The sequence below is a fragment of the Panthera onca genome, chromosome B2 (assembly GCF_046562875.1).
Source record: "Panthera onca isolate mPanOnc1 chromosome B2, mPanOnc1 haplotype 2, whole genome shotgun sequence".
Taxonomy (NCBI): Eukaryota; Metazoa; Chordata; class Mammalia; order Carnivora; family Felidae; genus Panthera; species Panthera onca.
In genome coordinates this window covers 143,069,364-143,131,334 of record NC_138343.1, presented here as the reverse complement: position 1 = coordinate 143,131,334, position 61,971 = coordinate 143,069,364, and the positions used below count along the sequence as shown (strand labels likewise).

Genomic DNA, 61,971 nt, shown 5'->3' with positions numbered 1-61,971 from the left:
TGATAAAAGCATCAACGGGGCCTGGCCAGATGCTCGCTTCCCTGCCACCCAGCCCTCTGCTCCCACCACACCCACCTGGGCAGCCAGCACTCCCCTGCCCCAGGGCCTTTGCAGCCCTGCCTGGAGACCTCTCCACAGGCATCCTAGGCTTATTCTCCCGCCAGGTCTCTGCTCACACAGTACCTCCATGAGCCCCCTGGACACTCTAATGTCACAAACTACCCCGTTCTTTCGTTTTCTCCATTGCTGGCTCTGAGTTACCCTTGACGTGCCCTTTCAGCACCACCTTTCTGTGCTCTCGTAACCCCCCCCCCCCACCCCGGGACAGTGCCCCATGCCCAGCAAGTCTCTGTGGTGCTTAGCGAGTCTTCGTGGATGAAAGAATATGCACTCTTAAGACTCGTACGGTGTGCACACATAAATGTTTTAAAGAGCAAGTCCAAAATGATATTAAGGTAGGGAGAGAATGAGTGCCTGCTTTTTCTTCTGTTCTCTGCAACATGTTTAAATTTTTTTTTAACGTTTATTCATTTTTAGATGGTGAGAGACTGAGCACGAGCAGGGGAGGGGCAGAGAGAGAGGGAGACACAGAATCCGAAGCAGGCTCCAGGCTCTGAGCTGTCAGCACAGAGCCCGACGCGGGGCTCAAACTCACAGACTGCGAGATCATGACCTGAGCTGAAGTCAGACGCTCAACCAACTCTTATCGCTAAAGGGCTGAGCGACCCAGACGCCTCCGCCCCCACTTTTTTTTTTTTTAATGTACAGGGGCACCATGAGTTTGAGCCCCGCATTGGGCTCACTGAAGGGAAAGGAGCCTGAAAGGGGAAGGAGGGCCAGAGCTGACAGCTCGGAGACTGGAGCCTGCTTCAGATTCTGTGCCTCCCTCTCTCTCTGCCCCTGCCCTGCTCGTGCTCTGTCTCTCAAAAATAAATGTAAAAAATAAAAAATTTTTTTAATTAACCTAAAAATCAAAAAAGCAGGCTGAGCCCAGCTCCCCCTGTGCTCTTTCCCAAATGTTAGGACCATGTATTTCTCTCTAGGAAAAGGGGTGAAGGAAAATGATAAGAGCTCAGGCGGCGGGGTTGGGGTGCATGAAAGCCTGTGTGTGCGAGCTGCCCAGGGCGGACCCCCAGCTGACACTGTGTAGGCACCGTGGTGTTCCAGAGACCCAGTGACGGTGCAGGGCCACCAGCAGAGGCTGTGGGTCACTGCCCGCTAGTTCTGCATCCACCAAAGCCTGCTTCGGCCTCTGCTTCTTCGTCGCAAGGTGGGGACACTAACACTTACCTGGTAGGGCTGTGGGTCCTTAGTAACTGCTGCTGGAGGAGGTGGTGGGCAGGGTGAGGGCCCCAAAGACACCCACGTCCTCATCCCTTGTGCGGCAAAAGGGACTTAGCGTTTTAATTAGATTGCCCTGGATTTTCAGACAAGTTTACGGAAAAATTACACCAGATGCTTCTTCCTCAAAAAGTATTCCAAAGGGGATCACGAATGACACGAACTTTCACCTCTCAGGGAAAAGCTACTTGAAAGATATAAAGAGAAAGGCTAATTTTAAGCTGATCATTTCAAGAGGATTTCCAGTCATGATCTTTCTCATGTTAAAAATCTCATTGATTAAACTACAAAGAAGATTCAAACATTCTAAGAGCAAGGACTGGAATCAAGTCACTTCTATCTGATCAGGACCCCGAGGGTCGTAAGGACACCCCTCGGCCGGGGAGATGTGGGGTTCCCGGGCGTCCTTTTCCTCTTGCAGAGGCAGAACGTGTCAATTGTGTGAAATGATGAGACTCCCTATTTTTTTTTTTAAGTTTATTTGAGAAGAGAGTGAGTGGGGGAAGGGCAGAGAGAGAGGGAGCGAGAATCCCAAGCAGGCTCCACAGTGTCAGCACAGAGCCTGACTCGGGGCTTGAACCCATGAACCAGATGGTGACCTGAGCCAAAGTCAGGAGTCAGACGCTTAATGGACTGAGCACCCAGGTGCCCACAGACTCCGTTTTCAAGGTGCCTCCAGGAGCAGCACCAAAGAACTCAAACTCCACTGCGAGTAGCACGGAGGCTCCAGGCACAGGCAGCACGGGAGAGCCACACGCGGGCCTCGGACCGGAGCAGCCACCCGTGAGGGGGACAGGCCAGGAGCACGGCCACATGGCGCTCGGGGTTCTAACAGGCAGGATGAGCCCGAGCCCCGACGGCACCAGCCCGTCAGCAGAGATCCAGAAGCCAGAGGGGATGCCAGCTGAACGGAGTCTCAGGGGTGAAGGGGAGGAGCCAGGCAGAGGGAAGAGGAGGGTGCTGGACCCGACCTACAGGACAGGAGCAAGCGGGAAGGCCAGAGGCTCAGGGATGCTCGTGTGGAATCCAGGGAAGACTGTGCAGGGGAGGCGGTGGAGAGGGAGACTTTCTGCAGGGTGGGGAGGCGGGGCGCCAGTCTCTGCTGAAGGGAAAGGAGCCTGAAAGGGGAAGGAGGGCCAGAGCCCCAGGGAGAGGCAGGTGGGGGCAGGGGGAAGAGTAAGGCATCCAGTTTACATTTTGCTTTGGATTTTTCATTTAATGATGGGAGAGAGAACTACAGGAGAAGCTTGGCTATCAAGACCTACACAAAGAGGAGGAAAAAGCAGGGTGAGGCAGCAAAAGCCCCCCCCCCCCCCCCCGGCATCCCAGGGCTCTCCCTGCTCTCAGCACTTCTGAGCAGCACGCAGATCAAGAACCCCACGAGGGGGGCGCCTGGGGGGGGGGGGGGGGGCTCAGTCAGTTAAGCCTCCGACTTCGGCTCAGGTCATGATCTCACGGTTTGAGATTCAAGCCCCATGTAGGGCTCTTGCTGGCGGCATGGATTCTCTCCCTCTCTCTGCCCCTCCCCCACTGGCTCTCTTCCTCTCAAAATAAACGAATAAACTTGAAAGAGAAAACAAACGAACCCCAGGAGAATCAGGAGCTAGAACCCAAGCAGAGTCACGGACTTGGAGGAACTCGGCCGCCTCCACCCCTCTCCCCCACCCGCCGCCCCAGCAGGGACAGCAGACAGTGCCCTCAGCACCAGCAGATGCCCCACCGAAGGTGTGAGAAGCAGGGGAGGGGTAAAGACCCGTGAACAGCTAAGAGGTAAAGTCCTGACAGGCCGCTTTCACTCCCGAACCACAGAAAACAGCTCACAGTGCTCGGACCGCACTCCGACCCCGGAAAGCCAAAACGGTCACTCCGCTCACGGACCTAAGCTTGTTCTCACTCTCGTGTTGAGCACTGAATGCGGAGCCCATCTAAATTAGACTGGGCCCCGAAAGCCCACGTGAGAAAAGGGAGCTCTCCTCAGTGTATACAAAGTGACATCCGATTGGGGAAGGGGGGGCGTCCCCACTAGGATGCTGTGTGGACAAAGGGGTAAAACTTCCCTCCCGCCACCTGAGAGTTCGGTGTCCTTGGCCTGACCATGAGCTGCCCCGAATCTCGAGGGACAGCACCCCATCTGGCGCTCACGTCCCTCAGGACAGGCAGCTCCCGACTGGGCGGCTGCCACCACTAACACTCCCGTTTTATGGAGGAAACAGCGGCACCCCCCCCTCCCCGCCCCCATTTAGGAAGGTTCTGCTGAATCATCATAAGTGAAGTTTCAAGATTGCACAAACAGCCAAGTTCTGCTCCCGATGGAGAACAGCTACTCATAAAGCTGAGTACAGCGTGGGCATGGCGGGTGTGGAGCACCACAGAGGAAGCAAAATAACCCGAGTCTCCCTGGCCCCTCAGGGGACACAGCTGTGGGATGGAGAAGTTTTGTTTTTTGTTTAATTTTCCTTTTTTGAGAACAAGTGAGCGAGCAAGCCAGAGAGGGTCAGAGAGACTGGGAGGGAGAGAGAATCCCAAGTAGGCTCTGCACCAGCAATGTGGAGCCCGACTCGGGGCTCGAACTCACGAACTGTGAGCTCACAACCTGAGCCAAAACCAAGAGCTGGACGCTTAACCGACTGGGCCACCCAGGTGCCCCTGGTTAATTCTTGTTTCTGAAGTGAATGTTCAACATTATAAACCATAAAATGTTATCAAAACATCACAGATGCACATGGACACTTAGGCCATTTCCCAGATTTAAATCCCAACCAGCCTATTGGCCAAGAATTTCTCTCCCAGAAATAATGTGGCCCTTTGTTCACCTGGCGTCCAATGCTAGTTGTCTGCACATGAGACCCTCTGGAACATTAGCTTAAGTTCCCAGAGGTGGGAACTTCTCCCATTTACAAAAAGAAAAGTCTGGGCCACGAAAGTTCCACTTCTAAGGATTTCTTTATCGTTGATAATAGTTACACAATTTCACATTTGAAACAAAGTTCCTCATAAGGACCGCACACATCGGTCTGCAGAGAAAGGTACGATTTACACAAAAGCCACAGGAGCCCCATGCGGACAGCTGTCCCGGAGAGGCACGGAGATGGGACAGAGGCTGCAGGCCATGCTCAGGGGTCAGGTCTCCCGAGGACGAGAGCGAGGAGGGCCCAGGTGGCCACCACGCCACAGACCCTGCAAGACAGAGCACGGGTCAGCGGTGCCGGCCGGACGGCCGCGTGTGCGCTGGCAGGTGTGAAAGCCCAGACACACGGGCCCCCCGCTCCGTTGACCCAGACCGTCCTGTCTTCCCCTCACTTCCCCAGCGCGAGCTTCCGCCGTGAGCGCAGAAGGGCTCCGAGACCCACCCGGACCGGTCGTCCTCCTAGCGGTTTACATCAGAGGTTGGCAGGCAGGAAAACATCGCCAAGGGGCCAAACGTCTTGAAGCATGCCGTTTTCTACACATACGGCTCCCAACCGGCAAGCCGAAACCCTTACGACGCAACTCCACCTTTCAGTTACGCGGGCCAAAAAACCCCGATTCAAACTCGACCCCGCTCCGGTCTGCCCGGGACCCCCTTGGGCGCCCCCCTCTGCTGCCATGCAGTGCAAGCCCCAAAAGCCGACGGCACGCCCGCCTGGCTCCCCGACTTCCTCCCTGGCCCTCCGTGTCCTCTGCAGTCTGCATCCCACCTCTGCTGAAAACCTCCTCTGCTGAAAACCTCTGACCACCCGCGGCTTCGCCCACGGCCCTCACCCGCAGCCCTCCACCCCGTCCGGCCCACGTACCTGTGTCCCTTCTCTCCTCGTGGCCCCTCTCGAGGGCCTCCGCCCGCTGCCTGGACACGGTCCTCCCCCGCGCTCTGCCTGGCTCGCTCCCTCACCTCCCTGGAGACTTTAATGGGGTCCCACCTTCTCCTTTAACCGTCCGCCCCTCTCTGGCCCTCCACTCCCACCTCCTGACGGGCTCTTCTTTTTAACAGACGCTTGTCACCTGATCCGTCGCGCAATTCACTTGTCACCTCCCACAGGAGTGTGAGTTCCACGAGGGCAAGATTGCGCTTTGTTCACTGACGAAGGCCTGGAACCTAGGCCAGCACCCAACACAGCGGACGTTTACCAGAGCCCTGTCCGGTCTCACTGACTAACGTTCAGGCCACCATACTCGCCAAGGACCCCTTGACCACACGCTCGCCAGCGAACCGTGCCCCACTCAGCCCCAGCTGGCGCCGCGGGCCAGTCCAGAGGGCAGCCTCGGCCCTGGTCACTTACTGCAACAAGCAGTTGATGTCGGGGGAGTGTCTCCAGTACCGATAGAGGGAGATCTGCAGGGTGGGGTGGCCCCGGTACTCCCTCAGGATGCTCCGAGCGCTGCCAAAAGAGGGTCTCAGGTCAGGCGTGCAAGTATCAGCCCTGCGTCTCTGAGCAGGCCGCAGGAGGCCGCAAGGAGACAGGGCGGGCTGCGGGGCGGGAGGGCGGGCTGCGAACCCAGGCACCTACTCCTTGAACTTATTGGTCAAGAGCAGGAACTGGCTCCGCGACAGTCGCCGGACATCGAACTTGCAGAGATTCTGAAACTCACGGTACACTTGCTGCTCGCTGACCCCAGGCCACCTCCGGACGCTGAGGAGGAGGATGGGAGGTCGGATACTGGGGTAATCTGGACCAGAAAAGTTCTAGAAGACAGGGAGAAGAAAGGAGGAGATTCTCTGCCATTCCTACTGGCAACCTACCCCAGGGTTTGAAGACCCTGAGAGAGGCTAGGAAGGGCTCTGTCTGGGCTGGGAGGGGAAGGAAGGAACGAGCGCGTCCACGCGGGTTTGGGCAGGAAGACACAGAACAAGCCTAGCAGGGCGGGAGCGCCCCCTTCTGAGAGACCCCCGAACCAGACTGCTCCCCGCACGCGGCTGAGTAGGGGAAGGAGCGAAACAAAAGCTACTCACGATCTTAGGGACCCCGGCTCGGATAAGATTCACCTGGTTCACATAGGGAGCCAGCACATCGAGGTACAGAGGGAAGGACAGCTCAGGCAGGGAGCCAGCTCTACGGGGACAGAGAAAAGTCCGGAGCACTCAGGCGTACCAGCAGTTACACACAGGTCCTCGGCCACAGCTGAGGGTCCGGGGACAACAGGGGAAGGCCCTTCCTCCCTCCAAGTCCACGTGCTTCCCCCAACCGGCCAATCTCACAGAGCTCTCTCCAGGCCCAGGCCAAAGCAGAACTTGCACTTTGGTAAAGATCCCTTGACAAACATTAGCAATGGGCTCAGAGAATTCGTGAGAGGCCGCTGTCCCCAGGTCCACTTTATCATCCCTTGATGGGACCATCACCCTTGATTCCAAAAGGCCGTCCCTCACCCCTCGACCCACCACGCCCTGCCTCTGTCCAGACACCACCAGACCCCTGAGCACAGGTCTGTGAGAAGACACAGGCCTTGGAGCCAGGCAGGCCCAGCAGCCATAGAACTTCTCTAAATCTAGGAGGGCTTTTAGGTCAAGAGGACTCAATCAAACAAAAGGATGTAAGGCACCCAGGTGCCACCTCCGGACGCTAAGGAGGAGGATGGGAGGTCGGACACTGGGGTCATCTGGACCGGAAAAGTTCTAGAAGACAGGGAGAAGAACGGAGGAGATTTTCTGCCATTCGGGCTGTTAGCTGCCTTCACCGTCTGGCACGTGGGTACCTCCCGGGGAGCACGGAGATGCGGTCAGAGCTCAGGGAGGAGCAAGAGGGGGGGAATTCCTATTTAAGTTATAAGCCTCACATCAATAGGTCACAGAGGATTGCTATGCATAACGTCCATTACCAAAACAGACAAAAAGGCAGTACCACGGTTAACAGATTCGTCCAAAGTTATTAGCTTTCACTAGTCCACAAAGGTTTCCAAGTCGGCCTCAAGGACCCTGTGTTTCAATTCTGATGAGCTCCTCACCTGGCCCAAATCCTACACAACAAACACGGACACCCAGCTGGCGCTACAGAATGTGTATTTCATGTGTGGTGTCACCGCCTACGAGCGGATGCTGGAAGCATCGAGGATGACGCCGCCACGCATTCCAATTTGGGGTTTTAGAAACGCTTTCCTATATGCCCGATTCCAAGTCCCTCCCCTTCTCCCCGGCCTGACTGCGGGGACCCCCAGGAGGGGTCCCTTATGGGCCTGGACACTCAGCCCTCCTACCTCACTGTGACACAGTGATGAGGAACAGGCAGGTAACAAAGCAAGCTTACACCCCGGGAGGCACGGAGGCGGGGGTCAGGAGCCACAGCTGGCCTTACCGCCTCGGCCTCCCGGCACGTGAGTTTTCCCAGTGGGAACACAGGGGCCAGGACCAGCAGGGAAGGCCACCCTGAGGAGGAAGTCTGCTTCCCTGGGCAGGGACTGCATGTACATAGCGCCCCACACGCTCCCTTTGGGACAGCCACAGGAGCCGGGCGCCTTAGCTCACACCCAGCGAGCCCCGTTCCCGTAACAGGATGGAAGGAACACTCACCCATGTACTCTCCACAGGAGCAAATGTGCCACTTTCAGAAGAACTGGGGACAAAACGCTAGAGATATAACAGGCATCCAGCCTCGACCAGCTCCCCTTATCAAAACAGGCAAAGCCACGCTTTATTTCTGTGACGTGCAACCCACCTAGAAATGAACGGAGAGCCTCGGGATTGGGGAGGGGGGATCATCCCCAATAAAGCGTGAGCCTCCCCCCACCAAGTATAACGACGGCAACTCTCACCTGAGCCACAGAGGAAAGCATCATACGCAGCCTCGTGGGGGTACTTGGTCTCAGCTGAAGCCGTGTTCCAGAAGCGGGAGAGAATCGGGCAGCCGTCAGAACACGGCCTGGACAAGGAGCCTCCTCTCCGCCCAGCTCCACACCCGTGCTGGCCGCACACGCACCACCACCAACCATCGCTCCTCCAGAGAGGGGTGTGCCCTTCTTCCCACCCGCATCGACCTTCACCCCGGGTCCCCCACGACAGCAGGAAGCCGAGGCAGAAAGCTGCCCAGCAGGCTAGTCACGTGTCAAAGGGGAGCAGACGTCCCCCAGGAGGTCGTGAAGCCTTCCAGAAGGACTCCTTTTCAGGGTAGGGGGGTCACGTGGAGCATAGACAGGAAAATGATGGAGCACCCACGTAACCCTCCCACACACACCTGCCCGTGGGGAGACCAGGCCATAGCGCCGCCACCCCAATACTCAGCGGCCTGGGGGTGGCCCCAGCTCACGGGAACATACCGTATTTTTCGCACTTGCTTGCGTGAATAATCACTGGCCCGGAATTTTTGGTAGGATTCAAGTCACTAGTACAGAAGAAAAACAGCGTAAAGCATAGTCACAGAGGGGCCCCTGGGTGGCTCAGTCGGTTAAGCGTCCAACTTCGACTGAGCGTCCACAGCTCGTGGGTTTGAGCCCCGTGTCGGGCTCTGTGCCGACAGCTTAGAGCCTGCTTCAGATTGTGTCTCTCTCTCTCAAAAATACACGTTAAAAAATAAATTAAAAAAAGAAAAAGCAGTCACTGAAAATAAGCCCTTCTTGGGATCTCCTCACCGTCTTATGCTAATATAACTAAAAGTGTCCCCGGGACTGGGGTGCCGTTTTGAAAGAAACAAAAAGGCACAGGTCCAGGAACAGGCGGATGAGGTCTCAGTAAGCAGGCAGCAGCACAGGTGAAGACGGTGACAGAGGCTGCTGCTGGGTCACTAGAGTACTGGCCACACGCTTAGCCTGAGTGAGGAACCTGGATAAAGTTGACACTGGCTCTGCCCAGGGAGCACGCACCTGGTGACCCAAAGGACACATACAGAGCTGGCCCCGCAGCGCCCGAGGCACTAACGTGCACTGGAGGGTACGGAGGCCGCGGGCAGGAGGGACGTGCACTGGAGGGTACGGAGGCCGCGGGCAGGAGGGACGGAAGGCTTCCTGGAGGAGGAAGCACTCCGGAAGTCCTGAACCACAGGAACTCGCTTGGCTGAAGCGATGGGGAGGCGTCTGGCATCTCGCGCACAGTGAAGGCGCAAAGGCAGTGAGGGAAAGGGAGCAAGGCCTGACCTGTGTGTGTGTGTGTGTGTGTGTGTGTGTGTGTGTGTGTGTGTGTGGCCGGAGCCCCCGAGGGAAAGGCAGGGGCCAGTGAAAGAGCTCAGCTGTTGGCAGCGGGGGCAGGGGGAGGTGCTTGAGGAGCATCAGAAAGGCAGAGGAGAAACACAGGCCAGTCAAGTTCACATTTTAAAAGATCACTTGAGGGGCACGTGGGTGGCTCAGTTGGTTGAGTGTCCAACTCTGGCTCAGGCCATGATCTTGTGGTTTGTGGGTTCGAGCCCCACGTCGGGCTCTGTGCTGACAGCTCAGAGCCCGGAGCCTCCTTCGGATTCTGTGTCTCCCTCTCTCTCTCTGCCCGCTCCCCCACCCCCGCCGCCCAGCCTCATGCTGTGTCTGTCAAAAACAAACATTAAAAAAAATTTTTTTTTAAAGATCACTTGAGCAGCAGTGGGAAACGAGGTAGGACAGGCCATGAGGCACCCATGGGGCTACCACCATCCCTGGAATGAAAAATACTCGGGGGCACCTGGATGGCTCAGTTAAGCAGCTGACTTCAGCTCAGGTCATGATCTCACAGTTTGTGAGTTCAACCCTGCATTGGGCTCTGTGCTGACAGCTCAGAGCCTGGAGCCTGCTTCAGATTCTGCGTCTCCCTCTCTCTCTGCCCCTCTTCCGCTTGTGCTCTGTCTCTGTCTCTCAAAAATAAACGTTAAAAAAAATTTTTAAAAAGGAAAATAAAGATTGGGGCAGTGATCCCGGGGATGCAGAGAAGGGCAGACTTGACTACAGACATTCAGGGCGGAAGACAGGCAGAACTCGCCTGACCAGCAGATGTGGCTGGCTTGGTGCCCCCACTCAACGAGAAGACCTTCCCTCCGTTTCCCACCACAGCTTCTGAGAACTGGGTCTGTGCCCAGTGTCTCGGAACACTGGTTTCCTCATCTGTTCAATGAGAGTGGCTGCTCGGTTTAGGACCGTCAGCAGCATGGCCGCTGGCGAACATGTCACAGCCGCGGGCCCAGCGCAAGGCACAGGTCTCGGTCCTTTCTCACCAATGAGCACAGTAAGTCCCACGGCGGCCTGTGCGTCACCTGGAGTCATTTTCTAGGGTCACAGGCCGTGAAACTCAGGCCCAGGGAGATTAAGTAGTTTTCTCAAGGTTGCTCGCAAGCCACTGGGTGGCAAAGCTGGGGTTCAAACCCGAGAGGTCTAGATTCAGAGCCCGTCAGTGACGGACAAAACTCTGGCACGCACACCAGCCCTGAGCACGGCACCAGGTGCCAGAAGGACGTAGAGGAAGCTGCTCCAGCACAGAAGTGGGTCTGGGGGGCAGAGAACAACGCCAGGTTAGACGTGCTTGCGGCCACGTGGGGTAGGAACATCAGGCAGACAGGCGGCTCGCCAGGGGGGTCCTGGAGGTCTGAACGGCAGTCACGGCGGTGGTAGCTGAAGCTAGTGGGGTGGATTCGGTCACCCAGGGACACAGCAGCGAGCAAGAAGGAGGCCGAGGAGCGACCCTGGGAGCGAGGGGAGGGGTGGAAGAACAAGAGCCCACGGGAGTGAATTAAAAACGAAAACCCTCCACAACTCCACGAGAGGCTACCATCAACGGTGCAGGAAGAGAGGGGCCCGGGGTGCCAGGAACGCACCCGTGAGTCAGCCCATCGGCCGAGACCACGGAGGAGTTTGCACTGGGCAAGCTCACAAGAGCAAGTGCTGTGAAGGAAGAAAACCCGGCCTCGGTGGGCCGAGGCGAAGCAGAGGCCCCTGAAGGTAAGTCGCAAAGATACGAACAAAGACCATGTTGCGAGAAGAGAGTCAAGTGGGGAGCTGTCATTTCTGGGTCGGGCTGATGACGAGGGAAAGGAGAGGGCCAGGAGGAGGGCCCCGAGAGGGAGGCCATCCAACCAGCGGAGGGACAACGGGACTAGAGGCTGGGCAGGTGGGCGGAGGGCAGCCCTTCCCTGCCTGGACCCTGCACATGGCAGGCGCTCACATGTGCTGACCAGCAGGAGATACTGCCACAAAGAGGACAACGCTGCAGAGGTCTGGAGGGGAGGGGACCCTTCCTGCATTTGGGCCCCATTTCTTCCAGGAAATGGGGCCCAGGAGGGCCATCGGAGAAAGGCGACATGAGGCATGAGGACCCAGAGGAGACCGTCACATGCTGAGCCGCAGGGCACCCCTGCGGGCTGTCACAGGACAATCACCAACAGAGGCGTCCTTCCAGAACGGTCCCACCTCCAGCTGCCATTGCTCAGGTTTGCTGCTCCCCCCCCCCCCCCACCTCCCCCCAGGACGGAAAGGCACAGCACCCCCACCCTGGTGCCTTCCAGGCATCCGTGTCCCCACCAGCAGGCCCCCAGACCACAGCGGATCAGGGCTGTGAGGGGAAGTGGGAGCCACCGCTCCTGCAGGAAGGTCCGGGGCCATTCACTCAAGTGTTCAGAGCGTGCCCACCCGCACCACGGCAGGCCGGGGACAAACATCAGGGCACTGAAGGAAAGAAGCCTGCTGTGCTGGAGCTTTTCACTCCAATCAGAAAGACATCAAAAGAAGTTAAACCCTGGCCACGAGAGACCACCATATACTTCAGTGGCTGTAGGTATTTTACCTGCTTCCTGCCCCTCTAGATAGGGTTTATCAACCTCAGCACAGGAGTGTCAGGGGCTGGAGAATTCTTCGCCATTGGGGGCTGTCCTGCGCATCCTGTCTACTCGCCAGACACGACAGCCCTCCCCACCCCCCAACAACCAAAAGGGTGTGTCCTGGGGAGTAAAATCCCCCAACGCCCCATCAAGAACCCCCTGCTCTACAAGCAGCTCCCTCCCCCCCAAAAAACAGCCTCCTTACCTGTTTAGGACTTCATAAACTTCTGAGAGATTCGAAACCCTTGGGAAATTCAGTTCCTAGAATTATGGAACAAATCAGAATAAAACTTGTGCTTTTGTTATCTGCTTGGGGATTACCAATGGCCACTGAAGGATCCTGGAAAATAATTCCTATAAACTCCTCTTTCTATTCAAAGATCAGGGTCTTTATCCCTTGATTAGGGCCCTAGCAGCATCATTGGGTTTTCTAGCAGGTACCCAATAACCTAGGCTAGAAAAACTGCAATAACTCCTACTACCTTCCTGCAAAGGCACGTGTCTAAGGGGTTCTGTAAACATATGCCTCCAAGGCACCAGACCACGGCCAAGGACACACATGTGGACACCAGGTGCTCCAAGAACCAGAGAGCCTTGGGCAATGCCAGGTCACCCCGAGCTCCTCTCCGCTTGTGTGGCAAGAACACGTGGGTTCCCTCCGGTCAGCCCACACCCTTCCTGCTTCACCCTTGGACTCTGTCACATGGATATGCACAGCATCACAGACCCGCGGAAGAGCTGGAAACTGGGGAGGGACAAATGATAAACATGGCTCTAAGCAAAGGGGTACCAAGTAACCCAATGCTTTTGTAGCTCCCTTACTGAATAGTTAGGTGACCAGCTTCGGGCTTTAAAATGCTGATCTGATTCCCCTCTCTCTGTTCCTCAGTTTAAGTTCTAAGAAGCATTCAAGCCAGTTGGGTGCCTCCCTTCTCCATGTGCAATTCATACCCTAACTGTGCAACAGAAGTCACCTGGGAGCTTTAGAAACACCACTGCACCCCCAGCCCTCTAAACCATAGGAAGCTGGTGGTGGGGTCCAGATGGCAGGATTTAGCTTCCCAGGTGATGGTATCGTGCCCAGGGTTGAAACCCATGACCTTAAGGCTCAGCAGAGATCGTTAAGAGCCCTCAGAGCCTCCCCCACCCTGTTGAGCAGGCCGCAGATACTTACCACGCATGTATCAAGCTCTAGAACAAACTGCTCCGTGCGGTGCTTTAGATCGGACAAGCTACACACAACTCAGTCAAAACATGGGAACTTGGATGAGGGAAGGAAAAAACTTACAAGCTAAGATGATAACCCAACGTGAAAATACAAAGGAAGTTGTTACTGGTTGTAAAAAAGGAGAGAAGGATTTGAGGAACAATTTTTAAAAAAGAGACGGAGTGAGGGCACATGGGTGGCTCAGTCAGTTAAGTGTCCGACTTCAGCTCAGGTCATGATTCAAGCCCCATGTCGGGCTCTCTGCTGAGAGCTGTTTGGTGCTCAGTGCTCTCAGTGCTGAGCCTATTTGGGATTCTCTCTCTCTCTCCCTCCCTCTCTCTGTTCCTCCCCTGCTTGCACTCTCAGGAGCTCAGGCTCTCGGTAAACAAACTTTAACAAACTGGGACAAAGCAATCCCGTTCCTTACCTTCCAGATGTCCTTTGTCACATTCTTGGTGTCAATGAGAACAGGAAATAGGCTGTGGATATTCAGCTTAAATTGATCATAGCTTTCTGAAGCAAAACACCAGATAGAAGGGAGTTTGTAGATAAAAATGGGAAGGAAGATTCTCCAACCTAGCTTGTCACCAGTGCTAATCCACAAACAAGGCAAGCAAAACAGAACAAGATGGGAATTAAAAACATCCTTTCTTCTGGTCATTAAGGATTTTAAATCTCAAACCAACCTGCCATCACCTTCTGCGGTGGTGAAAGCCAGATGGTTTTCCATTAAACTCAGGATACGGTCTATTGTCATCACTAGTTAACGTAGTTGTAGTGTGAGCCAATGCACACAGGAAGGAAGAAGTGCTATTGAAAAGCGGGTATGAAATGGTCTGTAAGGGACTGTTTAGAGGAAATCCAAGAAAAAAAAAAAAAAAATCAACTAAAAATTTTAAGTGCCCGATTAAAAAAAAAAAAAAAAGCTATGAAGCTATTAATTGGTATATTTATCAAAGGACCACCTGTATGGAGTTTAAAGAGATTTATGGCAAAACAAACCAAAGCAAACCCCACTCTCCTCTGCCCGCTCCCCAGGCGAGCGCTTTCCATGTTCTTTCTCTGGGTGTTTGTTCCCAGATCTGCAAAGGCGCCGTGCTGCGGGTTTCCCCAGTTTTACGCATCCACCTGTCCACCGCCCGCTGGGTGAGAGGACAGCCCGTCTCATTCCTGGCTCTGCCCCCTGCTCCCCTCTCTGCCCCCAACTCCCCCTCATGTCCCTAACACCCCTCCCCACCCTTCCTGCTCTCACAGGGGCCAGGCCGTGGTCCCCAACCTCTCCTTTCTTACCCAGCTTTTGTCCTCCCAGCAGTTTTCTTTTGTTGTCTTAGTTTTTCTGGCCAGTGCGCATTAATTTTACCCCTACTTCTCCCTCGATTCTCTCCATATGCTCAAACTGAGGGGTTTTATCATTTCCGGGGAAGTCTTAAAACCCTCCCACCCTTTTAATCTAGACAACGTACACTATTTCATTTAATCCCCCAATAGTAGGATATCGCCACTATTATCACCCCCTTCTTACAGGCAAGGAAACTGAGAAAGCACCTTGCCGGAGCTAACACACGTGAGGAGGGTTGCAGGAGGACAGAAGCAGGGCTCTCGAGTCCAAGCCTAGAACGGCTGCATGACACTATCGCACATGCAGTGAGGGCACCAGTCAGGCAAAGTGTGGCACAGCCATAAGACAAGGCCACACAGCCATTGAAATGACATTAGGTTAACGGCATAAATGCTTTGGGTGGGGGGGGTGGGGGGGAGCCAAACGCAAAATCAAACTCGTAGCGCAATCGAATATTGTGCTAAATCCCGGGGGGGGGGGGGGGGGGGGGGGGGAATCCAAGTGTTAGGATTGTAGCGGAGACGGAAGGTAGCTTCCTCTCTCCTCGCATTTCTGATCCCACAAGGTCTCAGGCAATGGTACACGACAGCTGCCATCAAGGCGGGGACGGGATCAAGCCGAATGGAAGTCTTTCTGCTGGAAAGTCACCTGGCTTGCACTGGGGGAAAATGGGAACAGGCACAGATCCGCCAGACCCCCGGAAACCCGCGGGTCCCGGGGAGGGGTACGTGGAGGGGCTACCCTGGGGCAGGACTGGGGCCCAAACCCCATCTGGACGTGAAGGGAAGACCGGGAGGGAGTGGCGGGCACGCCCGTACCTGGAAGCGGCCGGAAGAACTTCTCGTGCAGATGCAGTAGGTCTGTCATCATGTTGTGGCCCACCAAGGGCTGCTTGGAGGGATGGACAGGCGGCAGAAAGGAGGGTTAAAACCAGACATCCCGGGTCCACACTCTCCCGCGGGGGGGGGGGCAGCTTCAGAACCCTGAGATCCCACCACACGGTATCCCCCCTCACCACCCCCTCCCATGACAAGTGGCCCCTATGCGTAGATGCCAGAAAGAGGACGAGCAGGGCTTGGAGGGATGTGGGGCAGGGTCCACGCCGGGGGCTAAACTGAAGCAATTCCCCCCAAGCAGTTCCGGGTCAGCTAGTCATGACGTGGGGGACGGGAACCTTAGTGTTTTATGCAGACCCTCTGTCCCCGCTTAACCCGTCGCGATTTGGGGAAAGAAGGCTAGATCCAGAAAGCCGGTTATCAACAAGAACGGACCGCTTCTATCTCAAGGCATCTCATTTTTGTTGGCAGCCGCAGCGTATTACCATGGTCAGAAATACGAAAGACGGCTGGAGGCCAAGAAGAGAGATTTTTCCCTACCTTCTGGGCTTTCACCAGCATCTGGAAAAACACAGAAAAACCCCTCGCAGAGAGAAGAATCTTCTCCTTCCAACAGCTCTCTCGATCGCAGGAGGTGTTCTCAAGGTACCAGCGATGCTGTTTGCTCACTTTTTTCACTATTATCTGAGACAAAAGTAGAGACAAGTCCTCTGAATCCCGGGTTCCTGGGAACGTAGCCATAATCTCACAGAAGGAGAGTGAGGGGAAGACGAGAGAGAGCCTTTCTCAGAGGCCGAGGGAGAAACAGAGGCCCTGAGGCTGCCCACCCCCAGGCGGGAACTCACCCCCTGGTCTCTCAGGACCGTCCAGATGTTGGGGAGGGCCTGCCTCAGCACCAGCTGGATCTCAAAGGCCTGGAAGCCTGCGGCAAGGAGACACACGGCTCGCATGGAACCCCCACAGACGGCGGTTCACCTTCCCCTCGAGAGGAGGAAGGGAGTGGAGAGCTACATGGAACAAACGGAGCGCTTCGGTGTGCCGCGGCCCGGAAGCCCACGGGACGGGACGACACGGCATCCGCATCCGTCCTCGAAGCTGATCTCAGGGCCGCTCTGAAACGGAGGACCCCAAAGGGTCTCCGTGTGGGGGTCACAGCTATTGACGGCCACCACGTTAGCACACTATGCTGAATGTCATAAAGTCCTCTTTCAAAATGATAAACACAGAGGCCCTTGGGTGGCTTAGTCTGTTGACTGTCTGACTTCGGCTCAGGTCACGATCTCGTGGTTCACGTCGGGCTCTGTGCTGACGGCACGGAGTCTGCTTTGGATTCTGTCTCCCTCTCTCTGCCCCTCCTCTGCTCACGCTCTCTCAAAAATAAGTATTTTTTGGGGCGCCTGGGTGGCGCAGTCGGTTAAGCGTCTGACTTCAGCCAGGTCACGATCTCGCGGTCTGTGAGTTCGAGCCCCGCGTCAGGCTCTGGGCTGATGGCTTGGAGCCTGGAGCCTGTTTCCGATTCTGTGTCTCCCTCTCTCTCTGCCCCTCCCCCGTTCATGCTCTGTCTCTCTCTGTCCCAAAAATAAATAAAAAACGTTGAAAAAAAAAATTTAAAAAAAAAAATAAGTATTTTTTTTTTTTTTTTTAATTAAAAAAACCAAACAGGTATGGGGTGCCTGGGTGGCTCAGTCGGTTGAGAGTTCAACTTCGGCTCAGGTCATGATCTTGTGGTTTGTGAGTTTGAGCCCTGCGTCGGACTCTGTGCTGACAGCTCAGAGCCTGGATGCTGCTTCAGATTCTGTCTCTCCTTCTCTCTCTGCCCCTCCCCTGCTTGTGCTGTCTCTCAAAAATAAGCAAATGTAAAAACAAAACAAAACCAAACAAAACAGATCAAAATGCCTCCAGCTTCTGAGTTGAGGTCGGAGCTTGATCTAACCCCAAGCACAACGTGCCTGCTGAGCTGACGCCCAGGATCCACAAGACAGAGGGGGTACGTTTCCCCCGACCCCCACACCTGCCAGTGACCGGCCCCAACACTCCCAGGCTCGGGGAGAGCCTCCTGCCTACCAGCAATACCAGGGAGAGTCATCCAGTCGCCCTCCTCCGCCAGGTCCAGCCACCGTGTCACCTCATCAATCACCACCTTGATCTGGTCTTTATCCAGAGAACTGAAAGCGGGCACACAGAAATGGGAGGTTGGAGAAAACCATGGGAACCACAGAACCTCAAGACAGTGTGAACGTGACCAGGGGTTGAGGGTGCCAGCTTTAACACGGTGATCCGGGCAACAGAATGGACCCCAAAGGGACTATTTTCTGAGCCTTGCTCTGCAACAGAAAGCCAGACGCTTGGCCTATGCTCTCCCATACATTCGCCGGGGCACGCCCCATCCTTTCTGCCTCACTGGGACGCATGCAGGAAAAGGCCTTGGGAGCGAGCCAATACTGAGCACTACAGTCAGGCCTGTCTGCTTAATTCGGCCTTTGGGGTAATAAAGCACCATCTGGTGACATAAGGAAAAGACAGGAACTTTGGTAAGCACATCTTCTCCCATGTTAGGGACACAAGAACATGATGTTATTTTGAGATGAGGAAAGACTCTTCTCCAACATTTGAAAATAACAGAAGGTTAAAAATTCAAATAGTTTTCCTCTTACAAAAAGAGACATTTTTATTGAAAATCCATGAATGAGGATTTCAGGGGGGGAAGAAAAAAGCCCAAAACTTCTGGGAGCGCCTGGCTGGCTCAGTCAGTGGAACATGCAACTCTTGATATTGAGGTTGTGGTTTCGAGGTCCAGCTTGGGTATAGGGCTTAACAAAAACAAACAAACAAAACCCCCCACCTCCAATAGTACGTAGTTATCTGGACCTAATAATCAGCCAGAACATTCCAGAGCTAAAACTGGTCTAATTTAAGCCCCCTCCCGATAAAGGCAAGACTCTAGAGCTCAAATTGCTGAAGTGACTGGTTGAGCTCCATACAACTGACTGCAGGGCCTGTCTGGGGCCCAGGTGACCACGCGATGCTGTCACTGCATCACTCCCGGCCCAGCTCTACGGCATTACGGGGTTTCCAGTAGGACAACTGGCCCTGGGGCCAAAGAAGAGAGGCAGAGACCCCGCCCTCGGGAGCGCTCAGATTCAAGAACACGGGGCAGTAGGTCCAGGCCGAGGCCTATGACCAGCATGGTCAAGGTTACCCAGGATTTACCCCTGAAACCTCCCCAGGATCACACTGAAAGCCAGCACAATGCGTCACAGGGAGTCCCGCAGAGCCCCTCCCCGCTGTGGCACCGGAATGGAGTTCCTGCTTCTCCACTGAAGTACTGAGTCAAGAGTCGGTTCTTCCCCACTTCCCTTCACTTTTGAACATAAAAATCATACTTGATGCAGCAAGAGGGCTCTCATCGCAGCGGAAGGAACGGAACCACCGTCACTCTGAGCTGTCGTGTTTGGCTGATTGCATACTGCCGAAGCCACCCCGGTTAAAGGTGACGCCGCGAGGTCACTGTGCTCTCGAGCCAGCACACCTACCCACAGGAAACGCGGAAAAACACCAGAAACAGAAACCCACGAAGCACCTGGAGAAACAGGCTTTACCTGCGAACTTTCCAGTTCCCAGTCAGGATGTTGTGTTTGATTTTCTTCTCCTGTTCTTCATTCATATATGGGATCCCGTTTTTGAGAAACTAGACAGGATGAGAACAAGCAGACTAGTGGAGGCATCCTCTGTGCAGCAGGAGATGAAAAAGAAGCCCTCCTTGTCCAGTCTCACGTGCACAGGAAATGAGACGCAGCCCAGCTGGACCAAAGAACCTTTAAAACCTTCCTATCTCTGGGGTGTCTGGGTGGCTCAGTCGGTTAAGCATCTGACTCTTGATTTTGGCTCAGGTCATGATCTCATGGTTCACAGGGTCGAGCCATGTGTCAGGCTCTGTGCTAACAGTGTGGACCCTGCTTGGGATTTTCTCTCTCCCTCTCTCTCTGTCCCTCTCCCACTTGTGCTATTATAAATAAATAAAGCTTTAAAAAAACAAAAACAAAAAAAAACCTTCCCCTTCCCCGCTCTGCTGCCATACCTTGTTGTAGTCGAAGCCATACTGATTCAGAAACTGGACACTGGAAGCCTGGAAAGAGAACTCCGAATCCAAAACCCCAAACGTCGTGGGGAAAAGAAAGAAGTTACATGAATGGGCTACATACCTATAAAAAAATAAACGTTAAGAAAAAAAAAAAAAAAAAGCCAAAGACATTTTTTTCAGTTCTAGCCCACAGGGCAGGGTTCTAAGCGAATTACTTCTTTCGCTTGAGAAGCACCTAAACGTTGGCCGCTTCTAGTACTGCTGACTGCCCTGGGGCCAAAGGAAAAAGGCAGAGATCCTGCCCTCGGGGAAGGGTCCACCCCCATCCTGAGTCCACTGTTCAGCACGCTTTCTGCCTGCTGGTGTCCAGGAGTCACATCACCCTCATCAGACCTACCCTGAAGGCTCACAGAAACAGGGAGAGGGGCACCGACGTGCCAGGAAAGACCCCCGGAAAAGATGCTGCCCCAAGAGAGACCTGAAGCAGCCAGAACCTGCAGGGGACAGGAGGCCGGAAGGGCACACAAGGGGAGGAGAACCTGGAACATCCAGGGCCAAAGTGGTTCAGAGCCTGGGGCAGAAGACGGAGGGGAGAGCAGGTGGAGAAGATTAGTGGGCAAGAGCCAGGTGTTTTGCAAAAGGTCTTCATACATACTTGTTTGACTCTCCTTCAATACTGGAAAACACAGACAATCCTACAAGAAGAACAGAGGGAGTGAATACCCAAGCAAAGCTATCAAAAGTTAGCTGCAGAAAGGAAACATTGCAAACGGTACTTTGCACCTAAAGATACTTTGTATGCCTTAGAATAAGATAATCTCTTAAAAAAAAAAAAAATTAGAAACAGGAGAGCTCTCAAACTGTAATTCACACTGAAATTACTAAACTATAATTGTGAATGGTTCTTCAAATACAGAAAACTGACATTTTTCTAGTTTTAAAACTAACCAGAGGAAATGCTAAAGAAAACAGATTTATACAGTGAAGGACTTTAAAATGTCTGCATGGCTAAGAAGACCCTATGGTGAAGTGAAGAAGACTTCAAAGTAGGGGAAGACAACAGAAACATATCTACATGCTGTTTTATATACTTTTCAAAGAGGTCTTACCGTTAAGAAAAAAACTGCAACAGAAAAATAGCAAAGGACAAGGAGAGAGAACACACACACATGCTCAGCATAGAAAAAGCAAGGGTAAAATCTGTTTCAAGACCTTTTTTTGTAAATAAAACCTTATTGAAACATACCATGATCATTTACATATTATCTTTGGCTAACTTCCAGCAACAGAAAGGTAGCTGTAACAGAGACCATATGAACAATCTGCAAAACCTGAAAAATGTATCGCCTACCCCTTTACAAAAAAGGTTAACCCAGCATTTAAAATGTAGATCAGGGGTGCCTGGGTGGCTCAGTCGGTTGAGCACCCGACTTCAGCTCAGGTCATGATCTCGCAGTTCGTGAGTTTGAGCCCCGCATTGGGCTCTGTGCTGACAGCTCGGAGCCTGGAGCCTGTTTCGGATTCTGTGTCTCCCTCTTGCTCTGCCCCTTCCCCGTTCATGCTCTGTGTCTCTCAAAAATGAATAAACATTAAAAAATTTTTTTTAATGTAGATCAGAACAATTAGATTTTTCCTCTACCAGGTGGGCAAAAAAGTGAAGACTGATCTTACCCAGCACGAGTGAGGAAACCAGGCACGTTCAGTGCTTTAGTAGAAGTCAGTGTAAATTCTGTGGATGGCTGGTAGGAGAGGGATCGTTTGGCCCCCCAAGTTCATACTTTCATGCACATACTAACTCCACAACTCCACTGCTGGTAGTATACCAAGCACATCCATAAACACCAGGACAGTTAACACAACTTGTTTGATTACACACAAAAGGTAAAAAGGCATCATAAGGAGACTGAGTCAATCTGTACATTCACAGCTAGAACACTACGTGACTGTTAAAAAATGAATGGGAATCTGTTTATGCTGATATAGAAAGATGTCTAAGCCCCATTAGTGAAAAAGTCTGCAGAGCGAGACGCTTTATAACAGGATCTTGTTCTTGCAGGTTTTAAGCAAAAACCACACGCATTTTTTCTTGAGAGAGGATACAGATTCTTTAATGTCGATTTACTTAGGCATGGGAACAGTGCAGCTAATTCAGTTTCTGCTTGTTCCCAAACGTCGGGCCCCACAGGCACAACACGGCCAAAACTGAAGCCAGCATCTCTGAAAGGAGTCAAAGCTGTTTTACCAGCAGGAAACCCAAAGGCGATACAAACCCCTCCTTCAGTAACTCTAGCAAACAGCTGAAGAAGAAACTCACCAATCTGACAGATTGTGAATTGCTGAACACTCTGACGGGTCTTTAGATACCACTCCGAGGGCAGGTCGAACAGGCTGCGGAAAAACAGACATCTCCATCCCACAGGAAAGGAAATGGTGTGAAGGCACCCCAGACTCCACTTTGGATCAGCCTCTCTCAACCACAGCAGCATTTTTCCTTGTTACAACTATTAGGTACTCCCAGTGCTCAGTGGACAAAGACCACCCCCACACACACAAAGTGCTGTCCTGCCCCGCCCCCCCGTGCCAACAAGGTGTCTGCAGAGAAAGAATGTGCAAGTGGCCAGAACACCAGTCGGAAGGGCAACAGGTGAGCCCCTCCCTAGCTCAGCTGTAAGGCAGCTTTGGCTTTACCTGATCTGCTGGGGCCGGGACTGGTTAGAACGAAGGCCCGTGAACTCTATGTCCAGACCTGCGGGGGAGGCAAAAAACAAAAAAAGACAAGAGTCCGCAGACGCAGACCATTGCCACGGCTCTTCATGTTGTAAGTGTTGCAGGTGAGCGAGCGTACTCGGCTCAGGAGGCCAGGTGGGGTCAAGAAGGCAGAAAGGAGAAAGCCAAAGGACAAGCCAGGCCCCTCATCCCATCCGCTCGGCTCCACCTGGACCATAGTGGGGCCAAGGAGTAATCGCTGCCTAACGTCCCACCGCCCAGGCCCCAGAAGGAATGTCCCCGTCCGTCGGAAGGGCCCTCTCTGCGCCTCCCGCGGCCGGCCGAGCGTCCCGGCTGGGCCTCACCTCCCTGCCCCTGTCCCGCCCGCGCCACACCCTGTGCAGGCTCCCGTGGGCCAGAGGGATGCGGCGACAGGGCCCGGAATCCCCGCCCTTACCCACGAAGTCCGCGCCCAGGACGAGCTCCTGCAGCAGAGGGAGGCTCTGCTCGAACTCGTCGGCGCCCACGTCCATGGCCACGCAGCTCCGCCGAGGGCGCCCGGTGCGGCCACGTGCAGCCACGCGCTTCCGCCGCGCCGGCCGCCTTAAAGGGCTCGCACGGGAAGCGGGCGGCCCGGGAGCCTGCGATCGGCCGCGTGCCGCCACCTGCCCGCCCACAGGTGTCCGCCCTTACACCTCGGCCGCGGGCGGGGCTCGCTTAGACCCCGCCTTCCAGCCAAAGCCCCTTTCCCTTGCTCCGCGCCGCAATCTCTGCAGCGACTTTAAGGTGCGGTTTACCGAGACCTAGGGTATTAGGACGGGTGGTGGGAGAAAATGGTGCCTGAAGAAGGGTGAAAACGGGCCGGTAGACAGCACCTGGAGGAACTGCGGTACGTAGGTCAGGACGGCAGCTGTGGCAGGGTGGAGGGACCACCTCTCGTCCGCTTTGAGATCAGCACTTGTTCGCACTTCGCCCGTATTGAGCTGCCCCGTCCCCTCCCCCAACACCCCTTCTTTTTCTTCACTTTGTCTGCATCATCCTTTATAATACCATCTGTCAAACTCTCCGCAGAAAGCCTCAATAATTGCCTATCGAACTGCAGAGATGATCCGGGATAATCCTTGCGGGGGTAAAAAAAAAACATCCACCTGTTCCTTGCTGGGGGCGGGGGGGGGGGGGGGGGGGGGGGGGAACCCACGTACAGTGTCACTTCCAGGTGAACTCTATTTTTGTCTCTGTCAATTTCCGAAGCCACTAGTCCATCATCAGTCTTTACGTCTTCCCTTGAAGGCTTCTCAGAACCAATCATACTTTTAAAAAATGTTGGTGCATACTTAGCTTTTTTCGGGAACCTATGAAATATTCAGATTGGAAATAGTAATGTTATTTCACTTATGTATGTATAATTGGGATACACATTTAAAAACTGGGAGGAAATGCTCCAGAAGCTACCCTAACTGCTTACCTGTTCTTCCTCTTCACATCTGTCTTAAATAACCGGAAGTAGTTAACCTCTTTTGATTTAATCCACTCCCGTGAGAGAGCTGCCGTGACTCCCACCCGGCACAGCTTCACCACCCATCCAACAAACTCACTTAATGGCATATGATATACACCAGCCCTGCTCCTTTCCACCGCTGCTTCAGTTCCCCACTGTGCTTTCTTCTTTCAAATCTGCTTCTGCAGGTTAGGGTTCAGGAGCCCAACTGAGGTTAGGATTTGCCCCTTTTCTTCACAGCACTAAGGCTATTTATAATAAATTGACTGATACAGGCATTTCCTATTAAAAAAAAAAGTCCACACTCTGAGCAGCAATGGCCATCGTTTATTGAGATCACCCTCTGCGCTGGAGGTGGTGACATGCAGTTTGCATAAACCTCGTGTGTGTGCTCTTGCCACAGTGAGCTCAAAGGCAAAAAAAAAAAAAAAAATTCATTTAACCAGAAAGTGTTCATAATATGCATTTATTCTTTAGCTTATAAACAATTTGTCTTTCGAAAGTTAATTATCATTGGCAACAGCTTTTCTCAGGTACTTCTGTCCAACAGAAGGTAAGAATTTAGCCCTTGATGAGCAACAAGATACACACACACACACACACACACACACAAGGGGTGAAAGGGACGACCTTCTTAACTGGTAATAACATTCCACTGTTACGTGATTGTATAAAACTTCCAAGCTGGCTGTTCTTCCAGATGCTCTCTTCTGAAGGATGTAACAGCTCACAGCTTTATATCCATACGTTCGGAACAATGCTTCTAGTTCATTCATAGATTCTCCGGGGCTCCTGCAGCACCACACCACCTTCTGTCATGGCACTCTGTAGTCGCTTCATCTGGTTTTGAAGATCAGAAAAAAGGAAAAGATTAAGTCAGCACAATAAGCGGGCAATAAACCGTGCTTCCCACTCCTCAAGAGAAAGAGAGGTGAAACAGCCGCCTTGCTCCTTGCTAACTTCCAAGCCTACCCTGGTTTTTCAGAAAGCGATCTTAATGACACGGATAAGAAGAAACCTTAGAGACGTCAAAGACTAATGGCGTCTCATTAGACACACGAGATGTTAACGTATGAGGGGGAAGCAGAGCGGTCTACGTTGCGGCTGTACACCGGTCCCCCTGGATGGACTCTGGACAAGCCAGCCTCAGGTTACTTGTACACAGGACAGGGGATACTAATCCCGACCCTCTGGGCCACGATGCAGGTCAGGATACCCACCTCGGCAGCTGCCACGTGGAAAGAACCTAAGACATGCAATTACCGTTACTATGTAAGCACCTGACATCGGGAATCAATACCTTCTAAATAAATACGAAACCAAAATACCGAGTCTGAGGCTGCCTCCCACGGAGTGGGCTGGTACACCATGAAGTGGATTCCCGCCTCTAAGCATCGCTCTGCCAGCACCCGTCCTACACTCTCACAGGCCACCACGTTCGTGGTGCTGTAAAGATGCTTTTTAATGGCCCACTCCCGAGTGGACGCTGAAACCACAACCTGGCCACCGCGATGCTCAACAAGCGCTTCCACGTGATGCTGAGTCCTTATAACCCGCAACCTAAACGAGATGAGAACAGAATAAAATCGTAAAAGAATCCTCAAGATTAAAAAGCCTCAGGTGAATAAACGCCAAATATTTCTCAAGAACACAGTGTTTCATTTACTTCAACGCACTTAACCTGGATTTTACTTGGGAAAGGCATTTGTCCTCTGCCTTTGTGAGGATAACCTCAACAACTAAACCAAACACTTTACACCTCAAATATCCTAGAGAAACTTGGTATTTCTGAAAAGTGAGAATTACTGACACAGCAGCTACCTCAAAAAAGGATTTAAGGAGGCAAAGCTAAGCTGTGACCCTGTGATGAATAAGGATATATTTACTCTAAGCCTTTATCAGCTAACACCAAAATAATGATTGATCAAAGATTTAAATGTAAAAAACTGAAATCATAATACTAGAAGGTACACTTTTTTTTTTTACAATCTCGAAGTAAGCCTATTTAAATATGATATCAAACTAGGTCATCCAGTTTTTATAAAGACTGACAAATTTTTCTGCAGTTAAAAAAAAAAAAACAGCAAACCAAAAGGCAAGCTAGAAACAAAAAACACTTTAAACACATATTATGCAAAGAGGTAATTTCCATGTAAAAAGCCTCCTATAATCAGTAAGAAGATGACCAATAACTTAACAGGCAAAAGATCTGAACAGCCTGTTCACGGAAATAGAAAATATTAATGGCCCTTAGGCCCATGAAAACATGTCCAACCTCACTGATCAAATGCATGGAAAAAACAATTCATTGCAACCCTGTTTGGAAATCACTACGGTAATCAACGATATGGAGCCAGCCAACGAAAGCATCCATGTGGTGGTATTCTATGCAGTCACCAGAACGAAGTAGCACTTTATGACGATGCTGCTGACATTTATTGAGCATCTACTGTGCCAGGCACGGTCCTGTTTCAGGCATAGTTCATGTAGCAAAATAATCTCATAACCATTTCTTTTGATTTTTGGTTTTTTTTTTATTTTGATTTTGTTTTTTGTTTCAGTCAGAAACTGACCCAAAAAGGTTATGTCACTTTAGCAAGATTAAAACTAATGGTAAGCAATGGAGCTGGGATTTCGGTCCAGGGGTCGGGTTCCAGAGCCAATGTTCTTAACCAACACAAAGGAATTCCAAGGTGTACTTTGAAGAGGGCAGGGAGGATTCAGATGAAAAACAGTGTATGTGGTGTGCTAAAAGATTTGTAATTTATTTATTTTTTTTATTTTGGAGAAAGAGAGCAAGCGGGGGACAGAGAGAGAATCCCAAGTGGGTTCTGCACTCAGTGCAGAGCCTGACACAGGGCTTGATCTCATGACCACGAGATCGTGACCTGAGCTGAAATCAAGAGTGGGCCACAGTCTGCTGATCCTTATCCTAAACCACGTGTTCAACAAAGGCAGAGGACTCATCTCTAAAGTCACTTCCTACTATAAAATACCAAAATTCTATACTGATAATACTGTGAATATGGCTGATAGAACAAAAAACAGGTGGGAAAATACATCTCTAATTATTTAAATGATCCAAATATTAAGTAAATAGGTTTGGTGTTTCAAAAGCTTTTTTGACTTAAGATCCAGATTAATTCAAGTTATCTGCCTTCTCCCTTTGACTCCTCCCTATGTACACTAAGTAAAAATGCATCATAACAACTGTAACACTTCATTATCCCTATTCCATCTTTCACTACAAACCCATGAAAACATCTGCCGACAGGGATGACGTCTACTCTATGTTTGCATCTCTTGCCTCTAGCAAAATGCCTATGAAACGCCACAGGCCTAATGATTGTTGAATGAATATATCACACAGATACGATTTCTAACTTTCTGTTACAATTTTATGGAGTCCTTAAGAAACATTCCCCTTTAACACATGCTTACTAAGTAAATCAGCAGATAAAATAAAGCAGCACAGTGATAATAATTTCTAGTGGCCTGGCTCTTAGGGGAGACCAAATATATCTGAATCCTAGCTCTCGTGCTCGTTATTAACCTTGTCCCCTTATGCCTCAATTCTCTTGCTCCTATAAAATGGAGGACGTTATTGCACCTGCTTCATAAAGTAATTTTAAGGATTAAATGAGAAAACATACATAAAGCAACTAATGTAGTTCCTGGAAAATACAAAGCGGTCGATAAACAACCATCTTTATAACAAAGAATAGACTCCTAACTGGGGTGCCTGGGTGGCTCAGTCCGTTGGGCGTCCAACTTCAGCTCAGGTCTTGATCTCATGGTTCATGGGTTCGAGCCTCGCGTCAGGCTCTGTGCTGACAGCTCAAAGCCTGGAGCCTGCTCAGGTTCTGTGGCTCCCCCTCTCTCTGCCCCTCCCATGCTCATGTTCTGTCTCTCAAAAATAAATAAATGTGGGGCGCCTGGGTGGCTCAGTCGGTTAAGCGGCCAACTTTGGCTCAGGTCGTGATCTCACGGTCCGTGAGTTCGAGCCCCGCGTCGGGCTCTGTGCTGACAGCTCAGAGCCTGGAGCCTGTTTCAGATTCTGTGTCTCCCTCTCTCTGACCCTCCCCCGTTCATGCTCTGTCTCTCTCTGTCTCAAAAATAAATAAATGTTAAAAATAAATAAATAAATAAATGTTAAAACAAAAAATTAAAAAAAAAAAAAAAGAATAGACTCCTAACTTGTCTTTCTGCTTCTACCCTACCCCCTTCAAAATCTGCTCACCCCAAAGCAACGAGAATGACCTTTAATTCAAACTCAAACTTTAAACCCTCTCACAGTTTCCTACTGTAGTGAAAAGAAATCATAAATTGCTTCCTTCAATTTACAAAGTTAACGATCGGTCTCCTACCTACTCCTCTATTTTCACCTTACACTATCCACTACTTTGCACAAAGCTCACTAAGCTCCAGGTACACAGGCCTTTTAGTCCTTCCAACACACAAGCCCATTACCACCCTGGCCGTTTCCTCTGCTGGGAATGCTCTTCCTGGCAGACTGTCTTCTCCCTATCTTTTAGAAGAAGCCTTAGCAAGCACCCAGCCCACCCCCCCCCCCCCGCCCCGTTCTAACATCATCCTCTTTAAATTTTCTTCCTGACATTTATTTACTGTTTGCCCCCCCACGCCCATCTCCTCCTCTGCTAACGTCTCCTCCACCACCGAACAGCAGATTCCTGCGAAGAGAATCCCCAGAAGTATCTGGCAGGTTAACTGAATTGATGAAACCAACTTGTAGCGCACCTTGCACTGCTGTCAGTCAATTACCTGGCCGATGTTATTACCTGTGCCAGAACTCACGGGAGGGCCACGCTGTCCCCCAACCCCGCTCTTTCCTGGCCACAGCTAAGAGCTCCAGATTGCGCGGGTTCCGGTTGGTGAACTCTGGCGCGACGGCCTCATTTTCCAGAGGATCCACTCCAGGCTTCACCGCTGGCTTGGAACTGGTGGAGAGCGCTGCGACCCCACACCCTAAGAATGGAAACCACCACATGTATCTTTAAAAAGACAACCACGGACAAAACTGGAATGTGATCTAACCTCTGTCCCCATTCACTCCCCGAATCTTCTCTCCCCGGAAGGGGGAGAAAAGGTAAGTCTGGTCACAGAGTCCAGTCATCACAGATCCTGGTTCTTGACTTCCTACTACTGTCATCACAATGCTGTTAGCCTGGGATGTGCTGAATATAAATCACTACTTGCGTGTGCACACTTATTGGGCAGGCCCTGGGAAGTTATCTGAGAGAAGTGGGAATTACCGCGGTTCCTGTACACCGATAGCCACTCCCAGAACCGCGACCGGAGCGCCATCGCTGAGGGATCGCGAGCACAGCCTCGGAAAAGCCTCGCGTCCTTTCCTCATCGAGGTCCCAACCGCTCGCCGGCCGCAGCCATATTAACTCAGGGAAAAGAACTCGGATGCCGGAGGTCACAGACGTCTCGGCCCGGAACTAACAAGCCCCTCCGCCGAGCGGCTGAGAGGGCGGTCCGTCACCTCTGCTCCTCCAATCACCGCCTACGCTGAGATGCACGCGACCCTGGAGCCCGCCTACCACGTCGCTGCAACGCGACTGGGGGCGGAACGCAACGCACTAGGTTAGGAGAGCTTTTAGCGTTGAGTAGCAGGCCCGAGGCACCCGTAACTTCGCGTTGCCGTATTCGGCTCCCGTAGTCGCAAAGCCTCGGCCGATCGTTGTCGAACCCACACACAGCCCCGCTGAGCAATAGGAGAAACTGGGCAGCGCAAGATGCAGTTTCTTTTCAGAAGCCGTGGTTGTCATTTCCCCGGATGGCCCGTGTAACACTCTTGCCCCGTCCCACCCAGGTTCAGGCCCCGAGCTTAAGCTCGTGAGCTTATGCTGTGACTCGCCGCACGCTCTCCGAGCAAGCTCATACATTTAACGAGAACAAGACCGTTAAACGAACACACCACACTCTCTCCGTAGCGCAGTTTTACCTTGAAGGGCCCGCCCTTTCTAATTACACCCTATCTACAAGCTCCGCCCTGCCATCCACTTTTTCTAGAAGGCACTAGAATGTGCAAATGCGCACGCGCAACCCGTGTCTGGGAGAGGTGGGGGAGAATCGTCAGCCGAGCACCTCCTTCCTCCCCAAGTCCCAGAGCCCGACTTCCGTTCTCCTGCGTTCGCGCCCTTCTCATTCGCTCTCTAAATGGGTGAAAATGCTGAGCCCGCCCTCTCCGGCTCCTCACTTCCGGGTCTTTCGCACTTTTCGCTCCCCTCCCTCCCCTCCTTCGCTTCCCGCCCTGCCCCGCGGCCGGGCCGGGGGAGCGGTGTTCCCAGCAGTCTCCGCGGCCTCGCTCAGGCCCGTTCCACGCCGTAGCCACCACCGCTCTTGTGGACGCCACCGGGCGTAGGGACCCGTACGCTGGTTCCCTGCGGTGAGGGTGAAACTCGACGTGCACGCCGCCGCGAAGATGGAGGGGCCTTTATCCGTGTTCGGAGACCGCAGCACCGGGGAGGCGATCCGCTCCCAGAACGGTAAGGGAGAACAAGGCCCGCCGTGGGCCGGCCTCCCGGCCCCATCCCGGCCCTCCCTAGTAGAGCCGGGGCTGCGGGTCTTGCGCTTTCCTCATCTGTGCCGGTAAAGGGCCCAGTCCGGTCTCTGCGGGGCGGGGCGGCAGCGCCCTCTATATTCCCGTAGGGGAGGATTTCCGGAACACCCAGCACGTTTTGGAGACCTGTCCCCGCTGCGTGTGGTTGGCAGTGGATGCCCAGGCCCGGGAGTTGAGAAGCGCTCCCCAGCCTAGAAAACCAGCCGCCCGCATTGACACGTGCTGGTCACGCCCCACATCCTCTTTGGTCCGGGTGCCCTGCGCCTCGTCTGTTCCGATTCTAACCAGGAGGAGCGTGGCTCTCAATCTTTGGACCTCGTTTTTGGGCTATTGAGCCGAAAACGCTAGCTTTAACTGCTGGTTGTACTGATGAACAAATGGCCACAGTCCAGCAAATGGGCCACTGTACCCCACTGGTTATTATGTGCAGTACATGTCAGGTGCCCGGATGTCCGGATCCGAATCTTATCCACCTATCGCCGGCAGGTTTTTATAGTAAAATTGGTTGACGAAACCTCAGTTGAACGTTAGCATAAGTGATACTGAAAGTGAGGTTATTGTAGCAAACAAGAGGGATTAAGACATTAGTTGCTGTTTAGTTGAGAGCGTGGACACTTTTGAAATCAGGGATGTTTGCCGATCTTAACCATTTTAAGTAATTTGGATAGATTGGTAGATTTGGAAAATCCAGAGGCTGTTGGGTGTCACCTTCTTTAGGCTGAAATGGTTGTCATTTGGAGCAGTGGGTTTAAAAAAAATTTTTTTTATTTCTACAGTTATGGCAGCAGCTTCTATTGCCAATATTGTAAAAAGTTCTCTTGGTCCAGTTGGCTTGGATAAAATGTTGGTGGATGATATTGGTGTAAGTACACTTACGTGTTGTGTGTTACTCTAAAGAGAAATGATGGTTCTTAACTATTAATGTGAATTCTCTGTTTTTATCATAATCCTGGTATTGGAAGGTGCAGCAAAGGTGATAATAGGGGTTTGTGTTAATTTAGAGGCTGTCCTGTGTCTGCAAGTGATTGTGTTGTCTCTTTTCTTTCCTGCAAATTTCTTAGGATGTAACCATTACTAATGATGGTGCAACCATCCTGAAGTTACTGGAGGTAGAACATCCGGCAGCTAAAGTTCTTTGTGAGCTGGCTGATCTGCAAGACAAAGAAGTGGGAGATGGAACCACCTCCGTGGTAGGTAGTTGGTTACCTGGTAGGTGGCTAGAGACTAGTTGTTCTCCTAGAATGGACTTTCACAAACTGAAGCTATAAGTGAGTCAAGGGGGAGAAAATTTACTTTGCTTCTGGGATAGACAGAATTCAAAAACCAGTGTGTGTAGTTTGTACAAAGGAGAGAAACTTAAGAGATAATACAGCCCACTCGGTTTAAATGTAGATTTTCAGGGGCGTCCGGGTAGCTCAGTCAGTTAAGCGTCAGACTCTTGATCTCACGGTTCTTGAGATCCCAGCCCCACATCCCACTCTGTGCTGACAGTATGGAGCCTGCTTGGGATTCTCTCTCCCTCTCTCTGCCCACCCCACTTGCACTTTCTCTCTTTCTCAAAATAAATAATGTAAAAATAAATGTGGGTTTTCACAAGTTTCCTGAGTTTTTCAGCCACAACAGTATTTATACATATACACAAGGGTTTTTTTTTTTAATAGTTTCATTAAAAGGTCTTATGTTTTCGCCACCTGAAACTTAGAAGTTCCTAAAACTTTCTCTTTATAATTATCTAGGGAAGAAATATTACTGGGTTTAAGAAAAAAAGTGTGCATTTTGAATTTCATGGGTTCAAAATGGGAGCGTGAAAAAGTAAATGTGATCAGTAACAATACAAATTTCTGGAAGATCATCAGCACGCTGATGTGGTGTGTTGTGTAGTGTAGAAACAGGATTTAGTGAGGAACAAATAATAATTCACTGTAAAGAGGCAGACCAGTGGTTTGTGGGGAAAATCTTTGTATTTCTAGATTAAACGTTAACTCATGAAAGAATGGGATCTATCTCTTCTGAAATAACGAGAATAGTTTTTGTCTAAATAACTTTACTGTGATTTTAAAAACAAAGTGATAATTTTCCTAGAAGAAGCACAGAATTTTTGGTTTTGTAGTATCTTTAGAAGAATGATTTAAAAAAAATTTTTAATGTTTGTTTTTGAGAGAGGTACAGAGACACAGTGTGAGCAAGGGAGGGGTAGAGAGAGGGAGACAAAGAATCTGAAGCAATCTCCAGGTTCCCAGCTGTCAACACAGAGCCCGGTGCAGGACTCGAACTCACAAACTGAGATCACGACCTGAGCCGAAGTTGGATGCTCAACCGACTGATTGAGTTACCCCTAGAAGAATGATTTTTAAGATCGACCAAGTAATAGTCTAAAATAATAGACATCATTTGAATAGTCACACTCTTCACTTGGCTTCTGTCGAGCACTTCCTCTTTAAAGGTAACAGATGTGCAGTTCTCTACCATTGTGTGGCCTGGCTCCTATTTGCTTTGGCCATCTGCATGTAAATAAAACACTGTATAGCTCTCTTTTCTCCAGGTTTCCAATAACCAGTTATTCATCATCGTCACTATTTAACACTAGCTGATCGTTGTTGCAGTGTTGTTTTTACATAGGCGCGTGTTGTCAGACTCTGTCAGAGCAATGAATCTTTTCTCAACAGGTTATTATTGCAGCAGAACTTCTTAAAAATGCCGATGAACTAGTCAAACAGAAGATTCATCCCACGTCAGTTATTAGTGGCTATCGACTTGCTTGCAAGTAAGATTGCGGTCAGGGAAGATTTTACGTTATCTGATGTTATTTGTAAAAAGTCTGTGTTCTGTAAATGTTATTAATGACTAAATTTATTTTGAAAAAGTCACATTTTAGTAGTGATATTTGAGTAAGAAACAGGGCTAGTATTTTTTTTTCCCATTTGACTACCACATTTTCTCCCAATAATAGATTTTGGTGGCTATGCTTATGGGATAGATAAAAATTGCCGTGATCTGACGAGGGAGGACTTACTTGTGTCCTCCTCCTGTATGAAATGGCTGAACAAAAAATTGGTCCCCGTGACGTTTTGCCATTGTGAGAAAACAAAGTTTGAGTAGTGAATTTATAAATGTCTTTTCCTACACACTTCAAACAGGGAAGCTGTGCGATACATCAGTGAAAATCTAATTATTAACACAGATGAACTCGGAAGAGATTGCCTGATCAATGCTGCTAAGACATCGATGTCTTCCAAAATCATCGGAATGTATCCTTGTGATGGTTCGATAAAGTTGAGGCTTTTTATTTTTATTTTTTTTTTTTTTCAACGTTTTTTATTTATTTTTGGGACAGAGAGAGACAGAGCATGGACGGGGGAGGGGCAGAGAGAGAGGGAAACACAGAATCGGAAACAGGCTCCAGGCTCCGAGCCATCAGCCCAGAGCCTGACGCGGGGCTCGAACTCACGCACCGCGAGATCATGACCTGGCTGAAGTCGGACGCTTAACCGACTGTGCCACCCAGGCGCCCCAGTTGAGGCTTTTTAAAGAGTAAGATCTTGTTTTTGTGCCGGGTGATACTGTATTGAAATTGTCTGCTTCCTTCCTTGCTTTCCTAGGGGGAAAGTCAATAGTGTATAATAGTAATAGGAATTGCAGGTAGCAATAAATGGTATTTTAACATTTTGACAGCATAATTAATGTTTTGTTTTTTTGATGAAATGGTTAAAAGGAAGTGCATTTGAATTACCCTGGTTTTGGGGCGCCTCGGTGGCTCAGTCGGTTAAGCGTCCAACTTCGGCTCAGGTCACGATCTCGCGGTATATGAGTTCGAGCCCGGCAATGGGCTCTGTGCTGACTGCTCAGAGCCTGGAGCCTGTTTCGGATTCTGTGTCTCCCTCTCTCTCTCTGACCCTCCCCCGTTCGTGCTCTGTCTCTCTCTGTCTCAAAAATAAATAAACGTTAAAAAAAAATTTTTTTTTTTTAAAAGAATTACCCTGGTTTTTGTGAGCACCCATTATCCATTCTGTGTCTCTTGTTCTCCTTAACTGTTGGCTTAGAAATGGTGATTTCTTTGCGAATATGGTAGTAGATGCTGTGCTTGCAGTTAAATACACAGACGTGAGGGGCCAGCCTCGCTATCCTGTGAATTCTGTTAATATCCTGAAAGCGCACGGGAGGAGTCAGACGGAGAGTCTGCTCATCAGTGGCTACGCACTCAACTGTGTGGTGGGATCGCAGGGTAAGCCTCAGGGTTTGGTACTAGGGTCAAAATTTGCCGTCCGTGGAATACATACCGTACCTCCTTAGGGGAGCGCTCCACGACTTGCACTTAACAGTTCTTCAGTAAAGCCCAAGGGCAGAGGAAATTGTAGATCACTTTTTCAGTTTCGCTTGTGTAACTTAAACTCATAAAGCTTGGGAAAAACACAAGTTAAAGACCACATAAAGGCCGTAAAAGTTTGTTTCTATGGTTAGATGTTATAAAATCTAAATTTTTGTCTTCGTAGATAACATAATCCAATATTTCTTGCTATTTTTTAATCAGGCTTTAAGAATACCCGCATTTTATAAAACGTGACGTCGTTACAGTTCACAGTTATTTAACGTTACGTTCAATTGCAGGCATGCCCAAGAGAATAGTGAACGCAAAGATTGCTTGCCTAGACTTCAGCCTACAGAAGACAAAAATGAAGCTTGGTGTACAGGTGGTTATTACAGACCCTGAAAAACTGGACCAGATTAGACAGAGGTATGTTCAGAGATTATTTTTGACCTTTGAAAGCGGTGTCTGGAAATGATACTTCCATTAGAGCCGGTAGCAAGTAAAAAAGGATCCTAAGGAGTGGTGACATCTCCTAGATAACCGCAAGTAATCAATCAGTTGCCAGGTAGCAGAGGATGGTGATTATGCAGCTGGAGTTTTTAAAATGTGGTGTCTCGGAGGACTAGAAAAGTTAGGATTTAAAAAAGTTGTTTTTAATGTGTATTATTTTTGAGCGGAGGGGAGGGGCAGAGAAAGAGGGAGACACAGATTCCGAAGCAGGCTTTAAGCTCTGAGCTGTCCGCACAGACCCTGATGTGGAGCTTGAACTCACAAACCTGAGCCGAACTCAACAATCTATGAAATCATGGCCTGAGCCAAAGATGGACGCTCAACCGAATGAGCCACCCAGACGCCCCCAAGAATTAGGATTTTTGACCAGAGTCAAACTTGCTGGAAGGCTAGAAAATGTGGTGATCTGGTGTTTTAAGATAGACCCGGGGTGATAGAACTTCAACGAAACCTTGTAGAACGTCAGTTTTAGGAGTGACTAATGTTATAGATCTGCCAAGGAATGTACTTCCTCGAGTAGTAGAGTGTGCACTATGTGTCCCCTGTACGCCAGGCCCCAGGGGATGCTAACGCTGTTCCTGATTGGTTAACACGCTCCAGAGCTAGACTCTGACCGCTACCCTGGATTTTGACTGCCTGCTTCCACTGGACTGTATCACTCACTCTTTTTTTTGTTGTTTGTTTTTAATGGTTGGTTGGTTTGTTAAAAAGGAAAAAAACAGTAACTGAACCAAACCTACAAGAAGTCTTTGCCAAAAGTCAGTCATGCTTTTTGCCTTTCAGATCTGCCTATGTATTTTTTTTCTTTCTGTAAAGTGTCCTTTCTTCTACCGGTGGCCGATCAGTCCCTCTAGGGTGACTGTTCTCAAGCTGCATATTCAGTTACTAATTCTGGTTCTTTTTAAAGTTTATTTGGAGGCAGAGTGCGCTAGTGGGGGAAGGGCAGAGAGAGAATCTGCTGACAGCACAGAGCCCCACTTGGGGCTCGATCTCAGGAACCGTGAGATCATGACCTGAGCTGAAATCAAGAGTTGGATGCTGAACCGACTGAGCCACCCAGGCGCCCCTGTGTCTCGTCTCCTTGGCAGCTGTGCCCTCCAGTGGAGGACCGTTTGCTAAGGTCACTAGTCGTCTCTAGTGTAAAATTCAGTAGACGCTTTCAACTCACTTGACCTTTCTCGAGCTGGTGACTACTTCCTTCTTGAAACACTGGGAGGTGGGAGGCAGCTCGGTGGTGCTGCCCCGTCTTGTGTTTGTATGTGTGGGCAGCCCCGGGGTCTGCTCTGCTGTCCCCAGAATAAGCCCTCGTCATTCTTGGGACTGCGGGTATTCTTCCCGTCTTGGAGACTTCCAGAATGTGCTGCTCTGAGCTCCAGACACCTGTGAATGCTTCTTACACATCTCAGTATGTTTAAAACCGAACTTTGGGTGATACCCATAAATCTGCATTTTAGCGATGGGGACCCCTCAGGCAGAAAACTAGGAAATACCTTGGATCTTTTTACCTAATGCCTTTCTCCCTTCTAATGTATCACCGAGACCCCTTGATTTCTGTCGTCAAATTAAATCTCAGATTCATCTACTTCCTATTTTCTTGCCCCTGTCGAGGGGCAGCTAAGCCGCTCCTCTGGGTTTCACTCTTGGCCCCTCCCAGGCGATTTTCCATACAGCAGCCACGGTGATCTCGTCATTTCCAAGGCAGAGCCTTTTGTAGGCTTCCCATCGCTCTGGGATAGGTTTTTTCCTGTCTTAGTATTTTTTTCCGCTGTGGTCCAGCCACAACTGGAAGAGTCCGTCAGACTCCCCTGCCGGCCCCTAGTAACGTTCTTCCGTCCGCTTCTACTCTCTGCCTGCTTATTTTTTAGCTCAGAGAACAGCTTGTTGTCTTTCCCTCCGAAGTGTGCTCTGCCATGAGTTCCTGTACTTGCTCTTCCCGCCCGTCAGCACAGTTTCTCTGTTTGTGGGACTTGGGCCAGAAGCTCTGAAGGCAGAGTCTGAAGGATATGCTTGGCTTTGCAGCCGCTGCCCATCCTGCGGCCTGCGGCCCAGAGCATTTGTCACGGTTTATAGACAGCTTTGCCTTGGGGTTTGTCTTTGTCTTACTTTTAAAAAAGCTCTTTGAATGACAAGTGAAATAGTTTTAATAATCTATAACATGTTGGCTTTTTCAAATCTGTGTCCCTTCCCCATAGCTTGCTTGTGATTTCTGTCCTGTGCCCTCCTCCTGGCAGCTTCGCCTGATTAACACGGGGGCTTTGGACGCATCTTTTGAAAACCAGACTCTACTTTCTCGTCCTGCCCCATAACCTGTTAGTTTTTGTTTTACGCCGGGAGTCACTGGCTGAACCTCCCTGTCACCAAGCCGTAAACTGGGACTTCTCTGTTCAGAACATCTGTTCACATCAGATACGCTCCTGTGCCTCCAGTTACTGCTTCCTCACCTCATTCCTCTATCTTTCCAGTGCAGTGCCCACATTGACATCGGGGCATCCTTTTGAAAACACGGAGAATACTCTTACTTAAAAATGTTAAAAAAAACACGGAGAATACTCTTACTTAAAAATGTTAAACTTCGTGGGGTGCCTGGCCGGCTCGGTCAGTAGAGCATGTGACTCTTGATCTCGGGGCTGTGAGTTTAAACCCCACTTTGTGTGTGGAGTCTACTTAAATAAAAATAAATAAATTGGGGTGCTTGGGTAGCACAGTCAGTTGAGCGTCCAACACTTGATTTCAGTTCAGGTCACGATCCCAGGGCTGTGGGATGGAGCTGTGTTGGGCACCACACAGCGTGGAACCTGCTTAAGATTCTCTCCCTCCCTCTGCCCCTCTCCCCCACTCGTGCATACTCTCTAAATTCATTATTAAAAATAAATAAAAATACTAAATTTCTTAACGGGCCCGAGACCCTTTAACATCTAACTCTACAAAACGTTCATTTTCTGTTCCTACTGTTCATTTTTTTTTTAATTTAAAAAAAAAAACAAAACTTTTTTTTTTAAGTTTGTTCTTTTTTTTTTTTTTTTTTTTTTTAATTTTTTTCTTAACGTTTATTTATTTTTTTGAGACCGAGAGAGACAGAGTATGAACGGGGGAGGGTCAGAGAGAGAGGGAGACACAGAATCCGAAACAGGCTCCAGCCTCCGAGCTGTTGGCACAGCCCGACGCAGGACTCGAACTCACGGACCACGAGATCACGACCTGAGCCAGACTCGGACGCTCAACCGACTGAGCCACCCAGGCACCCCAAAAGTTTGTTCATTTTGAGAGACAGAGACAGAGCACGAGTGGGGAAGGGGCAGAGAGAGAGGAGACACAGAATCCAAAGCAGGCTCCAGACTCTGAGCTGTCAGCACGGAGCCGGATGTGTACCTTTTTGAACGTTCGAACGCGAGATCATGACCTGAGCCAAAGTCAGATGCTCAACCGACTGAGCCACCCAGGCGCCCCTGTTCCTACTAGTCATTTCTACTCTGGACTCCTCTTGACTCCAGACCTTCGTGCTTTCCTTGCCTCACCTGGCAGGCTGCATGTTGCTTCCCAATCATCTCTGCGTTCCATTGTAGCTAATGCTTTTCCAGGGTATGGTTGACAGTGTTTCCCTGCCAGATCCTTAAAGGCAGGGATGCCATTCCTTGGTTCTCAGGAACTCACATTGGGATGGGGGAGAACTAAGTGGTAATTTTAATTTCTTGGACTTTTCTGTAAGTTGATTAAAATTTTGGTCACAGAAGGGAAAGGATGTTTGATGTAATTTAATCTGCAGTTATATTATGTGAAGTATTTAATGGAAATTGGAACTAGATTAACCACACAGAAGATAACTTTGGGTTATTACCCAAATACTTCATCTCTGTAGAGAATCTGATATCACCAAGGAGCGGATCCAGAAGATCCTGGCAACTGGTGCCAACGTTATTCTAACCACCGGTGGAATTGACGACATGTGTCTCAAGTATTTTGTGGAGACAGGTGCTATGGCAGTTCGAAGAGTTTTAAAAAGGGACCTGAAACGCATCGCTAAAGCTTCTGGAGGTAAGTGCTCTGCTCGCTCCCAGGTGCGGCGCGTCACGTTACCGTATATGAGACTGTGTCTCTTTACGTTGGAATGTTATCACTAAGCAGTTGCAGAAGCAGTGGTTTTTTTTACATCTTACTCCTTTAATGCCTTAGGCTACAAATATGTCTCATAGAGCCATTTTCCACGTTACTGGAAAAGCTCTTGAACTTACTGAATGTGTTGACCTCAGAAGGTCATGGTTCTGTGTTAGGCTGAAAGGACAGTGGTTTACTGATGCCTGTCTGTACGTTGCTCTTACCATAAGTGTTTCTGAATTTGGGACAGCATATGAAAGCGTTCATGGGAAAAGTGTTTACAGATCTTTGTCATCATCTTCATAGCGACTGTCTTGTCAACCCTGGCCAATTTGGAAGGAGAAGAAACTTTCGAAGCTTCAATGTTGGGACAAGCAGAAGAGGTGGTACAGGAGAGAATTTGTGATGACGAACTGATCTTGATCAAAAAGTAAGAGCTGCTTTCTCAATCGAGCTGCACGGGTTTTATTAGTAAGGGAACGGATCGCCTTCCCATTGATTTGCTGCTCTAGTCTTTCCGTGATCAGAGCAGTTATACGCGTGGGAGAGAACAATAATAGGCCGTGCGCTACCACGAGATGGAGTAACCATTTCATCTCTTCTGCGCGGTCCAGACACTGCCTCTGTGTCTGGGTGAACCACGTGAGCAGGATTTCCAGTCGAGGTGCTTACGGTGGGTTTCTTTGTAGACGTCTATGAAAATATATTAAGGATTTCACTTTACTTTTTTAAATAGCACTAAGGCTCGTACGTCTGCATCAGTTATCTTACGTGGGGCGAATGATTTCATGTGCGATGAGATGGAGCGCTCTTTACACGATGCTCTTTGTGTGGTGAAGAGAGTCTTGGAGTCCAAATCTGTGGTTCCTGGCGGAGGTGCTGTAGAAGCGGCGCTTTCCATATACCTCGAAAACTACGCAACCAGCATGGTGAGAACACGTAGAATTGTGCTTTCTTTTCAAGAAGGGCGGGGTGGGCACCATCTTTGGCTTTTTGTGGATGTACCTTTCCTGATGGGGCGCCTGGGTGGCTTGGTCCGTGGAGCGTCGGCATGTAGATTTCAGCTCAGGTCATGATCTCCCGGCTTGTGGAAACGAGTGCTGCCTCGGGCTCTGTGTTGACTCCCGAAGCCGGCTTGGGGTTCTCGCACTCACTCGCTCTGCCCCTCCCCAGGTAGCGCACGCTTTCTCTTTTAAAATAGATAAACGTTCAAAAGTACACATACTCTTCTCGGTCCTCTGCTGCCGCCGTGGGTTTTAAGACCCTTCGCTGTCTTTCTTCTCAGGGGTCTCGGGAGCAGCTTGCTATTGCAGAGTTTGCAAGGTCTCTTCTTGTTATTCCTAACACACTGGCCGTGAATGCTGCCCAAGACTCCACAGATCTGGTTGCAAAGTTAAGAGCTTTCCATAATGAGGCTCAAGTCAACCCAGAACGCAAAAATCTAAAATGGTAAGCATACAATTTCCCTTTTTCACGGTCATCTGTGTATCGTGTATGGCACTTTAGCTTTGTTTTAAACTGATAAAAGATGATGACTAGTGATTAGCATTGGTGTATTTTAGTTAGCAGCTCAGAGTCCCAGCCTCTCCCTGCTTCTCTGGACAGTCACTACACCTGCACAAAGGTCCCACAGAGGCCAGGGGATTATTTTTGGGTCATCCGTATCTTCTTGAGGAGCCCCCTGTTTAAGATACTGAATGATGTGGGGAGCCCAGTATCTACCTAAGCTTTTCTATGACTCGGTACTTATTTTGTTACTTACAGTCAACTACTGTAGTCTTAAGGGATCTATCCTGAGGTCCCTACATTTCCCAAGATTAACATTTGAATGGCAAAGCCATTCATCTCTTAAAGAGATGAGATGGGATAGGTGTGCATTATGTAAGAAATCACTTAATGGTTTTTTGTTTTTGTTTTGTTTTGTTTTTGCAGGATTGGTCTTGATTTGGTCAATGGTAAACCCCGAGACAACAAACAAGCAGGAGTATTTGAACCAACCATAGTGAAAGTTAAGAGTTTGAAATTTGCAACAGAAGCTGCAATTACCATTCTTCGAATTGATGATCTTATCAAATTACACCCGGAAAGCAAAGATGATAAGCATGGAGGTTATGAAGATGCCGTTCACTCGGGAGCCCTTGATGACTGATCTCATTTCTCTTTTATTTATAACAATGTTAGATGCAGTTATCTTGTATCTTGAGTATTACACATTAATAAAAATAACAAGCTGTCAAGCCTTGGGTTCTTATGAAAGATGGTTTCCATCCTCACTTTGGTCCTCTGATTTCACATATTACAATTTAGTACCTTGTTAGCTTAAGAAGAGATGAGGTTTCAGTTTAGTTTCGGCATGATTCATTAAGCAATTTCATCCTCTCTGAACACACATTGCTATTCCCATCCCACCCCCAATGCATAGGGCAGCCACACCACGATGTCCACCCTTTCGCTCCATTGTGTGTAACAGGGTAACAAGGATCCGACAGCCAGATGCTCCAAGAGGGTGGCCCAAGGCTATCGCCCCTCCTTGAATGTTGACCTAAGGGGGGAAAAATACATACCGTTATTCTGTGGACATAGGGTAAAAAGTTTTGTGGGGTTTATTTAGAACATGTGTGAGGTGGGGAGGGGCCAAGAGGGAGAGAGAAACCCAAGCAGGCTGGGTGTGGAGCCTGACTCTGGGCTTGGTCCCACAACCGTGATTTCGTGACCTGAGCCCAAGTCAAGTCTGACGCTTAACCTACTGAAACCACCCAGGTGCCCCAGGGCTAAAAATCGTAAATTATCTCTACCCTTTTAACATTACACCAGTAAACTATCCTTTCAAATTCCACTTTCGTTTTTCCTGTTTAGGTATACTGTTTATACCCCTGTGACATCCACCCTACCTCACTAGTTTAGAAGAGTCAATGCTCTGTTGGTGTTAGAAGTAAACTAATACAGAGTCCAGAGTTTTTGCCTCGGGAAGCAATAAAAGAACTCCCCAGCCCCAGCAGGCACTTACCCAGGATCCACCCACAAGTTAGTTATTGGCCGGTTGGCCAATACCAGGGATACTGTGGAACAACTATACGTGGGTTTTGCTCTTTGCAATCTTAAAGTTGCATTGGGAGAGTTCACTTGTGAGCTATCCCCACGACTGCTTGCTCGGGTTTACCTTCTCTGGGTTTAATCCAAGTTCTTTAGCTACTGCAACAGACAGGGCTGCAAAGGCTTCATTGATTTCAAATATGTCCACATCCTCCAGTGACCAACCTGCTTTTGCAACCTGAAGGAAAGATGAATGGAATAGAGGTCTGAACACTCAGGTGGAGCCTTCCTTCATTGTAGATACTCAAAAGAATAGACTGATACTGAAGGATCTCTTCTGGGATGTTCCAGCAGGGGCCTAGTGGTACCACATTTTGCCTCGGTGACACCAGTTCCAAAACATGAAGGATCAAACATCCCTTGGAGATTCTAAAGTTCAAGTTTTGAAGCAGTAACGGGTTACACGTAGGTGACGTGATCTAGGGGATTATCGGTTACCCCTAAAAGGCATATGACCCAAATGTTCTCGGCTGCTCTTTGTGGTGGGAAAGTGGACTAGAGGTAGAGCTGCAGGAATATGCTCGCATAAGGCTAGGGAGGAATTCCATTAAAGGGAAAATGAGATCTGATAAGAATAAAAAGGAAAACAAAACCAGGCTCGATCTTGACATTTTGGAGTGGAGAGGATCTAAGCCAAGGTTTTACAGAGGACAGAATAACGGAATTACAGGGTGTTGGTCTGGTCCCAAAGAGGTTCGTTCAACCAACAAAGCAAAGGACAGGTGCTAACATTCAGAACTAGACTCACAGCTTGCTTTATTGCCGGAATTGGTCCTGTCCCCATAATGGAAGGCTCCACACCTACTTGTGACCAGGAAACTATCTGTGCTAAAGGTGTAAGCCCTCGACTGTCGGCCTCTGACTTCTTCATAAGAACCACAGCGGCAGCACCATCATTTATTCCTGTAAAATATGAAAGTCTGGAGTTTTGAGATGCTCATTGAGTTACATGCCTGTGTCTACTTTCTGACACGTGAAGACATGTGTTAAATTATTCTTAATACATCTTGGCAAATTCATTGGCTGTAATTCCTATTTACAATGTAATTGGAAACGGTAAGTTTGGTAATATGAATGTGACATAATTGACCACAGAATGTTCTAACTGAGGAAAGCTGGGGGAGGGGAGGTTAAGAAAAGAAATGGAAGAAATAGTCTTCATTTCACGGGAGGTACTGGGAGTTGCTGGTTTTGGAAAAGCACAGAGGTAGTAGATAAATTCTGGGGTTCCCTAATTTGCTTTTTCGCCTGTGTCTAGTGAGGATGTCAGGGAGTCAAATCCATTCTTTCACATATACATTAAGTCAAAAATGTAAACACTTAGTAAGGATCAAATACAGAGAAACTACATTGTCCCTTAAAGCAACTAAAGGTTTTAGGATCATTTGTATACAAAAAAATCATTGAAACGAAGAAGGCATTAAGTTGGTGGGGCCTAGCAGAAGATGGCTTTCCCCCAACTGCCCTTTGGCAAATCTGACCTGAAGCATTAGCTGGGGTGACTGTTCCTGTTCCATCTTTGAGAAAGTAAGGCTTCAAGTTACATATGGCTTCTATGTTGGTCCCATGGCGAGGAAACTCATCTGTTTTCACTTCAGTAAGACCTGAACGAGGAAAATCAATTCCCCAAATTACTACAGAGATGGCAGTTGGCGTGCTAGCAATGGTGGAGTCCTGAGACACGATGCATGAAGATTCATACTTGGAAGGAAGGCTTATCAAAAATCCTTTTATTCCAAGAGGAAAGTACACACTAATAAAAAAGCGTATGTTCGACCATTTTATAAGCACTGTCCTCATGAGACATTTTGAGTGTTTTCCATATGCACGGCCCTTTCTGAGGAGGGCAGTTCCTTGTGCGAAAAGTTAGGGTGTGGGCGTAGGACTTGTCTGGTTACAACCGCCTGGACCCGGGAGCGTCAAAGCCATGAGGCTTGGACATAAGTGACGTCAGTTATGGGGAACGGAACAGTTACCAGTAATAGCCCCTTGACTAGAGCACGCCATAGTAGATAATAGCAAAGTGACCCAAAAAGATCCACCCGCAAGATGTATGATATGTATACAAAAACATACAGGAAATACCGAATGTTCACTTCTGAGGAGAATTAGCCTGTAGGGACAAAAGGTCAGCTGTTGCCTTCTAATAACCATGAGCCAACGCTCCAGTTTCTCACGTGAAACCAGCTGTATCTACAGAACAGTGTGGACACTCTGGCACCGAGAGGCTCCAGTGCTAACACAGCTGCCTATGTTCTTAACCCTTCCACACCCCATAAACATGCCTCCCGCCCCCCGCCCAGCCCCGCCATCTAAGACGTAGCCAAGATCAACCTTTTCTTTGCAACCTGAAAGACACACTTTATAAACATTCCTATATATTATTTTTTGGAGTATTACTCTTACCTATAAATGGCATGCTGCTGTTTAAACCATTATGATCCAGATACTCACCTTTTCTAGAAGACACAAAAACTGGTATAATCTCTTTGTCAAAATAGCCGGCTTTCTGTGCACTCTCTGTCCTGTTCTGGGACAAAACTGCAAACTTGTCCTGATCTTCTCTACTCACTTGCCATTTTTTGGCTACATTTTCAGCTGTGAAAGAAAAAAATAATAGTAAAGCAAAAGAAACATTTTCAGGAACTGGCTCTCGGTAGCTCAAGTTTTTCACACGTAAACAAGCACGGAGCGCCGAGTACAAGCAGACTCACCGATGGGCTGCGACAGTGTTCTGTGGCCATCTTGCCTCACAGTGGCAATGAATTTGGAAATGTTGCAGTAAATCTTAGAACCCATTTTCTTTGTTTCCGTCCTTCTCTCTTTTCCCTTCTATATAATTTTAAACTTTCAGAAATTTCCTTTATGCCGATTCACCGTTTTATATTTTTTTTGCCCCACTTACTTTATCATTCTCTCTGAACCATTTGAGAAAAATTTATAATCCTGCCTCTTTATCCCTCAATTTTAATTTCCCTGTATATTTCCCTCAAATGGCCATTTTCTTACATCAACACAGTTATCAAGATCAGGAAATTTAACATTGATACAATACTATGATCTAATTCGTGGTCCAGATTCAAGTTTCACCTATTGTCCCAATGATGTCCTCTGTAGCTAAATTTAGATGCTCAGTTCAGGGATCACACACTGTTACACTTAATAGTGAAACAGCTCCTCAGTTTCTTTTTGTTTGAAATAGTTCCTCATACTATCTTCGTGTTTCTTAACCTGCTTTTTTTGAAGAGCAGAGGCCAGTTCTTTTATCGAACGTCTCCCAATTTAGGTTTGATGTTTCCTCAAGACTAGATTAAGATTTTGCAGAAAAGCAGGCACACCACGGACATGATGTTCTCAGTGAATCTTATCAGGATGCCTGTGGTATTAGTTCACCTCAGGTGCCGTTAGCTTTCATCACTTGGTTCAAGCCTCTCTACACGGTAAAGTTACTACTTTTCCGTTTATAACTTATCAGTAATTTATGGGAAGTTATTTTGAGGTTGCGAAAAAATACTTCTTCCTCATCAAATTTCACCTGCTACTTTTCGCATTCGTGATTTTCCAACTCCAACCTTCCTTGTGTACATGTTAACTGGTGTTTTCCTTCCCTCCATGTATCATGCTGACATCAGTATGAACTCAAATATTTTTCCTTCATTTAATAAGTTACATAACCCGTAACTACCATTATTTATTCTGATGTTCAAATTGTTCAAGATTCGGGCAGTGGGCGTCCTCTAAGCTGGTTCCTGAGCCCTTCTGACATGTCCCCGTGTGCTCTAAGCACTTCTTCATTTTTTGTTTTTTGGCAGTTTTATGGTTTTACTAACACAAATACAATGTGCACATAAGCTGTGTATTCATTTTCTTTGCTGTGCAGCCTGGCATTGGAACTGGGGACTCTGGTGGCCAATAGGACTGCTCTTTCCACAGTGGCTCTGCGGTTCTTAGAGGAGACACTGTGAGCAGTCTCTGCACAGTAAGATTTGTTGCACATCAAGCAGCACCTCAAGCTCCTTGATCTTGTGGCCTAGGAACATCCAGAAGCCAACGGGCAGCATGTGCTTTGTTTTCTTGTTGCTGCCGTAACCAATTCTGGGCATGAACATTTGGCCCTTGAATCTTCTGAGCACCCCATTGTCATTGCCACTGGGTTTCTACCAGTCGCACTTAATTTTAACATACTAGTTTAACTGGTACCAGATGAACTCCTTGGTCACATTCCTGGGTTTCACCAGAGATCTGAGGGCAGCCATGATGCCAAGTAGGGCGCTGCCACCTCCGCAGACAGCACCGGAGAAAAACTTTATTTTTTTTTTAGCACTTTTGTCCTACCGTGGACGCTTCTCAAAGGAACCTTGGTTCCTTAGTTCTCCTTAGTGGAGAAGGCATTTACAAATAAAGATCCGGGTGTTAGGACTGCTCACTATTACTGGCATGTCATTGTTCCTGTGCCAGTTCATCAGGAACTTACATACACATACGATTTGCAAATGTATACACACTCATGGTGATACCTTGCATTCTCTGAGTGTAACCTAACACCACCAGCACACGCTTCGCCCTTTCCCTACGTGGACTCCCTCCTACAATAGTGAGAAGCCTGGCTCCCATTATCCTCAATACAGTCACTCATTTGCTCAAATCTAGAATATACACAAGGTGGTTTCAGAACTTCCTATCCCACACCACTGGGGAGAAAGCAAACCCAATAACTAGAGCTCGATATTTGTTTACAGTTCTTTTTTCTTTGATTAGGTAAAACTTACACAGAGTGAAATACACAAATCTTAAGTGTATAGTTCAACGAGTTTTGACAAATGCAGGCAACCATATCTCCTGAATATGTAATATTTCCATCACCCCAGAGAGTTCTCACATGCCTCTTACCCATCTCCCCCTCCTTGAAGCAAGTAATATTCTGATTTCTGTCACCATAAATGAAACTCAGTGTCTGTTCTCAGCATTGTCATATTGTTGAGGTTATTGCTGTTTGTTCCTTCTTACTGCTGAGTGGTTGTCATGCATTCTCCTGTTGATGAATACCTGAACCATTTCTAGGTCTTGGCTCTTATGAATAAAGCTGCTATGAACTTCTTTGTGCAAAGCTTTTAGTGATCGATGTTTTCATGTGTCTTTAGTAAAGAAACTGCCAAATTTTTTCCAAAGTAGTTGTACCACTTTATGGCTGCAATGTATCAGAGTTCTAGTTGCTTCACATCCTTGCCAACATCCAGTCATTTTAATCTTGATCATTCTGGGGGTGTAGAACAGCATCTTATTGTGGCTTTAATTTGCATTCCCTGAAGTAATGATGAATACTTTTTTTGCACTGACTGGCCATTCATCTATCTTCCTTTGTGAAATTTGTGCCTAATCTTTAGCTCATTTTTCTTTCTTTAAATTTTATTTATTTTGAGAGAGAGAGAGAGAGAGAGAGAGAGAGAGAGAGAAGGGGAGGAGCAGAGAGAGAGAGAGAATCCCAAGCAGGTTCCACACTGTCAGCACAGAGCGCCATGCGGGGATTGAACCCACAAACCATGAGATCATGACCCAAGCTGAAATCAAGAGTTGGAAGCTTAACCGACTGAGCCACCCAGGCGCCCCGTTAGCTCATTTTTCAATTGGTTGTCTTTTTATTATTATTATAGGAATTCTTATATGTATCATGAATATTTTCTCCTAATTGGTGACTTACTTTCTTAATAGTGCCTTCGGTGATGGTAAGTTTTAATTTTTGAAATCTAATTCATCTAATTTATCTTCTAAGTTTATTGCCTTCTGAGTCTTGTCCTACCCCCAGGTTTACAAGCTATTCTATGTTGACTTCTTTGGTTTTTATCTTTAGATCCGTGATTCATCTCAAATGAGTATCTGTTTACAGTGTGAGATAGGAGCTGAGGGTCATCTTTTCCCAGTTGCTTGTGGACCCTCTTGTTCCCGCGCCGCTCATTGTAAAGGTTTTCCTCTCCCCATTTCATTACACTGGAACCTTTGTTGAAAATTACCACAAGTCTGGGTCAGAGACAGAATCTTAAGCAGGTTCCGTGCTCAGTGTGGAACCCGACACGGGGCACGATCCCACGACCCTGGGATTGTGACCCGAGCCAAAATCAAGAGTCAGATGCCGAACTAACTGAGCCACTCAAGGGCCCCAATTTCTATATTTTTATCCTTTCTTTTTTGGTAGTTTTACTAGCTTGCCGAAATGCAACTCTTTGTCTTTCTTGGTGTTCGAATTTTGTTTCTCACAAAATTTGGGAAATTTTCACCTATTGTTTCTTCAATAATGTTTCTGCCTCCGTTCTCTTTCTTCCAAGATTCCTATTCCGTGCATGTGAGTCCAGTTTACTTTGTTCCACAGATCCCTGAGGCTCTATTCATTCTTTTCTCAATCTTTTTCTCTGTGTTCTTCAGGTTGTATGTATTACTCTATCCTTAAATTCGCTGACCCTCTCTTCCGTCTCCAGTTTTCCATTAGGCTATCCGGTGGGTTTCTCATTTCAGAGTGTGGGCTTCACAGTTCTAATTGTCATCTACTTCTTTGTGCATGTTTTCCCTTCTACTGCTAAGGTTTCCCTTACATGTTCCTCAGTCGTGTTTTCCTTTATGCCCGTAAACCCGGGTAAAACAGCACCTTTAAAATCCTTGTCTGCTGATTCCAGTATCTATTATTGTAGGGATCAGATTCTATTGACCGTTTTTTCTATTGTTATGGGCTAACATTTTCCTATTTCTGTGAATGCCTAGAAATTTCTTATTGCATGCTGGACATTACAGTCGCTATACTGTTGAACATGTGCATTTTATGATCTTTAAGCAAGGGTATTGAGTATCATTCCCATTAACATGCTGGCAGATCATACGGGTCCTTTTGAAGCTTGATTTTTAAGCTTATTAGTTTGGGTCTAGAGTAGTCCTTACTCTGGGGCTAGAGCCCTACCCTAAACTTTGACCTTTCTGAGATGTCAAGGGAGTGTCCAGGGGGTTCAGTAAAGTTTCTTCTCTGGCTGGTCCGAACTCCTGAGTCTCCCAGTTCACAACTCTCTAGCAGCTGTTTCCAGCAGGTGTTGCCCTGCACACATACATCTGAGTATTTGACCAAAGTGTTGAGGAGACCCTTATGGAGACTTCTGGGGCTCCTTTTCTAGCTCCCTTCTCTCTAGTACTCTGCCCCACAAAATCTAGCCATCTCAGCAGCACCAAACTCTGACTTCTGCCTCCCTAGTTCAATGGCCACTATTCCTCCAGGTAGAAAGTCAGGGACAGTGGGGTTTTCCCTTCTTTCAAGAATCTCAGTCTTGTGACAGACTGCAGCCAAAGTAGGAGGTGGCACTGGTGTGGGCATTGGCACCACGGCTGGCTGCAGGGTGGGTGAGTCCCCTGCTCTCGTCTAGGGGAGTCCTAGAGCAGCCCTTCAGGGAGAGGACCCCAGAGGCAGGGCAAGAAACTGCCTTGGGGAGAAAGCAAGGTGCTCCTGGTAACCCACCCCTCCCTCGTCATAGGATCACGCAGGGCAGAAAGAAGGTGCCACGATGCCCTGACAGGAATCTTCAAAAATCCATCTGAACTATTTGGGATGATGCCCAAACTTGGGATCTATCACCTTCCCTGGTCTGTGCTAGCCAAGTTCCCGACGGGGGCACATTGAGAACATTCGGCAGGCCATGCCTCTAAGACATGCCTCAATCTTGATCTACTGTGAAGGCTCGGTGTGGATCTGAGAGCTCCGGATCCTGGTCCATACCAAGTTGGTAGAGCCATTCCAAGCCCAGGTGAACTTCCTTCCTGTACCTTGTCTTTGGGGAACTCAAGCACCAGAGGGAGAGGAACAACATGTTCCTCTACATAAATCTAGAAGGGAGGGTTTCCCCAGGCTGAGGGAGGAAAGAGCTGACAGGCATCAGATGAAGGCTCCATGGGGAAGGCCCCTGGTGCTGCCCTGTGTGGAAGGAATACATCTACCTCTGTTAGAACAAGCCATCAGGGAGTGGTACCAGCAAGGAAGGGACAGCAGCCAGTAGGAAATGGCAGTTCCTGGCAACTGCCCCTACCCCCCACCTACTGCTGGGGCCGACCGCACTGGAAATGCCTGAGCCACTGTGGACAAGATGCAGGACCTTTCCCAGAGTGACAGTATTTATCTAAAACTGGAGAGAAGGGGGAGGATTTGTTTCCAAACAATTTGGATTGTTCCCAACACCATCCCTGCCAGGAGCTTGCAAGAGGCTGATGTGTGGAGCAATAGGGGCTGAGCCCCAAGTGGTAATACAGAAGGTTCTGGAAGGTCCTCATGAAAAAAGGCCAAAATTAGGAAGAAAAAAAAAGAATCTCAGTCTTACATGATTGTTGGCTAATATTTGAAAACAGCTGCTTGATATGTTTTGACCAGTTTTCTATTTGTCTATATTAGGAGGTCTAGTCTTTACTAATGCCTACATCATGGCCTGAGACTTTTTCTCTTTTTTTTGTTTTTTTAAGCAAAAGGAATTTATTTTACATAATTCTGGAGAATAGAAGGCCAAGATGAAGATGTCGACAGGTTTGTTTTCCCCTGAGGCCTCTCTCCTTGGCCACCTTCTCGCTGTATCCTCACATGGTCTTTCTTCTATGCTGCCATCGCTAGTATTTCTTCCTCTTCTTATAAGGATGCCAGTTTGACTGGATCAGGGACCACGATAAAGGCCTCATTTTAACTTGATTACTTCTTAAAAGGCCCCAACTCCCAAACACAGTCACATTCTGAGGTCCTGGGGGTTAGGGCTTCAACATAGGAGTTTTGGGAGGTCACAATTCAGCCCGGAACACCTCAGACAAGGCTTGACAGCCTCTGGTGATGTTGACAGAGCTGGAATATCACACTTGGAGAAATCCCGGCCTGGACACTATGATAACACCCTGTTAGGGAACACAGCCTCCCGCAGTCTGGCCACACTCTCCAGCCTTCCCCGCTGCCGCCCTCGCTTGCAGTGACAAGATGCCTCAGCTTCTCTCTGCTCCCCACGTCTCCACGCCCCTCCCTCCTTGCCTTTATACACACTGTTCCCTCTGCTTAGAATCTGGCTCTTTCCCCCACTTTCTCACGACTAAAGACAGCAGTTCTGTTGACCTTCCAGTTGCCTGGCCAGTAAACCTGAACCGCAGATGCCTAATGAAAACCAGGTCATATGGTGCAGAGAGTGCGGTGTAAGGTGCCAGGAGTACCTGCTCACCTCTGATACCACCTCTGCCACGAAACCACCGTTTGGGGCCCTGGTCTGTTCATACGGTGAAATGGGAGGCTGATCAGAGCTCTGAAGTCCCACCCACCTGTAACATCCCGCCATAATCAAGGAGTCGCAGAGGAGAGACAGGCTATTTCCTCAGTTGGGCTCACCTGAGTGGAACTATCCCCTGCCATCAGTGATACAAAATGATGAGGACATGGTCCCTGACCTTAAAGAGGAAAGCACCTGCAGAGCTGATTATGACATGACCTTTTGGACACCTTTTTACAGTTAGTCTGTCTTCAGCTGTGTCTGCCTTACCCGTAATGCCCATATGGTAGTTGTGAAATGCATCGGTAAGCCCGTCACAGAGTATACTGTCCATCAGTGGCATTTCCCCCATCTTGACTCCTGCCCTCAAATGAACCAAGTGAGGAGCCTGGAAACAAGAAATACAAGTGGATTTAGGATTGGCTGTAACTAGTCCTCTCCTTAGGATCCCACTCAAAACTATCCAGTGGCTCCCCAGTCTTCGCCTAGTCCTCCCTGTGATCCTTCTCCCCAGTCGGCCCATCCTCCTCCCCACCCAGGGCCTGAAGACCCCTGGAATCAGCACACAATTCTATCTTACCCACTCTTGAGAAGCTGTTACTCTCCTACCTACCTATTTCCATTTACCACCAAATCTATCCATTCTGTGTCCTGTGTCCTTAAAAACTCCATTTAGCCTTTCCGAAGAGGCAACTAGTTATCTGGGTTTTTTAATTTTTTTTTTAATGTTTATTTATTTCTGAGACAGAGAGAGACAGAGCATGAGTGGGGAAGGGGCAGAGAGAGAGGGAGACACAGAATCCAAAGCAGACAACTAGTTATCTGTTAAATGAGGAGCTAATCTAACGGCATAAGTGATCACGCTGTGTGTTACTTATTTTGATACGAGACATAATGCCTATAGTCAGAACAATCAGGAGGCCTAATTAATGGGGAGAGCTTTCTGGGTGTGGGTCCTCTTAACTCCTACCAACTCAATAGCAGCTAAAATAGAATGGAAAAACTTGGGAGTCAGAAAATTGATATTTGAATCTTGGCTCTGGGCCTCAGTTTCCTGACCTGTGGATTGGGAATGATACCATCTACCCTATAAGCGCTGTTGTGACTATATGTATAAAAGCTACAAACCTTGTAAAGTACTACACAGATATTAGCATGGTCCCCTCAGAATCACTCTGATCATGTTCACTACCTTCAACTTACCTCCTCCTGGGCTGATTTGGCCCTGTCTAGGGGATCCCCAGGTCAGACCCTGAACTGCCTGTAGGAAGCTGGTGATATACTTTTTCCTTTTCACTCCCATGCCAATTTGAGGGATGGGCCTTGGGGAAAGAAATTCTGCCGAGCAAACCTATTTGAGAAGGGTACCACTCAGTGGTCCTCTTTTCCACATTTGATGTCTCCAAACGGTCAACAAAATTTAGTCCCTTGGTCCCTGGGGTCCTTCTTGTCAAGCACAGGACAATAAGTGCAAACATCTGTTTGTTACGTTTCCATACAATGAGAAAGAAATTTAAGACCAAGGATATCAACCAACTAATGTAACAGGTTAAATTCGGGACACATTTTATGCTTTGGTAACATTTTAGGAAAAAAAAAAAAAAATGAATTCTGTTCCAATCACACTGGTTGACAGGATTTTTCTACAACCTGGATTTCTCCCCCAACTTGGAAGAATAATTAACATCCACATAGGGATCAAGGTTGAATCCATTTTTACTTTGTTTACTCTTTGGTCTCAGCTCTGCTATGCATCAGGTTACTCTGCTATGGCAAAATAAGTTTATTAGTGAGCGGTCAGCAAGAGTTGTTTCTTCAGAGGCCTCACCTTGCTCATGCTTTCCATGCCTCCTGCAACCACAATATTAGAGTCTCCTGTCCCTATTGACTGGGCTGCAAGGCATACGGCTTTGAGGCCTGACCCACAGACCATCTGGCAGCTCCACGCTGGAACAGAGTAAGGGATTCCTGCACCCATGCTGGCTTGTCGAACGGGATTCTGCCCACAACCTGGAAGAGGGAACACAGAGACTTCTCAGCAATCACAGAGAAACAAAATGTTTCACTGGGCTCCTGTCACTTCCCAGCCAAGCTGAACCAAGCCACACTCCCAGCCAGACAGAAAAAGGCCTGCATACACTCTATCCTTGCCACAACGTAGCTCTTGACTATGAATTAGCTTGTGCTGTTCTATATGTTAGGGATATAAGTTTCCTCTTCCACAAGGAAACGATTAATACCTTAAGAAGGAAACATGCTTCTTGATCTTTCAACAGGGTCTGAATAAGCACACATTCCCTTATTTTTTTAAAAAAAGTTTATTTATTTGAGAGAGACGGAGACAGTGTGAGTGGGGGGTGGGCAGGGAGAGAGAGAGAGAGAGAGAGAGAGAGAGAGAGAATGAATCCCAAGCAGGCTCTGCACTGTTGGCACAAAGCTGGAGTCAGGGCTCGATCTCACAAACTATGAGATCATGACCTGAGCCGAAATCAAGAGTCGGATGCTTAACCGACTGGGGAGCCACCCAGGTGCCCCAGCACACACTCCCTCATAAACACAGGGCAGAACTTGGGCATCATCCATGTTTCCAACTAGGGCCATGTGCTTCCATGATCATGGCTTCAAGACACCTGGCACAGTAAGAGGGTTTCTTAAAGAGGAAAACCTCTGATAAGAAGTATTTCTTTCTTTGCTTGATATTCATCACACATGGTTAACTGGTTATGTAACAAGACATGTGCAAAATCAGAACTGACAAATACCCTTGCATAATTCAACTGTGGGAACTGTTCCTTCAGGGAACTGAAAGAAATACATCACATACATAAAGTAGCACAGAAGTGAATGGAGTTGAGGGGCGCTTGGGTGGCTCAGTCGGCTAAGCGTCTGACTTCAGCTCAGGTCACGATCTCTCAGTTCGTGGGTTCGAGCCCCGCGTCGGGCTCTGTGCTGACAGCTCAGAACCTGGAGCCTGTTTCAGATTCTGTGTCTCCCTCTCTCTCTGACCCTCCCCCGATCATGCTCTATCTCTCTCTGTCTCAAAAATAAATAAACGTTAAAAAAAAAAAAATTAAAAAAAAAAAAGGAAGGGAATGGAGTTGAAAGTTTCAAATATTCTCAGTACCCAGTGCCTATTACCAAAGGATCAATGTTTGTACAGTGGTCACTTTATTGCAAATTTCAGATAGACCCATACCTAGCACCTTTCCTCAGTGAGTTTATTGGAAAAAACTCACCAATAGCTCATGGACAAAAATTTAGAGATTATATTCATCACAATGCTCTTTCTCTGGGATTAGACTGGTAGCCTTGAAACTAAAAACATATATAGGAAAAATTGTTCAAATGACAGAATCAAAATACCTCTAAATTGAACTCAGCATACTAGTTAATAAAGAAGAAAATATTATTTGAAGCTCCTGCTTTTTAAGCTACAGTTACAAATGCATTTAAGTAAATGATTCCTTCATAAAGATGTTATGTGTTTATCCATAACCTCCATCTTCAAGGTAAGAAATGAGTGCAGGGCTCCTGGGTGGCTCAGTCGGTTAAGTGTCCAACTTTGGCTCAGGTCATGATCTCACAGTAAGTTTGAGCCCTGTGTCATGCTCTGTGCTGACAGCTCAGAACCTGCAGCCTGCTTTGGATCTTGTGTTTCCCTCTCTCTGCCCCTCCCCGCTCACGTTCTGTCTCTCAAAAATGAATAAAAACGTTAAAAAATAAAAAAAAAAAAAAGTAAGAAATGAGTGCTAAACATAATTAATAGTCTAGCAGTTAGCAGAACGTGAGCTCCATGAGAATGAGGATTTCTATCTGATATGAACACTGCTTATCCCTAGCTGAAAAAAAATAGTGCCCAGTGCACAGCAGGTGATCAGCACATTTTTATAGGGTTATGGAGGGTGTCTAGGCTTAAGAAGTAGGACAGATGAAGGTTCGAATGCTAGCTCCATCTCCAACTGTGCCTGTGGATAAGTGACTTGACCTTTCAAAATCTCATTCACTCATTTCGAAAATGGAGAGAATACGATTCAACAGACTTACTGACGGGATTAAATAAAGCAATGAAAGCAGTAAGCACAGTGCTTTAAAGGCCCAGCACTCAGCAGGCCCTTGATAAACATCGCTATTCTTTGTATTCTAATTTGCAAAGATACTATAGAAAAGAAGCGTGGAGGGGCGCCTGGGTGGCTCAGTCGGTTAAGCGTCCAACTTCAGCTCAGGTCACGATCTCACGGTCCATGAGTTCGAGCCCCGCGTGGGACTCTGGGCTGATGGCTCAGAGCCTGGAGCCTGCTTCCAATTCTGTGCCTCCCTCTCTCTCTGCCCCTCCCCCGTTCATGCTCTGTCTCTCTCTGTCTCAAAAATAAATAAACGTTAAAAAAAATTTAAAAGAAAAAAAAAAGAAAGAAAAGAAGCGTGGAAGACAGAACAGAGAAACCAACATGGAGTACCGTGTGGCAACTGAATTAAGTCTGAATCGTGGGTCTGGGAAGAAAGGAGGATGTGGGCTGAAGGCTGCCAGTCTGAGAGTGTTACTCACCTATTTTAAAGCCCTTGGAGAGTCAAGGGAAAGTGGTAGGCCCGCAGGGACAATTTGAGAAAGGAGAATTAGGAAGAGGAACTACAAAACTATAAAGTAAGAAACACCAAAAAAAAAAAAAAAAAAAAAAAAAAAGGGCCAGGTCTCAGACAGGGTAAGGACAAAAGTTGGCTGTTAAGTGAGCATTACCAGTTACCACTAGCGATAATTGGAATTTATGCTACCGAGTGAACATGAATCTAGTTATTAATAAGTAGGAATGGTCAGTGATCACCAGTCCGTAGACAGTGGGAACCAGAAGGGAGACAGGAGCACTCTGGTGACTCACCTATCCCCAGGGAGTGAGACCCCCCCCCCCAGCGCCCCCACCCGTGCGGAGCAGGAAGTGCAACCTACCTGGCCAGCTTGGAAGGGAGCCTACCGCGGGGCGCAAGGCCCTTACCTCTGCCCTATCCCCAGCAGGTAGCACAGTGCGAGACACAAAGGAGGAAATCACACTTTTGTACTGAATGTGTACATTTCTGGGGACTACGGAGGGCCGTGCATACTCTCGGATGCGTGAGGCTGGCCGTGGGTCTACAGAATGAAAAAGGGGGACGGTGGTCTTAGTCTAGGCTCATCCGGACACGCAGATGAAAGTCGAGGAGTGTTAAACTGGAAGGGGCTTTGCCAGAGGGCCGACAGGAAGAATTCCCACAGCGGGAACGCCGTGGGCACATCTCTGCAGTGAAGAACTTCAGCTTCGGGAGCGGGGATGGGAGGATGTGTTGATGGGTTGCTTCCAATAAACCTGACCTCAGCCGGGGTCTCTGAGGAGTTACCTGCTGTCAAAACGTGTCCAAATATGACCTCTGACACCTCTTCGGGAGCCACAGCGGCCCTCTTCAGGACTTCTTTGATGACCGTTGTGCCCAGGTCGTGGACAGGGACGGTGGACAAGGCACCATTGAAGGAGCCTAGGGCAGAAGGGCAGGAGGGGGCGATGAGCAGGGCGTCCAGCGCGGCTCGTGAGGGTACAGAGCGGAGCGTGTGTGACTCTCACCCAGGCGAGACTCGCGCGGAGCGCTGCCAGAGCATCGGGAAGCCGCGGACGCGCAGGAAGCCTGCGCATCCACTTCCCACGCGCTGGCAGATGGGCGCGGCCCACGCTTCCCTAACAAAAGGGGTCGACGGTCCCACGCGCCCAAGGGCTTTGAAATGTCTACAGCGCTAAGCGCGGGACGGCAATTCTCACTCAACCTCCATTCACCGCCGCGACCCTGCTCTGACCACCCGTCAACCCCGCCCCTGTGGCCACAGGGCTGACATGGCTCCTCCTGGAGCTGGCCAATCAGAGGACTCGAGAGAGAGCGCCCACCCTCGCCATCCAATGGGAGAGTCAGGCGGCACGGTGGTTCTACCCGGAGATCCAATCAGAGCACGCGAAGAGGAGTGGGCATCACCTGGCGAGGACGGGGCGGGGCTGCGGGGTGGTCGGCCAGGAAGGGCGAGGTGCAAAGTCCAGGGTGTCCCAGGGTGTCCCAGGGGCCCCGGAGTCCCCGCGGCTTAGCCGCCGCCGGCCACTTACCTATAACGGTCCGCGCCGCCGAGACGATCACCACGGGGTCGGAACCTGCACTCATCCTGCCGCACCACAACCTCTCGTGCTGCTGAGGGCCCGGAGCTGCAGGCGAGTGAGGCAAAGCCTTGCTCGGCCGCTGACAGGCCGCTCCAGGGGGCGGAGCCGCAGGCAGACCCGCCCACCGATCCGCGGGCGCCAATGCGCAGGCGCGACGGCTGGCGCGGGGAGGGCTAGGCCGCTGGGGACCCGGACAGCGGGCGGGACCGCGGGCCCTGGAGCCAGACACGCATCACCACCGCCTCGGACCCTTACCTGAACACCCCAGTGTTGTAGTTTGTCGTGACGTCTTTGATTTGGGGGCGGGAGGCGTGTTTGGCGAGTCAGTGAAAAGTGGGGGTGACAGAATAGTACCCCACGTTCGCTCAGGACTCGAATCCCTGTGGCGAGAATGTGGGCGCGAATCCTGCCAGCTGCCGACGTGCGGGCGGTTCTGTTGTGTGCTTTTGCTCTCGTGGCTTCCACAGTTCCTCTCCGAAGTAGGCGCCAGTAATTATCACTGGGGGGTTTAACTTGGTTCTCCGTGCAAACCCTTCTCCGTGCTCTCGTGCGGGGTGGAGATCAGCCCCGGCGCCGAATGTGTGAGGAAGTCTGTGTGAGGGGTGTCTTAATGTCCCACACGTCCAAAGGATTTCGTTTCAGTTGACAGGCAGAATTTGAAAATGGGTGCATGTAGCAAGCTGGGTCACTCTTGTGAAATACAAACCCTTTTCCACTTCCCAGCTCCGACTGGGCAAAGCTCAGAATTTTTCAGAGCTGTCTAGGAACCTTAATACCTGGCCCCTCTGGTCACTTTTCAGCCTCTAGTCTGGCGGTTTTCTCCTGGACACACCCCGCAGTCTAGTCTCCCAGAGAGGGGTCCTGCTTTGTCTTCTCTCTAGCACTCAGAGCAGCGCCGGATCCACCCTAGCTACTTAATACTTACCTAATAAGTATTCATGAATTTTCATGATATTGTCCAAAAGCTTTAGCAAATCCCCAAAGGCTGCGTAAGACCCCCACAAATATGGAGACTCAAACAAATATTTGAATAATAACTGGAGCGCCTGATTGGCTCAGTGGGTGGAGCCTGTAACTCCATAGCAGGGGTGTGAGTGCCGGGGGTCCGGCGCCAGTAGGTCCAGGGGTTCCCGAAGGATGATCGGCGTCTGCGAAAATAACAAATGGACACAGACAACAGCAGTGTGTTCGACTGGCCGCTTTATTGTGGCAAGCGTGGCATTATATGTGTTAGCAATTTCCTCGTAGCGTGCGTCATCTATGTTTCTCGGCTTTACCTAATTCTAAAAATGTTCCTTTGTGTAATCACTCATTAAGGAACCTCATGGTTATTTCTTTGTAACGTTCCCTCCTGCCTTTTGCTTATTGATTAATTTCTTCATACTACTTTCATGATGTAGCTACGTTTATTTATAGTTTATAAAGCGTTTGCTTCGCTATTTTCATGAAAGGTCATCTAGCTCTCAACACCTCAAGTGGTACATTTATAGGGGCATGACTTCTTAATTGTTTCTTTGAACCAAGCTGAGTTTATCCAAGCTGAATTTCTAGTAGGAAGGTTTTTTGTTTTTTGTTTTTTGTTTGTTTTTTTTTTTTTTTAGAAGTTTGAGGAATCAAAGAGAAACAACCTAAATATGGCAGGAAGGAAAGGGGTTTCTAGGGAAGTAGTGCAGCTTGTTGAGAACAAGGGGGCAAGAGGACTTTGTCACAATGTTGTGGAAGGGAAACTGCTGCCAAGCCTGGAGAATCCTGAAGAGTTTTCAAGTAGATGAAATACTTATTAGATCCTGGGAATCTACATTAAGGCCTTGCAAAGGTATGTAAGTGGGCCAAATGAACCAGAGAAGAAAATAGCTGGAGCACAGACCCCACAGGTAAGGTAGGAAAAGCTTGGAGAACACCGTTTCCTTCGGGAGAAATCCTTAGTCTGGAATCATGATGGAATCAGCGGTCCTCCCTAAGAACTCAGCAGCAAATCTAAGATCCTCCTGTCTGAAATGTGTTCCCTGTCCTCAAACATGTGAGTCCAAGAAATGTATGGAGCCTGTCCCTTGGCTTCATACTCTGTTCTATCCCAGTGTCTTCTTACATCTCTGGCCACCCAGTCTCCTTTGTGGACTTACTTTGACTGCCCCTTAATATATTCCCCTGAGGCTATGACTTTGCACTAGCACTCTGGGTAATGCCAGTCACTCCCGTGGCTTCAGTTACTACCATAAGCGGACCATAGTGAAATCTCTGTCTCTAACCTAGTTGTCTCCTGAGTGGATGCCCTCTCCATTAAAATCTCATATAAGCCCATCAAATTTAACAACACATCTAAACCAAACTCATGATAACATCTACCTCTTCCAGCCTTTATTTCTTCTCTATTGAAAATCTCAATTAGCAGTGCACCTATCTTTTGTTAACCCACCTACTGGGGAGGAGCACTCCATGTAGATGGTACTTCTTTCAGGAACCTTTCCTATCTTTCCTAGCATTTGGTGCCCCTTGACATCATCTACCCAACTTATCTTCTTACCAGATGTTAAAACTCCTAGTTTCATCTGTCTCCTGTACTAGACTACATAAGCTTTACAAATCATCTTGTTATATTGCTTTATGCACAGGTCCTAACACATTACAGGCATTCTATATGAGTGAATAGATTCTTTATGTCCCGTGCCTAACACATGTGAATGAATATGAATATATTCTTCTGGATGCAAGGAATGTATCCAGCTGTTTCCCACCTGAAGGCTCTATCAAGAACCAAGTTAAGAGCAAAAATTGAGAGGGTAATTGCTTGCTTCTGTTGAGGCGCCACACAGCACCTGTTTTCAGGGGAGTCCTCATTATAGTTGCGCATCAAGCTCTACTCAGAGCTTTGCATGGACCAGATAGGAACTCAGAATAATGAATAGGCAAAAGGAGAGCAAGAGAATCATTTTAAAAATTGCATCTAGATCAAGGATCATACGCTACCTGGGCTGGTGAGGAATGGGTGGGTAGCCACCATAATCTCCACGTGTGAGCGAGGGGCCACTGCTACAGCAGCGCTCCTCAGCCAGTTTCTCCTGAAGGGGCCTTGGAGCCATTCTTGGTGAAGTTTCACAAAGAGGGTTGCAGGAGTGCAGGCCAGATTTAAGCTAGAGGGCAGAACCCCCAAACCTCCCCTGTAGCAAGCTCCCCAGTTGGTCTGAAGGGGGCAGTGAACCACCACTGCAGATTGGCCACAGCTCACTTGCCGTACACTCTGCAACAGGGGTGACTCAATTCTTTCTCGGCACAACTCCTCCATGGTGGCTCCAGACCAAAGGTGATGACGTTATCCAGGATTGTGAGAAGGGTTCATTATGACCACAGGGATAAATGAACTCCTAAGAAAGTGTCGTCAGAGAAGAGCAGGGGGGTAAAGACTGGTCTAGAGGACAAACTGCTACGAATGAGAAATAAGGAGTATCTGAGAGAAAGAATGCCTTCGCATGATGTTTGCAGAAATGTCCCAGAAACTGGAGTGGTCAGTTTTGTCAACTGCAGCCAAGGCCAAGAGAAGGAAGTGAGCCCTCTGTACCAAGCGCTGTGACATTTCTGTTCTCCCAGCAGCAGTGTCCACGGAAACTTCTGTGAGCAGGTGGCAACTGGTACACTTCCAACAATGCCAGACCTTTGCGAAATGTTTTCGTTCCTCTTGTCCACAAACTGGTATCACCTTCAAAAGACATATTAGCCACTTCTAAAAGACTATTCTTAATGAAACCCTCTTACTTCAGCCAGTGTCTTCAACTACATACTACAAATCTTTATAATTTGTATTTTCACCATCAGTGCATTGCTGGGTCCTGTGGTTGTTGCCTGCTCCTACATACCTGACACAGCAGCCTCTCTGACCGCTGGGGGACCATCACCCTCCGCTCAAGCACAGCTCCTTCTCCCACCCAAGAGGACTAGCAGGATGACACAGCCCCAAGCCCAGGCTTTAGGAATCAGACAAACTTTTGCTCCTAGCTTTGGAGGTGGTTATTGCCCAGGAAGCTTTGATGACAGCGCCCTACGGGGCAGATCTAATACCTACCAATCCTTGGGTGACCACTTAACCCTTTCAAACCCCATTTCTTGTTCTGTAAAATGACCAGTTGCCTCTTCTCATAGGGGTGATGATAAAAATGCAGATTAAAAAAATTACTTGTCAGTTTCTGGCATGTAAGTACTCAAAACAGGTATCAAAAAAACGTTCAGGCACTTTTTGCTATCTTCATAGTACAATTCTCTTCAGAGTGATGCTAAAGTAGAGACATCAAAA

General features: G+C 48.9%; 4 protein-coding genes and 2 non-coding genes across 9 annotated transcripts; 3 read left to right on the top strand and 3 right to left on the bottom strand.

Annotated features, from left to right (window-relative positions):
• Positions 1-4,265: 4,265 nt before the first annotated feature.
• On the bottom strand, positions 4,266-22,756 carry PNLDC1 (PARN like ribonuclease domain containing exonuclease 1). 3 transcript variants are annotated; one of them, XM_060617038.3, is made up of 19 exons: positions 22,638-22,756; positions 22,163-22,220; positions 21,789-21,862; positions 20,130-20,169; positions 19,472-19,595; positions 18,993-19,081; positions 17,458-17,558; positions 16,239-16,315; positions 15,934-16,077; positions 15,376-15,448; positions 13,646-13,731; positions 12,217-12,272; positions 8,563-8,627; positions 8,062-8,115; positions 7,820-7,862; positions 6,302-6,368; positions 5,826-6,001; positions 5,598-5,696; positions 4,266-4,518 (listed from the first exon to the last, which is right to left on the bottom strand). In XM_060617038.3, exons 1-19 carry the CDS (start codon positions 22,711-22,713, stop codon positions 4,455-4,457), a joined length of 1,566 nt encoding a protein of 521 aa, XP_060473021.1. In that variant the 5' UTR covers positions 22,714-22,756; the 3' UTR covers positions 4,266-4,454. The 3 variants fall into 3 exon arrangements, with proteins under 3 accessions (XP_060473021.1, XP_060473019.1, XP_060473020.1); XM_060617036.3 differs by having other exon boundaries at positions 6,269-6,368; positions 22,638-22,755; XM_060617037.3 differs by having other exon boundaries at positions 6,269-6,368; positions 15,376-15,445; positions 22,638-22,755.
• Positions 22,757-24,128: 1,372 nt separating this feature from the next.
• On the bottom strand, positions 24,129-29,199 carry MRPL18 (mitochondrial ribosomal protein L18). 2 transcript variants are annotated; one of them, XM_060617035.3, is made up of 5 exons: positions 28,952-29,199; positions 28,478-28,664; positions 25,152-25,238; positions 24,592-24,593; positions 24,129-24,512 (listed from the first exon to the last, which is right to left on the bottom strand). In XM_060617035.3, exons 1-5 carry the CDS (start codon positions 29,001-29,003, stop codon positions 24,451-24,453), a joined length of 390 nt encoding a protein of 129 aa, XP_060473018.1. In that variant the 5' UTR covers positions 29,004-29,199; the 3' UTR covers positions 24,129-24,450. The 2 variants fall into 2 exon arrangements, with proteins under 2 accessions (XP_060473018.1, XP_060473017.1); XM_060617034.3 differs by lacking the exon at positions 24,592-24,593 and having other exon boundaries at positions 24,129-24,518; positions 25,007-25,238; positions 28,952-29,175.
• A 747-nt stretch (positions 29,200-29,946) lies between these two features.
• Positions 29,947-41,412, top strand: TCP1 (t-complex 1). The gene is made up of 12 exons (XM_060617031.3): positions 29,947-30,193; positions 31,044-31,129; positions 31,329-31,457; positions 32,934-33,031; positions 33,405-33,515; positions 34,308-34,489; positions 34,873-34,999; positions 38,940-39,115; positions 39,482-39,605; positions 39,912-40,104; positions 40,461-40,624; positions 41,108-41,412. Exons 1-12 carry the CDS (start codon positions 30,130-30,132, stop codon positions 41,322-41,324), a joined length of 1,671 nt encoding a protein of 556 aa, XP_060473014.1. The 5' UTR covers positions 29,947-30,129; the 3' UTR covers positions 41,325-41,412.
• On the top strand, positions 33,181-33,320 carry LOC132668139 (small nucleolar RNA SNORA29). The gene has a single exon (XR_009605497.1). It is a non-coding gene; the product is annotated as a small nucleolar RNA SNORA29 (small nucleolar RNA).
• On the top strand, positions 39,664-39,795 carry LOC132668135 (small nucleolar RNA SNORA20). The gene has a single exon (XR_009605493.1). It is a non-coding gene; the product is annotated as a small nucleolar RNA SNORA20 (small nucleolar RNA).
• ACAT2 (acetyl-CoA acetyltransferase 2) lies at positions 41,318-57,960 on the bottom strand. The gene is made up of 10 exons (XM_060617032.2): positions 57,942-57,960; positions 57,636-57,731; positions 56,890-57,024; positions 53,354-53,535; positions 51,796-51,913; positions 44,723-44,866; positions 43,750-43,872; positions 43,017-43,171; positions 42,336-42,446; positions 41,318-41,717 (listed from the first exon to the last, which is right to left on the bottom strand). The coding sequence occupies exons 2-10, from the start codon at positions 57,688-57,690 to the stop codon at positions 41,547-41,549; spliced, it is 1,194 nt and encodes a 397-aa protein (XP_060473015.1). The 5' UTR covers positions 57,691-57,731; positions 57,942-57,960; the 3' UTR covers positions 41,318-41,546.
• Positions 57,961-61,971: the final 4,011 nt, after the last annotated feature.

Excerpts from the sequence above, each read along its gene's own strand:
- PNLDC1 (XM_060617036.3), bottom strand. The coding sequence starts at position 22,713 with ATGGACGTGGGCGCCGACGAGTTCGAGCAGAGCCTCCCTCTGCTGCAG. Across the intron at positions 12,273-13,645 it reads TGACAAAGGACATCTGGAAG|GAACTGAATTTCCCAAGGGT; the intron begins GTAAGGAACGGG and ends CCATAATTCTAG. Across the intron at positions 4,519-5,597 it reads GACATCAACTGCTTGTTGCA|GGTCTGTGGCGTGGTGGCCA; the intron begins GTAAGTGACCAG and ends TCTGTCTTGCAG.
- MRPL18 (XM_060617034.3), bottom strand. The coding sequence starts at position 29,003 with ATGGCGCTCCGGTCGCGGTTCTGGGAGTGGCTATCGGTGTACAGGAAC. Across the intron at positions 28,665-28,951 it reads ATCGGTGTACAGGAACCGCG|GGTGTGGGGTCGCAGCGCTC; the intron begins GTAATTCCCACT and ends TTCCATTCTTAG. Across the intron at positions 24,519-25,006 it reads GGGAGGCAGCCTCAGACTCG|ATGAAGCGACTACAGAGTGC; the intron begins GTATTTTGGTTT and ends CTTCAAAACCAG.
- TCP1 (XM_060617031.3), top strand. The coding sequence starts at position 30,130 with ATGGAGGGGCCTTTATCCGTGTTCGGAGACCGCAGCACCGGGGAGGCG. Across the intron at positions 33,516-34,307 it reads TCTTCCAAAATCATCGGAAT|AAATGGTGATTTCTTTGCGA; the intron begins GTATCCTTGTGA and ends CTGTTGGCTTAG. Across the intron at positions 35,000-38,939 it reads CTGGACCAGATTAGACAGAG|AGAATCTGATATCACCAAGG; the intron begins GTATGTTCAGAG and ends TCATCTCTGTAG.
- ACAT2 (XM_060617032.2), bottom strand. The coding sequence starts at position 57,690 with ATGAGTGCAGGTTCCGACCCCGTGGTGATCGTCTCGGCGGCGCGGACC. Across the intron at positions 51,914-53,353 it reads GCATGGAAAGCATGAGCAAG|GCTCCTCACTTGGTTCATTT; the intron begins GTGAGGCCTCTG and ends TCTTGTTTCCAG. Across the intron at positions 43,873-44,722 it reads TTTTGTGTCTTCTAGAAAAG|GTCTTACTGAAGTGAAAACA; the intron begins GTGAGTATCTGG and ends TTCCTCGTTCAG.